This window comes from Carcharodon carcharias, chromosome 11, assembly GCF_017639515.1.
Source record: "Carcharodon carcharias isolate sCarCar2 chromosome 11, sCarCar2.pri, whole genome shotgun sequence".
In the NCBI taxonomy this organism is placed as follows: domain Eukaryota; kingdom Metazoa; phylum Chordata; class Chondrichthyes; order Lamniformes; family Lamnidae; genus Carcharodon; species Carcharodon carcharias.
Genome location: NC_054477.1, coordinates 20,907,273 through 20,979,361, shown reverse-complemented (window position 1 = coordinate 20,979,361; position 72,089 = coordinate 20,907,273). Strand labels below are relative to the sequence as shown.

The following is a 72,089-nucleotide window of genomic DNA, read 5'->3' as shown; positions in this document are numbered from 1 at the left end:
AGTTCAGGGCCCACTCGCCAACGTATAAAATGATGCGCGGTGATATCGGGTGGAACTCCTGATGTCATCCCACCCCATTTAAATTTCCCAGTAGGCAGGGGTGCAGCAAAATCAGCTGCGGGCCCGCTGACCTGTCACTGGCCCATTGAGGCCATTGATAGAGTCATTTATCTAATTAATGGACCTGCCCATCCAACCTTAAGGTTGGTGGCTCGGCCAGGAGCCCTGGCGGGAATTAGAAAAAGCATGAAACCTCATCCACTGGCGGGAGGAGGTTTCATGTAGGTTTCGTAAAATTTTATTAAAGTTTTAGCAAAAATTATGGACATGTCCCAACTCATGTAACAGTGTCACATGAGGGGACATGTCAGGAAATTTGTTTTCTATTTTTAATTTTTGTCACAGTACAGCCGATCTCCCTGAGGTGGCACCTAGCCTCAGGGAGATGAGTGCGCTCTTTCGTGTGCATGCGTGAAAGAGTGCACTCTCGGGTTTAGCGATTTCCCCCCCTCCTGCACAGGGAGCTCATAGCACTTCTGTGCGGATATCGCACTGGGCAGGCCTTAACTGGCCCACCCATGTAAAATGGCGCCACACCCCCGATCGGGGGAGCCGATCGGAGGCGTGCCTGTGCACTCCCACGATTCAACGTCGCCCCTGACAGGGGGAAAATCCTGCCCAATGAGAATTTTATATTCAAAGGGGAGTGCTGGGTATGACAGAAGGGAGTTCAAAGGGCCTGGTGATGCAATGAGAATTTACATTCAAAGGGGAGTGCTGGATATGACAGAAGGGAGTTTGTGTGTGCAAAGCAGAGGCATATAACATTAAAGCCTGTAAGCCTACAACTGTCTGCAAAGGAACCAAAGTGAAGGGAACTTAATTTTGAATTTGTAAGGTGAAAATACTTTGCCTGGTTCTCTCCTTGGGCTGTTGTTGCCTTAGTGGAGATTAATTTGGGAACTGTTTAAAAAGTTATAATAGTAGTAATTTGTGGCCATGTATATATGTTTAATTTGTTGTAATTTAATAAATGTCTCATCTAGTTTGAAATAAAAACCTCTCGAGAACTGATTCTCTTATTCCTGAATTTAGAGCTGCATCTCAATACCAATTGAAAATATAGGTTATGACAGTTGTTTAAAATCTCCCTGGGATTTTCACTAACAGCCTTTACCAAACTGCTGTGTTATAACAATTGGGGGCTCTTGCGGGATAATAATTATAATTCCTTGATTGGTTGGAATTGGTGAATCTTAAGGTTACAAGTACGAGAAGCACTTTGAATTTGGGAGTCGGTGAGGTATTTTAGAAGTGGCGAGATGACCTTGGCAATCACTAAGGCTTGCCTGGGAGTAGAAGATACAACTCTAATTGGGTTGGAAAAAAATAACCAAAGGTAAATTAACAGAGTTGGCAGATTGTATTGTAATGAGATCAAAGGCTCAAAGGGAAGAACAATAAAAACAAGAAAGGCAGGCAATTCAAAGGCAAGAAGAAGGTGTCAAAATCCAATTAGCTGGCAGTGTGTTTGACAATACTGTTCAGGAGAAAAGAATACAGGACAATCCAGCTGAAGTGTTTAACTCAAGGAGGTTAGTGGAGTTACAGAAAAATGATTTGCAATTAAAGCAGTTATATAAGAATGCTTATTCAGAAACAGAAGCAAAATGTATCCCAGCATGTTATTATCTTCAGGGAGGTACTTTAATGAGAAAGTGGAGGTTAGATCATGTCTCAGCCAATGAAAGCTAGAGGGAGGTGCATCAGATTGTTATCCCATTAGGGTATAGAAATGAGATTCTGAGGATTGCTCATGAAATTCCAATGGGGGGACATTTAGGAATTAGGAAAAAAACAGGAAAAGATACAGAGGGGTTTTTTTTTGGCCAGGATTGCATAGGGATGTAGTCAAATTCTGTAGAGCCTGTTATATATGTCAAGTAACAGAAAAATAACAAGTGGTGTTTAAGCGGCACTTATAATCCCAATACCAGCAATTGAAGAGCCTTTTACCAGGCTCATGATTGATTGTATAGGACCCCTCCCTAAGACTAAAAGTGGAAATCAGTACTTACTGACAATAATTGATGTGTCTACCAGCTTTCCTGAAGTGATACCTTTAAGAAATATTATAACTAAGAAGATTGTGGAGGAGTTAATTAAATTTTTTACAAGATATGATTTACGTAAAGAAATACAATCAGATCAGGGGTCAGATTTCATGTCACAGCTGTTTAAGGAAGTAATGAACAGATTGGGGATAAAACAGTTTAAGTCAACAGCTTATCATCCGGAGTCTCAAGGAGCTTTGGAAAGATGGCATCAAACTTTAAAAACTATGAGAGCAGACTGTCAGGATTATCCACAGGATTTGGAAACAGGAATTCCATTTTTGTTATTTCCTATTAGAGACGTTCCTAATGCATCGACTGGTTATAGCCCTTTTGAACTATTTTATGGTCATGAGGTAAGGGGACCACTGAAATTGATTCATGAGAAATTGGTGGGCCAAAGTTCAGAAACTACTTTCCTGGATTATGTACCAAATTTCAGGGAAAGATTGAACAGAGCATGCAAGTTGGCTAGGGAACATTTAAAGACATCACAGCAAGTGATAAAAGTGAAGGCAGATAAGAAAGCTAAAGCTTGCAGCTTTGTTTCTGGGAAGAAAGTATTAGTTTTGTCATCAGCACTATGTGATTCATTAAATGCAAGATTTAGTGGGCCTTGCAGGATTGAAAAGAATTGAGTGAAGTAAATTATTTAATAAATACTCCAGAAAGAAGAAAGAAGCAGAGGGTAAGGGAAGGGGAACAAAAAGAGGTATTAGTGATGGTGGATGATGAGAAAGAGGTAGAAGTGCAGGACTCTGAAATTGATTTTCCTCTAATCAAATTGGATAATGAGGGAGTGCTTGAAACGTTAAATGAAATATTGAGTAACCTTCCAAGCAAGTGTCAAAGCGATTTGGAAAAACTATTACAGTCACACAAACCTTTTGTGGAAATAAGTTGGGAAAGCTACATTTAGCTACCACATGATGTCTTAGTACAAGTTTCATCTTCAACAAGGCAACATCCTTCTAGATTAAATCATGTAAAGTACAAAAAGAAATAGATTTCATGCTTCAAAATGATATATTTGAGTCTAGTTGCAGTAACTGGAGTTCACCTATTGTACCGGTACTGAAACCAGGTGGAACACAAAGACTGTGTGTGGACAATCAAAAAGTGAATGTGGTGACAAAAGCAGGTTCATATCTTATACCACATTTGGAAGATTGCAGTGAGAAAGTGTGGCAATCAAAACTTATCACAAAGATTGACTTGCTAAAAAGATATTGGCAGATACCATCGTCGGAAAGAGCAAAGGAGACATCAGCTTTTGTAACAACAAGTGGACTATATCATTTGCTTTAGCGACTGGAAGCCAGTGCCCAGTTGCATACCACAGGGATCTGTGCTCGGTCCCCTATTATTTGTAATTTATATAAACAACATAGGTGACTATGTGGGGGGTAGGATTAGTAAGTTTGCGGATGACACCAAGATTGGCCAAGTGGTTAACAGTGAGGTTGAGTGTCTTGGGCTAAAGGAAGATACAGATGGGATGGTCAAATGGGCAGATAAGTGGCAGATGGAATTTAACCCTGAAAAGTGCGAGGTGATACACTTTGGAAGGAGTAATTTGACAAGGAAGTATTCAATGAACGGCATGACACTAGGGAGTTCTGAGGAACAAAAGGACGTTGGCATGTGTGGCCATAGATCTCTGAAGGCAGAGGGGCATGTTGGTGGGTGGTGAAAAAGGCATATGGGACACTTGCCTTTATCAATTGAGGCATAGATTACAAAAGTAGGGAGATCATGTTGGAGTTGTATAGAATCTTGGTGAGGCCACAGCTGGAGTACTGTGTGCAGATCTGGTCGCCACATTGTGATTGGCAAGGATGTGATTGCACTGGAGGGGGTGCAGAGGAGATTCACCAGGATGTTGCCTGGCATGAAACATTTAAGTTATGAAGATAGGTTGGATAGACTTGGGTTGTTTTCATTGGGGCAGAGAAGACTGAGGAACGACCTGATCGAGGTGAGCAAGATTATGAGGGGCATGGACAGGTTGGATAGGAAGCAGCCGTTCCCTTTAGTTGAAGGGTCAGTAACAAGCGGGCATAAGTTCAACGTGAGGGGCAGGAGGTTTAGGGAGGATGTGAGTAAAAACGTTTTTACCCAGAGGGTGGTGACAGTCTGCAATGCACTGCCTGGGAGGGTGGTGGAGGCGGGTTGCCTCACATCCTTTAAAAAGTACCTGGATGAGCACTTGGCACATCATAACATTCAAGGCTATGAGCCAAGTGCTGGTAAATGGAATTAGGTAGGTAGGTCAAGTGTTTCTCATGTGTCGGTGCAGACTCAATGGGCCGAAGGGCCTCTTCTGCACTGTGATTCTGTGATACCCAGGGATGGTGATGGTGGTGTCTGGGACATTATCTGTGATATCAGTTTAAGGTCATGTCATTTGGTGTGAAAATGCACCTGCAACATTTCAAAGCCTGACAAATGAAGTAATTGCAGGTCTAAGCAATTGTGTGGTTTATGTTGATGATCTAATCGTTTTCAGACAGATGTGGGGGGGAGCATATACAGCATCTGGAAGAATTATTTACTTAAAAAAAGAAGCTAATTTGGTGACGAAGTTGGCTAAAAGTGAATTTGCAAAAGCACAATTTACATATCTAGGCCATACTATTGGACATGGTAAGGTTGTTACAAGAGATGTGAAAGTAAAGGCTGTCATGGATTTCCCATTGCCTACAACAAAATGAGAAGTTTTGAGATTTCTGGGCATGAGCGGGTTTAACTGGAAATTTGTACGAAATTTCAGCCGAGTGGTTGCTCCACTGAAAAATTATTAAAAAGGTACAAGAAGGTTTAATGGAGATTGGAGTGTCAGAAGTCATTCGATAGCTTGAAAACTGCATTAACTACGACACCAGTTTTGGAAGTACCCAATTATGCCAAGCAATTCAAGTTGGCCATTGATGCAAGTGATATACGCATTGGGGCTGTACTGTTACAAGAAGATGACACTGGAATTGAAAAACCAATAGGGTATTTTTCATGGAAGCTGAATGAACAACAGAAAGTATTCAATGATCAAAAAAGAGAGTTCGGGTTTGGTGTTAGCACTGCAACATTTTGAAATTTATGTTGCAAACAATTCATCAGAAACAATTGTTTATACAACCCACCTCCACCACCCTCCCAAGTAGTGCATTCCAGACCATCACCACCCTCTGGGTAAAAAAGTTTTTCCTCACATCCCCCCTAAACCTCCTGCCCCTCACCTTGAACTTATGCCCCCTTGTGACTGACCCTTCAACTAAGGGGAACAGCTGCTCCCTATCCACCCTGTCCATGCCCCTCATAATCTTGTACACCTCAATCAGGTCACCCCTCAGTCTTCTCTGCTCCAACGAAAACAACCCAAGTCTATCCAACCTTTAAAGTTTCTGGACAAATTTCGAGATAAAATTGCAAGATTTTTCAGATGGAGTTTATTATTAAAACCATTTAATCTACAGATTATACGTATTGCTGGAAGAGAAAAGCTGATGGCATTATCAAGAATTTGAAGCTTAAAGGAAAATTGAACATTTTTAAAACCCTGGACCCTGAACTGGAATGATTCCTGTTGATACCAAGGACTTGTGTATATCTGTATTGTTACATTAATGCATGCATCTGGTAATGTAATAGTGTAACAAGTATACAAGATAGTGTGAGATGGATTATTAAAAGTGAAGCCATCTTTTAGAATTATGACAGTTCATTTTTTGATAGGAAAGGGGATGCCATGAAGCTATTAGTGTATATAATGTTATTGGAATTTTTTTTTTAGATAGAGGTTTAGTCTGTCTGTGTATTAATTGGGTTAAAGCCAGCTGGTCTAGGTGCTTTGATGCATAGTAATTCTGAGACGTAAACGGAGAGGGAAAGAGTACATTTGCATTTTGTTGAATAGAGCATTTAAGAAAGGGAGTGAAATCTTGCCCCTAGCTAGGAGACAGCAAGCCATGTTTATATTACTAATAAAGTTGGTACTATGAGAGGAGTTCAAAGGGCCTGATGATACAATGAGAATTTACATTCAAAGGGGAGTGCTGGGTATGACAGAAGGGAGTTTGTGCGTGTAAAGCAGAGGCATGTAACATCAAAGCCTATAAGCCTGCAACTGTCTGCAAAGGAACCAAATTGAAAGGAAGCTAATTTTGAATTGGTAAGGTGAAAATGCTTTGCCTGGTATCTGCTTAAAGTCTGTGGGGAACATTTTCCCCCCGTTTGGGGGGGGGGGGGGGGGGGGGAGGTGGTGCGGGAGTGGGTGTCGGTGGCCAGCTTTCCGATCGGCACCCCCGGTTAGGCGGGGGGAGGTTGTGCGCCGCCATTTTACATGGGCGGGCCAATTAAGGCCCGTCCAGTGTGACATCTGCCAAGAAGCGCTATGCTTCCAGGAGTGTGCTCTTTCGTGCATGCATGTGAAAGACTGCACAGATCTCCCTGAGGCAAAGTGCAGCCTCAGGGAGATCGGCTCGGATCCAAAAGTTGACAGAAAAGTAATAAAACAATTTCCCTGACATATCCCCTCCTGTGACACTGTCACATGGGTTGGGACATGTCCTTAACTTTTATTTAAACATCTGATAAACATTTAAAAGCCCTCGTCAAATCTCATCCCATCCGTCGATGAGGTTTCATGCTTTTTACGAGGCCTGCCTGGGCTCCCAGCCTACCCGCTGACCCTAAGGCTGGACGGGCAGGTCCATCAGTCAAGTTAAACTCGTTTTCTAATGGCCTTAATAGGCCATTGATAGTTCAGCGGGGTGACGTTGGGACACATGCCTGATGTGTCCCCGCTTCATTTGACACATCGGTGAGTGGGATCTGCCCCCTGCTCACTGACTGGAAAAACCTGCCCTATGGGTTCTGTCGAAGGGTCATGAGGACTCGAAACGTCAACTCTTTTCTTCTCCGCCGATGCTGCCAGACCTGCTGAGTTTTTCCCTGTAATTCTGTTTTTGTTTTGGATTTCCAGCATCCGCAGTTTTTTTGTTTTTGCCTTATGGGTTGTTGTTGCCTTAGTGGAGATTACTTTGCAAATTTGTTACAAAGTTATGATAGTAGTAATTTGTAGCCGTGCGTTTAATATGTTTAATTTGTTGTAAATTAATAAATGTCTCATTTAGTTTGTTATGAAAACTTCTCGAGAACTGATGGTCTTATTCCTGAATTTAGAGCTGCATCTCAAACATACCAATTGAAAATATAGGTTATGACAGTTGTTTAGCATTTACCTCTGGGATTTTAAATAACAGCCTTTACCAACTGCTGTGTAATAACAACATTAGACTTCCCATGACCCAGCCCTTCATTATGACCCAACATACAGATACTCCAGGTATGTCATTGGAGGTGTCCCAGCTAACCCAGCAGCAGATGTGGAATATGACCAGATCCCTGCATAATTAGAAGCAGTTTTTTAAAAAAAAGGATTCCCTTACAAAATGGAACAACCACACTCAGTTTGCAGCCCGTAGCACCCCATCCCTCACTTTGCACCCCCACCCCCCCCCAACCATGGCCACTATCCTTAGCTGCGCCAGCTCAGCCAGGCAGTTGTTATAATCCCAGCTGTGGTTACCCCTGGACAGCCCTGATCGCAGCTTGATAAATCCTAACTTCTTTTTGTTTGTAGATACCTGGAGTGTAGCTACTGAACAGAGTCACAGGATTCAGCTGATGAAAATTTAATAAAAGAATAAAAATTTATTCAGCAGTAAAAGATGAACTAAATTACAATACTCTTTCATCCACAACTATACCTTTACACATATATACAGATTTGTAAGGATAACACAAATTACAAATCTATCTTATGCTTTAATGTTCATAATAAGTACAAAGTCCACATACCATTCGGTACCCTGTGCTCAATCACCACACTCTGAAATCAAGTGACAGATGCCACCTCCACCAAATGCTATGGATTTCTCCTTAGCCCTCAACACTCTCCCCGCCCCCCCACCAGACGCTTGTCATGCTGTGAACAAACCGGTCTCACTGCACTCCATTTTTCACACGATGGTTTCCAAACTCCTCTCTCCAAGACCTATCTTGGAATCTTCTCCCAAACTGTTGCTTTCTCTCTAACACCTTTCACAAGGTTTCACCTCCAAGGTTTTGAACTCTCCTTCCGGTGTTCCTCTTCCCTGGGTCACCACATGCATTCAAGCTGTCTTTCACGCACTCTCTCTCACTGACTCAGTCATGGCCATTAACAGTGAGAGAGTGCAAGAGGAGCAGCAGGGCCAATAACGGAGTGAGAGGAGCAGCATGGCCATTAACAGTGAGAGAGTGCAAGAGGAGCAGCGGGACCATTAACAGTGTGAGAGGAGCAGAATGGCCATTAACAGTGAGAGAGGGTGAGAAGAGTGAGAGGCCATTAAAGGGCATGGAGGGATGGGACGAGAGAAAATTAAAGGATGTGAAGCACCGCTGATTGAGTAGGATTGGTGGGTATTTCTAGTCTTCAAAGTAAAAGTAATGTCTTTAGTTTGTGTTTAGATCTCTGGTCTTTTTCTTTCTTTTTTCCTCTTTTCTTAAAAATAGCTTGTTAAGCATAAGATAGATACTGATGTGTAAAAAAATAAATATAGTGTAAAGAGCGGAAGATTCTTCAAGTGTAAAGAGCAGGGATATTAGAGTAATTAATTAAGTAATTAAATAAAATGCGATAGCGTTGGCAAGATGGACAGTGCTGCATGTGGGTGCTGCTGGACACCAAGGTGATCCAGAGTGAACACATCTATAGTGGTTGCAGCTCCAGGGCCTTCAGATCCGAGCTAAGGAGCTGGAGTCCAAGATGTAGACATTGCGCCATGTCAAGGCAAGGGAAAGTTACTTTGCTCCAGGAGGTGGTCACACCCCTCAGATTAGATCATTCAAATTTGGTCTGTGATCAGAGACAGGAGGGTGTGACTGCAGGTGAAACAGGTATAGGGGCCCAGGGGGTAGCGTTCGAGGAGCCTTGACCCGTGCAACTGTCCAACAGTTACAAGGTACTTGCAAGCTGTGTGGATGAGAGTGGGGACTGCAGGGAGGATGAGCGAACTGACTTCGGCACTGGGGTATAGGGAGCCACTCAAGTGGGAGGAGGAAATAGGCATATAGTAATGGTAGCGGACAGTATAATTATGAGGATAGATACTGTTCTCTTCAGCCGTGAGCCTGTCCAGTGCTAGGGTTAAGGGCGTCTCCTCAGGCTGGAGAGGAACTTGGAGTAGGAGGGGAGGGGCCTAGTTGTCATCGTCCATGTTGATACCAATGACAGTGATAGGACTAGAAAGGAGGTTCTGCTGAAAGAACTTGAACAGTTAGAAGCTAAATTAAAAAGCAGAATCTCCAAGATAATAATCTCGGGATTACTACCTGAGCCATGGGCAAACTGGCATTGAGTAAACAGAGTCTAGGAATTAAATGCATGGCTCAAAGATTGGTTTGGGAGGAATGGATTTCAGTTCATGGGGCAATGGCATCAGTACTGGGGTAGAAGGGAACTATTCCAGTGGGACAGTCTTCACTTAAACCATGCTGCGACCAGTGTCCTGGTGAATTAAATATCTAGGGCTGTGGGGAGGAGTTTAAGCTAAATGGTTGGGGGGGGGGGGGGGGGGGGGGGGGGGGGGGGTGGGGGGGGGTGGGGGCGGTGGGTGGGGGCGGGGGGGTGGGGGTCCGGGGGGGTGTGCAGGGGGAGGTGTTGGTGGGGAGAGTTCTGGAGGGGGGATATGTGCACTTACAAATCAAAAGGATATGGCAGCATTGCAGGGCAGCTATTTAGGTATCGATGCCCAGAGTGTGGCAGGAAGTGTAAAAACATTAAAAAACAGCAGCAAATACGGTCAGAGGTGGAAAAAATGAAAAAAGGCATAATTAATGGCTCTTTACTTAAATGTGTGTAGCCTTTAGAACAAAATAAATGAATTAACAGCACAAATAGAGGTTAATGGCCTCTATAGCCATTACAGAGATGTGGTTACATGGAGATCAAAGCTGGGAACTAAATATTCAGGTGTATGTGACTTTTCGAAAGGACAGCAGGAAGGAAAGGGTGGTGGGGTAGCTTTGTTAGTATGAGATGGAATAAGTGTGATAGCAAGAAATGATCTTGGATCAGAAGATGTAGAAAACAAATGGGTGGAGATAAGAAAATATAAGGGGAAGAAGACACTGGTGGGAGTAGTCTATACGCTTCCTAACAATAGCTACACTGTAGGACAGAAAATAAATCATGACAGGAGATAATGAGCTCATGTATAAAAAGCCAGTACATTAATCATGGGTAACTTTAATCTTCATGTTGATTGGGAAAAGAAAATTGGCAGAGTTAGCTACAAGCAAGAATTCATAGAATGTATTTGGGACAGTTTCCTAGAACAATATGTTGTGGACCCAACCAGGGATCAGGCTATTTTAGATCTGGGAATGTGCAATGAGGCAGGTTTAATAAATTATCACAGAGTAAAATATCCCATAGCAAACAGTAACCATAACATGGTTGAATTTAGCATTCAGTTTGCAAGTGAGAAATTTGCGTCAGAAACAATTGTACTAAACGTAAAGGTAATTACAAAGGAATGAGGACAGAGTCGGCTGGAGTGGACTGGGAAAGGTGTTTAGCAGAAAAGACGGTAGACGAACAATAGCAGACATTTAAGAAAATAGTTCATGACCCACAACAAAGATAGATCCCAGTGAGAAAGAAAGACCCTAGGAAGATAATAAACCAACAATGTTTAACCAAGGAAGTTAAGGATAGTAGCAAATTGAAAGAAAAAACATACAATGTGACAAAGATATGGGGTTACCCAGAGGATTGGGAAAGTTTTAAATCCAACAAAAGATGACCAAAAAAAAGTGAGAAAATAAACTTTCAGGGTAAACTAGCAGGTAATATAAAAATGGTCAGTAAGAGCTTCTTTAAATATGTAAAACAGAAGAGAGAGGCTAAAGTGAACATAGGCCCCTTAGAGAATGAATCTGGGGAAATAATAATGGAGAACCAGGAAATGGCAGAGGAGTTGAATGAATACATTGCATCAGTCTTCATGGTAGAAGGCACTAATAGCATTCCAAAAATGCTAAATAATCAAGGGGAAAAAGGGGCGGAGGAAATAAGTACAATAACTATCACTAGAGAACAAGTACTAGAGGAACTAGTGGGGCTAAAGGCTGATAAGTCCCTTGGGCCTGATGGGCTGCATCCTAGGATATTAAAGGAAGTAGATACACAAATAGTGGATGCACTGGTAGTAATCTTCCAAGAATCCTTAGATTCTGGAAAAGCCCCAGGATATTGGAAAACTGCCAATGTAACACCTTTATTCAAAAAAGAGAGGGAGAGAAAAAACAGGTAACTATAGACAAGTTAGCTTAACAGCCGTCATTGGGGAAATGTTAAGGGTCTATTACAAAGCATGTAATAGCAGAGCATTTAGAAATGCATAATATAATCAAGCAGAGTGAGCATGGCTTCATGAAGGGGAAATCATGCCTGACAAATTTATAAGAATTCTTTGAGGAGGTAACAAGCAGGATAGATAAAGGGGAATGAGTAAATGTAATATATTTGGATTTCCAAAAGGTGGTCGATAAAGTATGGCACATAAGGCTACTTAATAAGTTAAGAGCCCATGGTGTTGAGGATACTATATTAGCCTGGATAGAGGATTGGCTAACTAATAGAAGATAGAGAGTTGGGATCCGGGGGGGGCATTTTCAGGATGGCAACCTGTAACTAGTGGAGTGTCACAGGGATCAGTTCTGGGGCCACAATTACTTACAATATATATTAATGACTTAAATGAGGGAAGTGAATATGCTATCGCCAAGTTTGCGGATGACACAAAAATAGGTGGGAGGGCACAAAGAGTCTACAGAGGAAAATAGACAGGTTAAATGAGTGGGCAAAAACTTGGCAGATGGGATATAATGTGGGAAAATGTGAGGTTATGCATTTTGGCAGGAAGAATAGAGGAGCTGAATCTTATTTAAATGGAGAAAAACTACAGAAAGCTATAGCACAGAGGGATTTGGGATTCCTCGTGCATGAATCCCAAAAAGGTAATATACAAGTTCAGCAGGTAATAGGGAAGGCAAATGGAGTTTTGGCCTTTATTTCAAAGGGAATGGAGTACAACAATAGAGAAGTCTTGCTAAGACTATACAATGGACTAGTTAGACCACACCTAGAATACTGTGAACAGTTTTGGTCCCCTTATCTAAGGAAAGATATACTGGCATTTGAGACAGTCCAGAGGAGGTTCACTAGATTGATCCCAGCTATGGAGGGATTTTCTTATGAGGAGGGTATGAGTAGGTTCGTAATCGTTGGAGTTTAGAAAAATGAGAGGTGACCTTATTGAAATATATAAGATTCTTAGGGGGCTTGACAGGATAGATTCTGAGAGGTTGTTTCCTCTTGTGGGAGAGTCTAGGACTAGAAGGCATAATCTTAGTGTAGCAAGTCGCCCATTTAAGACGGAGATGAAGAGGAATTTCTTCTCTCAGGGGTAATAAATCTGTGAAATTCTTTACCACAGAGGGCTGTAGAGGCTGGGATGTTAAGTATATTCAAGGCTGAGATAGACAGGTTTTTAATCAGAAAAGGAATCAAGGGTTATAGGGAAAAGGCAGGAAAGTGGATTTGAGGATTATTAGATTGGCCATGATCTCATTGAATGGTGGAGCAGACCCGATGGGCCGAATGGCCTACTTCTGCTACTATGTCTTCCGGTCTTATAGTAGTACCACTGTTCACATGCCCATGGCCAAGAGTTACAGACCTACAATTGCCTCCTCTTGCCTCCTGCAAGCCGTTCTCGCTTTAAATCTGCTTTCTGCAGCTTTTCTTTCTTTAAATCTGAAGTTTGGAGCCTTTCTCTCTGCCCCTCACTCTTAACTTCACCTAACAGGACCTTTTCCAGGTTCCTCTCCTTCCTTTGACTAGAAGATCTTCTTTGGACTTTCCCCTCTTCCACTCCCCTGGATTTTGGGGTCTTTCTTTAGCTTGGGACTGGTTATCTGACCCTCCTAGGCTGCTCCTACCTGGCAGCTATCTTCAAAACCTGCTGAACTCCAACAGCTTCCAAATCAAGCTGCTGTTTGTGTATGTCTGTGGGAGGGACTTGCCTCCCTGGCCCCTGTTGCTAGGAAACTGCCCAATACTTCTACCCTTGTGTTTGCTTAATTTATTAAGTCTCTCATTATAAATGTAAGCACCTTTTTATAGTGAAACTAAAACTCCACTTGACCTTTCTTAATATGCAAATACAGAGATATAAATCAAGTTCGAACTTTAAAGGTAAGACTACAAATAACAATATAACTTACATAAACTGTGTCTGTTTCTTAACACCGTCTAGAGCTGCTGCAACAGCAGATAGATCAGGTGCACACTTGATATCATGGGTATCTACCATGTCGGAGCATTCTGCTCTCTGGAGTTCAGTAGGTTATGGGTTCAAGTACCATGTTGGAGCATTCTGCTCTCTGGAGTTTAGTAGGTTATGGGTTCAACTGCCACTCCAGAGAGTTGAGCACGTGGGCATACAGTCCCAGCACAGTCCTGAGAGAGTGCTGCACTGTCTGTGGTGCCAGTGTTCAGGTGAGTTGTTAATCTGAGACCATGTCTACCATCTCAGGTGGATGTAAAAGATCCAGCATTGCCGTCTATGGGAGCTTGCTGTGTGCAAATTGGTTGGCAGGCATATTTTCCACATTATAGCAGTGACCACATTTCAAAAAGCAGTGAGGCACTGTGGGAAGCCCTGAAGTCATGAAAGGTGCTGGGGAAATTATTAATAATTATTTTTTCTTTCACCACTGATGTAAGTAGATGAAGGGATCCCCCTCCCCGTTACCCACAGCTCCCTCACTGCTGCCATGAAGTTTAGTTGGATCAGTGGCTGATGCTGGGCAGGACCTGTAGATTTTCAAGCCATATTTCAGAGCTACTATGTACAAATACATTGGGCTCAATTTTACATCCTGCAGGCGGACACATACCCCAACGTCGTTGTGCACTCACGCAATATTTCACTTGGCCGGCGTGCACAAAAGCCGGAAGCGCACCCACCGACAATTAAGAGGGCAATTGAGCCCATTAATGGCGTCATTATCCCTGATTTTTTGTGGCCTGTCCAACCTTACAGTTGGCGAACGGGCGAATTGACCAGGCGGCCTTTGCATTTTTCATCAAACCTCATCCAAGGGCAGGATAAACTTTCCGTTATGAAATAAAATAAAAATAAATACCTGTGGGCAGCATTTTTATCAGCTATATTTTCAGGTGATTGATTATGATACATGGACTTTTTTTTGCAGCTTTTTGGACAGGAGCAGGTCAGAGACTGGGAATTCTGCAGAGAGTAACCCACTTCCTGACTTGAAGCATCTCACTAAGGTCGGGACTTGGAAAAATTTATTAATTTTGCTTCCAATTTCCACCCCTCCATCATTTTCACATGGTCCATGTCTGACCCTTCCCTTCTCTTCCTTGACCTCTCTGTCTCAATTTCTGGTGATAGACTGTCCACCAATATCCATTACAAGCCTACCGACTCCCACAGCTACCTCGACTACAGCTCCTCACACCCCGCTTCCTGTAAGGACTCCATCCCATTCTCTCAGTTCCTTCACCTCCGTCGCATCTGTTCTGATGAGGCTACCTTCAAAAGCAGTTCCTCTGACATGTCCTCCTTCTTCCTTAACCAAGGTTTTCCACCCACGGTCATTGACAGGGCCCTCAACCGTGTTCGGCCCATCTCCCGCGCATCCGCTCTCACGCCTTCTCCTCCCTCCCAGAAACATGATAGGGTCCCCCTTGTCCTCACTTATCACCCCACCAGCCTCCGCATTCAAAGGATCATCCTCCGCCATTTCCGCCAACACCAGCATGATACCACCACCAAACACATCTTCCCTTCACCCCCCCAGGTGGCATTCCGTAGGGATCGTTCCCTCTGGGACACCCTGGTCCACTCCTCTATCACCCCCTACTCCTCAACCCCTATCTATGGCACCTCCCAAGGCCACGCAAAAGATGTAACACCTGCCCCTTCACTTCCTCTCTCCTCACCGTCCAAGGGCCCAAACACTCCTTTCAAGTGAAGCAGCATTTCACTTGCATTTCCCCCAACTTATTCTACTGCATTCGTTGCTCCCAATGTGGTCTCCTCTACATTGGAGAGACCAAACGTAAACTGGGCGACCGCTTTGCAGAAAACCTGCGGTCTGTCCGCAAGAATGACCCAAACCTCCCTGTCGCTTGCCATTTTAACACTCCACCCTGCTCTCTTGCCCACATGTCTGTCCTTGGCTTGCTGCATTGTTCCAGTGAAGCCCAACGCCACCTGGAGGAACAGCACCTCATCTTCCGATTAGGCACTTTACAGCCTTCCGGACTGAATATTGAATTCAACAACTTTAGTTCTTGAGCTCCCTCCTCCATCACCACCCCCTTTCCGTTTCTTCCCCCTTCCTTTTGTTTTTTTCCAATAATTTATATAGATTTTTCTTTTCCCACCTATTTCCATCATTTTTAAATCGTTTATGCCCCCCCACCCCCGCTAGAGCTATACTTTGAGTGCCCTACCATCCATTCTTAATTAGCACATTCGTTTAGATAATATCACTAACTTCAACACCTCTGTGTTCTTTTGTTCTTTTGTCTGTGACATCTTTTGATGATCTGCTCCTATCACTGCTTGCTTGTCCCTACAACCACACCCCCCCCTCCACTTCTCTCCCCACCACCCCCACCCACCCCCCCACCCACCCCACCCCCCCACAACCTTAAACCAGCTTGTATTTCACCCCTCTCCTTGTAAAGAAAAATCAGTTCTGTTGAAGGATCATGAGGACTTGAAACATCAACTCTTTTCTTCTCCGCCGATGCTGCCAGACCTGCTGAGTTTTTCCAGGTAATTTTGTTTTTGTTTTGGATTTCCAGCATCCGCAGTTTTTTGTTTTTATCACCAAGGTTCCTTTGGCAGCACCTTCCAAATCGTGACGTTCTATCATATGGAAGGACAAGGGCAGCAGATGCATGGGGACAAAATATCCTGGAACTCTCTCCCTAGCAGCACTGTGGGTGTTCCTACAACATGCAGATGCAGTGGTTCAAGAAGGCAGCTCACCACCACCTTCTCAAGGGCAATTAGGATGGGCAATAAATGCTGGCCTAGACAGCGACGCCCACATCCCATGAACAACAAAAAAATAGAATCAGCTGGCATTGGTTCATTGGAGGGTAGGCAGGAAAGTAGAGTTGAGGCCACAATCAGATCAGCTATTAAATTGTGGGGCAAGCTCAAGTGTCCAAATAGCCTACTCCAGCTCCTATTTTGTATGTTCCTGTGTGTGTATAGGTATCCGCAGGATCCTCAATGATAAAACCGACTAGAAAATGCAGTGTGGGGAATGAGAGATGAGAATAACATCAGCTTTCACCTTGAGGCCTGTCGTATTTGCACAGCTGTGCTGAGTAATCTCACACATGAGGACACGGATGCCGCTAATATGCATAGATTACACAGGCAATGAAAGCTTTTTTAAATTCAAACACTGGAACAACGGACCAAGGTAAGAAAAACTTCTGGTTTAATACAAAGCATTGTTTTCATTTAAATAAGTTTGAACACGCATTTCCAGCGACCCTCATGTAGGCCACTCTCCAGCAATCCTCCCTCCGTTGCTCCTATCCATCTTCTCTCTTTAGGCTTCCATTTTCCCCTGCCCCCTCACCATTCTCGTCCCCACACTTCCTGCCCTCACAACTCTCTCCATGTCTCCTCTTCCTCTCCCTCAATCCCTCAGCCTTCACTGTGCTCTCTTCCTCTCCTTCCCTCTCCTCGGTCCCTTGAAGCTTTACTAAACCCCCTGGGCTGGTTCCGATGGGGTTGCTGCAAAAATCTGGTGAGGGTGAAAAGATATGCAGATCCGACAACAAAAAAAAAACAAATGCCACAGTGAGCTGATAAAAAAAGTGTGTAAAAATGTTATTAATGACAATAGATGCAACATTTTATTTTTTTCTTTTCTTATATATCTCCCCCCCGCCCCACCCCTGCACCCCCTTCCAAGGATGCAGTCGAAGATAAAGCCTCCCGGTCAATCGGGGTAGTCTGAAATAAAGCTGCACTTGATACCAGTATTCAGAGATAGACTTCTAGACTTCTTTCACAATAACAGGAATGCATTCTTCCATTCTGGTCATCACTAATGGATTCTTATTAATCCATTTCTGTTGGAGAAAACAAATTGGTGTTATTTTTGTTACAAGTCACACTTGACGCTCAAAAATGGTGACTGCAGTCCCATGCTTCTAGGCAGCAAGCCACACGAAATAACAGGCCCTGCCCCCCACCACCACCCCATCACCGCTTCCCACCCCCTGCCATTATTGCCCAGGATGCAGTGCAAGTGATTGCCATTCACTGTTGGCAGCCTTACAGTGCAGAGGCGCTCTTAAGCGCCCTCACATCTGGTTCAGAAGGCCGAGGGTTCAAATCCCAATTCGGAGACTTGAGGCAATGTTTAGGTTGATGCTCCAGTGCAGCACTGAGGGAGTGCTGCACTGTCGTAAATCACTGTCATTCAGATGAGATATTAAACTAAGGTCTGGTCCACCCTCAGGCAGATGCAATAGATCCTGAGGCAATTTCTTGAGGAAGGGCAGGGCTGCAATATTTATCACTCAGATTATCTGCTCATTATATCATTGATGCTTCTTGGAGCTTGCTGTGTGCAAATTGGCTGCCATGTTTCCATATTGCAACAGAGACAATGCTGCTGAATATTGGCTGTAAAGCGTTTTGGGACATCCTGAGGTTGTGAAAGGCACTACATAAATGCAAGTTCATTCTTCTTTCATTCTTTCTGGCACAAAGTGGCCTTCACAACTGAGCACGACAGTTACTGTTATTCAGCTGTGGTGAGCATCAATAGCCAAGCCTCTTTTTGCTTTGCCTTCAGAAGGGGAGAAAGGTGGTGTCACTGGACTGACAATCCAGAAGCCTACATTAATGCTCATATATACATGGATGTACTTGCCTGGGTACCTTTGAAGGATTTTTAACCAGATGGATGAACTTGCAGCAAAAATATAGATAAATGTGTTTGATGAAAACGCCATTACAGAGACAAGGTGACCAATGTTGGGTAATAAAGATTCCAGGGTACACGACATTTAAAAAAAAATGGGGAAGAAAGTGATCGTAATACAACTGGACTCCATATTTGTTTGAGAGCGGCATATTCAAGTCCAAACCAGGAAACTTAAATGAAAACATGATGGCTACATCTTAGGCTTCTAAAAGAGGTGGGCCGCAGGCATATTTACTGCACTGGTTGAGATTTTTAAAAATTTTCTAGATTTTAGAATGTTCCCAAGGATTGGAAGTTGGCAAATGCAACATCATTATTCAAGAGAGGAGGAAGAAAGAATACAGGGGGCAGAATTTTCCCATTGGCGTGCGGGGGGCGGGGAGGGGGGCGGGGGGGTGGTGGGGGCGGGACCCACATGGCCGGCGTCTAAAATGATGCGCGGTGATGTCGGGCGAGTGTCCCGATGTCACCGTGCACCACTGCAATATTTTGTGGGGCGGGCGTGCGATGATTTCCGATTAATTCATTAATTAACGGGCCACTTAAGGCCCTTAAGGTGCCAATTGATGACGATTTTTCGACCCGAGGATCGCACGGGTGCAATGGGCAGGCGGGTAGGAGACATTTGTATAAACCTCATCCACGGGCGGGATAAGAGGGCTCAGTGGGGTGGTGAGTGCGCTCAGTCAAATAGTTAATTTGCAAAAGTTACTGATACTTGCCTGTGTGGGCTGCAATACTTCAAAATGCATACCAGCTGCTTGGACTGGACTCACAACCTTCAGGTCAGCATTCTGCATTGAGGAATCATTTTTGGGTCTGCAGGTTTCAGGGAGCCTTCCCTTAACCTGGGAATGGGAGTTGAACTCTCCACTGAAGGCACCTCCCCTGAGGAGGAAGGGAGGGCTAGAAGGGGGAGGAGGCCAGGAGTGCACATTCAGCCTCCAGGGGAGCCACCTTTGGGAGGGCAGGAGCAACCACAAGGGGCGCAGGGCCAAGAGGTAGTGCAAGGCGGAAGGCACCACTCTCCTGCTGCCAGGGTTTACAGGCGGAGAAGCAGCTACCTCAATATGTCTGAGGTGCAATGCCAAAGGAGACTCCATCTCTCAAGGGAGACAGTCAACTCTATCTGTCAGATGATTGGGCCTGAGATCTCCCCTAACTGTGTGGGTGGGCACCCCATGCCAGTGGCTCTAAAGGTCACAGCTGTCCTCCACTCCTATGCCTCTGGCTCCTTCCAGAGGTCAGTGGGTGATCTTTGCAGTGTCTCCCAATCAGCTGTCCACACTTGTGTCAAGCAGGTTACAGACGCTCTGTTCAGACGGGCATTGACCTTCATCCACTTCCGCTGGGACCAGGCAAGCCAGACACAGTGAGCCAGAGGCTTCGTGGCCATTGCTGGCTTCCCCCATGTCCAGGGTGCTATAGACTGTACACATGTGGCCATCAAGATACCAGTAAGTGAGCCCGGTGCCTTTGTCAACAGGAAGGGCTTCCACTCCGTGAACGTGCAGATAGTGTGTGATCACAGGATGCTGATTCTACAAGTCTGTGCAAGGTACCCAGGCAGCTCCCACGATGCCTACATCCTCAGATACTCCCAGGTGCCGAGGCTCTTCAGTGCTCCAGCCCGGCTGGATGGATGGCTGCTGGGCGACAAGGGCTATCCCCTCAGAAGGTGGCTCATGACGCCTCTCCACCATCCAAGAACAGAAGCTGAGCAGTGGTGCAATAGGAGCCACTGCTCCACATGGGCTGTGATGTAGAGAGCCATTGGTCTTCTCAAGATGGGCTTCTGATGCCTGGACTGTTCGAGGGCGCACTCCAGTACCCCCCAGATCGTGTGTTGCTGATAGTGTTTGCATGCTGCGCTCTCCACAATCTTGCGCTGGAAAGGGGGGGCGCAGTGGACGATGAAGATGTAGACACAATGGCTGTGGCTGCACAGGAGAGTCCAGCAGTGAGTCCAAGGATGAGCACGCACAGGGAAATGCTGAGGGGGTAGACGCTAACCCGGGCTTACTCCAGGGAGGCAGGGACACCCTGGAGGCTTTAATCCAGTGAACCTTCAGCTAGTACACCACACGTGGGCTTCCAGGACAAGCCTGGGCTGCAGGCTCCATGCCTGACACCAAAATCTGCCTGGATAGAAACATTAACTAAGGGCCTGGTCAATAAAGCTGAATGTCCCACAAATCACTCATAACATTATTGGTAACCATCCACCTATGGAAGAAAAAAGGTACCCTCAGCCATGGTGACATGTCTGAATTTAATGGTATAACAAAATGAACTTAAGAGAACAACATTACTAAGGTGTTCAACATCACGCCCACTCACAGGGCAGCATTTTCCGGTTGGCGAGCTGGGGCGGGGCCTGCTTGCCGACGGGTAAAATAACGTGGGGTGAAGTCGGGCGTGCGTCCCAACATCACTGCGCATCATTCAGATTGTCAGTTCGGCGGGCATGCAGCCAACTCGGCTGTGCGCCCGCTGACCTGTCAACGGCCTATTAAGGCCATTAAAAAGTAATGAAAAGGATTAACGGGCCTGCCCGTCCAACCCTAAGGTCAGCAGGCAGGCTGGGAGATCAGAAACAACAGGAAACCTCATCCACGGGCGGGATGAGGTTTCATGAGGGGTTTAAAATTTGTGTTACTTTTTAAAAAAAGTAATTGACATGTCCCATGTCCCAGTGTCACATGAGGGGACATGTCAGTAAAATTCTTCTCATCCTTTATTATCTTTTTAAAAGTGGCACTGATCTTCCTGAGGCAGCACCTTGCCTCAGGGAGATGTGTGAGTTCTTCATGCGCATGCGTGAAAGAGCGCACTCCCCGCTCAGGGAATCCGCTCCCCCTCACAGGGAGCGCATAGAGCTTCCTGGAGCATGTCAGGCTGGGCGGGCCTTAAGTGGCTCGTCCATGTAAAATGGCGGCGCACCCTGACTGTGGGGGGGAGTGCCGATCGGGAACTCGCCTGCTCACGCTCACACCTGCACAACCCCCCTGACAGGGGTAAAACGCTGCCCATAAAGACCTCATTGCGGGCCAACACAAAAGTACCAGTGATAAACCCGTGCTGTGCCTAGGTGCCTTAATTTTATGCTTTCGGGTGCTACTTCTTGATGCTGCCCCATTGCTGGGAATGGCATCTGAGCCAGCCTGCTCAGTCTGTCCTATTGACCTCGATGACCTTGGCGGCCGTCCTCTGGCTCGTGGAGCCTGTGCTGGCCCAGTCTGGGAGGGAGCGACCAGTTCCACAGCTGGCATCTCTCCAGTCGTCACAGCCTTATTGGATGCAATGGTCACTGGCAGAGGGGCGGAGGAGCTACTGCCCTCATCCAGAACATCCTGAGAGGAGTCCGCAGAGATGACAGGCAGCTGCTGCGCCAACGTGAGGTCGCTTCGGACCTCCCTGCTCACCATGGATGGATGGGCACCGAGAGGGGAAACTTGGCGCCCAGGCCATCTCCCACACTGGCACTGACCAGCTGAGGTCAATGCCAATTTGAGGGCTTGCTGGTCTGAGCACAACCCCAGGGTGCCCTGATGGGTCTCCAGGAGGAGCCGCTCCACGACAGTCGCCACTCTCTCTCTGAAGGATGCATGGCACTTGGCCATGAGGCTCATTGCATCAGCGATGCTCCACGTAGATGCCTCCACCATGGACACCAAGCCAAGCACAGCCTCATGTATCACCCCCAGATCCTCCAGCACATCCTTCCAGCGTTTGCTGCCTCATGGACGACTCCAGAGGCTCATATCAGCCACCGACTGAGCATGTGCCTGGTCCCCTGCAGTCCTCCGACTGCTGGCACCATGGGCACTCTCTGTCACAGCCAGCTCCTCCAGCGACTGTGAAGTGCCTTGACCACTGTGCCCCAGGACACTAGCTGATGATCTAATTCCCACCGAGGTGCCAGTATCTGTGCTGGTGCCTGCCTGGCAGAGATGGTGTGACATTGGTGGGTCAGAGACTTTAGGGCCCTCAGGTGTGAGAGGGGGCCCCTGTGCCTCCTCCGCCCAGCCCTGATCCACTGATGCTGAAAGGAAGAACAAGGACATTTGATTAGTTAACGTGGAGACAGTGTCAATGTGCATTCCTGTGCCCCGGATCATTCTGCGCTCATTGTTCCATAAGCAGTGGTCAAGCCATGTTGCAAACTTCAATCACTGAACATTCAGCATTGCTTCTCCTGAAAAGGAGAGAAGAGCTTTGATTAGTGCAACTTGTACCTGGATTCTCTTCGAGGCCGGCCCACCCCAACCAGAGTGGGACATTGCAGGGCTCTAGTGCCTCCTCATCCTGCAGCTGCCAAACATTCACACAAAGATGCCAGGCCTGTCCCCAACGCCACCCCCCCACCCCCCCTCCCCCCCCCCCCCCCCCCCCCGCCCCCTTTGGCCTAATGCTGCCTACATCACATTTTGGTACCACACGGTCTAACCTTCCATAGCAAGGAGCCGCAAGAATGGGGAGCGTAGAGGGCAGCAGATTGATCGGTGTCCCGCCACCTTGAAGCTCCCCTCCCACCCTGACTTTGACATGTCCAGGAGTTCCAGCACTGTGCCTAGGTGCAGATCTTCCAGGTTGCCCCCAAAACAGTAATGTAGGTCTCAGTGTAGCACATGCTGCAGGGACAGAACCCATCTCATCACCACCCTCTCAGGGTGACTTTGGCTTAGCCAATATCTGCTGGCCCACCCAGCGAAGGACACAGGCCGCCAATGATTCAGTGCAGTCACTGCACCGAGAGTTGTGGGGGCTGAGGGGGGCTGGGTGGGGCAAGCAGGGCGGAAAACCTACCTGGTGGGTTAAGTGCCCAATGCCAACATGGTACTCACTCTTCCCGAGCGCAATGGGCCGTTGAAATGCTTGTGGCACTGGACCCAGGTGCGCCGCACCACGTCACAGGAGCTCACCACCTCCACCACCTCCTCCCAGGCACATTTGGTCATGTGGGGGAGCCTTTTCCTCTCGTCCGGGGGTATGAGGACCTCCCGCCATGCTGCCACCTCCTCGAGGAGGGTAGCAAGGCAATCGCCTGAGAAACGAGGGGCACAGTGTCCCCCTGCCCTAACCTCCTGCCTGGCCTGCTGACCAGCAGGGTCTCTGGGGAGCCCTTCCGGTCGCCATGTTTGTCAGTCCTTGAAAGGCTGCAGCAGCTTTTTAAAACAGGCCGCCGGGTCACCATTGGACCCAGTGGTCATTGCAGTCCAGCCACCACCCGCCTACTCCCGCTGTACTTAGGGGCCACTATTCACACTAGGTGGGCCCTTAATTGCCCTGCCCCCATAAAATGGCGGTACGGACCAGATTATGGGCGCCCATCTGCACCCGCTCTCGCGCCGCCCACCCACCAGCCAGAAAATTCTGCCCAGGATTCTACTGGCCGGCTAGCCTGGCATCATTTATCAGGGAATTGCTGGAATATATTATTAAGCAAGTCTTAGCAATGCACTTAGAAAATCATAGTATGCTCAGGCAGAGTGTACATGGTCTTAAAAAAAGGAAAATCTTGTTGACAAATTTATTAGTTTTTTGAGGATGTAGCCAGTGGGGTAGATAAAGGGGAGCAAGTAGATGTAGTATGCTTAGATTTCCAAAAGACAGTAGATAAGATGCCACAAGAAAGGGTAATGCACTAGATAAAGGCCCACGGATTTGAGGATGACATATTAGTATGGATGAAGGATTGTTTGACTGACTACAATAAAGAAGTATGAATAAACAGAACATTTTCAAGTTGGCAGGCTGTAACTAGTGGAGTGCTGCAAGGGTTACTGCTGGGACCTCAGGTATTTGTAATCTATATCAATAAATTAGGCAGGGAGACTGAGAGTAAAATATCCAAACTTGCTGATAATACAAAACTAGGTGGTAATATAAACTGTGAGGAGGTCACAAAGTTGCTGCAAGGTGGCAGATGGAGTATAATGTAGAGGAAGTGGGAGATTATTCCCTTCAGATAATAAAAATAGAAAAACAGAACATTGTTGAAGGCAAAATACTTCTAAACGTTGATTTTCAGAGAGAGTTTTTGGGTATACTCATACAAGGACCTTAGAATGTTAGCATATCGATACAGCAAGCAATTAAAAAAGGCAAATGTCATGTTGGTCTTTATTGCAAGTGGTTGGAGTACTGGAATAAAGAAATCTTGCTACAATTGTACAGGGCTCTGGTGAGACCACACCTGGAGTGCTGTGCGCAGGTTTGATCTGGAAGGGGCAAAGGTTCAAAAGGTTATTTCCTGGAATGTGAGGGATGTCCTATGATGAGAAGCTGAATAAATTGGGCCTATGCCCTAGGACTTTGGAAGAATGAGAAGTGATCTCAGTGAAGCATTCAAAATTGTGAAGGGGTTTGACAAGGTATCGACTGATGGGTTGTTTAACCTAGGTTGGGGAACCTAGAACATGGAGGCACACCCTCAGGATAAGAGGTTGACCATTTAGGATTGAGATGAGGAGAAATTGTTCACTTGGAGGATTGTGAATGTTTGGAATTCTCTACCCTAGAAGGTTGTGAATGATCCTTCATTGAGTATATTCGAGGCTGAGACAGAAAGGTTTTTGATCTCTGTGAATCAAGGGATGTGGGAGTGACTGGGAAAGTGGAGTTGAGGCAGAAGATCAGCCATGGTTATATTGAATGGTGGAGAAAGCTTGAGGAGCCATATAGTCTACTCCTGCTCTTAAGTTATGTAATTTGCCAGAGCAAATCACCTACACATTATAAAACCCACACAATTTTTATTCCATACAGTTGAATCACCCACAGCAGTTACAAGATCAATGGCCGAGGGTAGAGTTGCAACCTTCTCAATCATTGTTGCAGGGTATCATGTCTATGCCATTGACTTCAGAATTGGGGTGTGACCAGTTAACAAGAGTTTAATCTTTTTTCACTTCTGTTATATGTTTTCCTCCAATTTATTCCCCCCCCAACCCGCCCACCTTCCATAATATTTTTTTCTTGTTGCCAGTGAGGAAAACGTCTCCTTGGCCTGAGTTGGGTTATAAAAAAGAAAGAATTTGCATTTATATAGCACTGTCAGCATTGTCCCAACACGGTTTACAGTCAGTGAAGTACTTTTAAAGTGAGTCATTATAATGTAGGAAACAGAGCCAATTTGCACACCAGAAGCTCTCCACAATATAATAGTTACTGTTTCAGAGACTGATCCAGGACACCAAAGAAAACTCCTCTGCTCTTCCTCAAAATAACACCCTAGGATCTTTTACACACACTTGAGAGGGCAGGCAGAGCCTTGGTTTTACTTTTCATCTGAATGTTAGTACCTCCAACCGTGCAGCACTCCCTCAGTACTCAACGTTGTACTCTGGTATAAGACTTGAAATCATAATTTTCTGACTCAAAGGCAAGGGAGCCACAAATTACACCAAAATGCATCATTATCTCACATGGTGCCACTCGTGTATTTATTCTCTGTCAACTTGAACCTTACTTTAAAAAAGACACTTTTTTTTAACAGTGGACAATCACACATGCCATGTGGTATATTTTGCTGTCAATCATTATTGAGGCTTGTTACCTGAAAATCGCCATCATAATCTTCAAAGAGGCCCTTGAACTTCTCCTTTGGATCAGGGACTGGTTGACAGACCTTTGACCATAGCGCAAACCTGGTAAGAGTACAACATGTCAAGCTGTCTTATTTTCAGAATATTTTGGTGCAGTTAAAATAATTACTTTGTCCAATCTCGATATTGAGCACAGGATCTATCAGAAGACATACATGTCCTCAGATACCCCTGCTCTGTATTTTTCCTCAAAAATACATGCATGGGGCCTCATATTAGGTTGGTGCACATACCTAGATTACAAAGATATTTAGTGAGACACACAGTTTTGTATATAAATAACTCAATGCGATGGTTGTCACTTGTGATCTGGAATTCACTCCCAACCTCAGCAATTAGTAGCTTGAGGAATGGAGTCATTGTCTATCTTCATTCAAGGACTTGAACTCTTTTTTTTAGCTGGCAACAGTTCTGATTTCTGTACAATAGAATACTCTGGAGAAAGTGCAGGTAAGATTTACAAGGATGGAAGAAGAATTGGAAGTTTACAGCTACTGTGAAAGATTGAACATGCTAGGGCTTTTTCTCCATTCGAGAACGGTAGACGTACAGATGAGGTGATGAGAGGTCTTTAAAATTGTGAATAGGTTGGACAAATTAGCACATTTATTTACATAATATCACCACCTTCAACGTCTCTGTGTTCTTTTGTTCTTTTGTCTGTGACATCTTTTGATTATCTGCTCCTATCACTGCTTGCTTGTCCCTACAACCACACCACCATCCCCCCCAACTTCTCTCCCCCACCACCCACCCTCCTACCCCACACACCACCCCCCCCCACCCCCCCAACCTTAAACCAGCTTATATTTCACCGCTTTCCTAAGATTCACTCAGTTCTGTTGAAGGGTCATGAGGACTCGAAACGTCAACTCTTTTCTCTGTTGATGCTGCCAGACCTGCTGAGTTTTTCCAGGTAATTCTGTTTTTGTTTTGGACAGAGTCCATATGGAGATGCTGAATGACTTCTTATTACGTTCTTTTTTATGGCCAGGATTTTATGGCCCTGCCATAGCAAGTGTTCCCCCGGCAGAGGTGACAAGCTATTGAAACCTCCATTCAGTTCGGCGGGGCTGTAATATCCCGCTGGGCAGGAGGGGCCGCAAAATCCTGGTCTATGTTTTTTTTTCCAATATTTAAAGGGATATTCAGCAAGGATAAAGCAATTATGCCAATGTGGTACTGCTTTTTTTTTGATTGCCCATTATACTTATCTTTGATAACTAAAGCTGGGCTTGTCCTTCTTAAAACAGAGAAGGCCATGAGATTTGACAATATAGTTAAAATCATGCAGAGTTTGGACAAAGTAAATAAAGAGAAACTGTTTCCAATTAAAACCATTACTTTCTCTCACCCTGGCTGTTTTCACTGGCTTGGCCTTCATCTCCAGGAGGTGCAAACTTGAATGGGTATGGTAGACAGCTGCTCTAAACAGTCAGCACCAGGTCTGGCTGGACCACATCAAAAATGATCAGGTCCTGCTTTCATCTGCCAAAATTGCTCACTATTCCAGGGTCATTCTGGAATGCAAAGATAACCCCCCCCACCCCGCACCCTACTTCTATTTGATTGAAACATTTAAGATCCTGAGGGATCTTGACAGGGTAGATATGGAGAGGATGTCTTCTCTTGTAGGAAACTCTAGGACTAGGCATCACTGTTTAAAAATAAGGGGTTGCTCATTTAAGACAGAGATAAGGAGAACATTTTTCTCTCAGAGGGTCGTGAGTCTTTGGAACTCTCTTCCCCAAAAGGAAGCAGAGTCATTGAATATTTTTAAAGCAGAGCTAGATAGGTTCTTGATTAACAAGGAGGTGAAAGGTTATCGGGGGTAGGCAGGAAGGTGGGCTTGAGGTTATAATCAGGTCAGCCATGATCTTATTGAATAGCGGAGAAGGCGTGAAGGGCTGAGCAGCCTACTCCTGCTCCTAATTTTGTATGTTCATATGTTTTCTCTAGTGCAAACTGTCTTCTTAAACTTCTCTGCTCTTTCTCCTCCACTCTCACCTTCAAAAACAAGTGGGAGGAGCTCATGGGCTTCTTTGTCACTAAGATTGAGACCATCCATTCAGCTGCCCCTGTCACTTTCCCCCTCCCCATCAATGACAATGACTGGGTCAGATTTACTCTAAGGTCCCCCACACCCCCCACCACCACCCCCCCCACACCCCCCCCACCCTGCTCTAGCCCTGAACTTGCACCTTCCGCATGCGCATAGTGAACTCATCTTGCCCATAAGACCAACATACTGCTCCTTCAATCTTGTCCCCACCAAACTGCTGGCTGCCACTTTGGCTCTCTGACCCCATGTTAGTTAATATTGTTAGTGGTTTTCGTTGTTCGGGTGCTGTCCCCCTCTCTTTCAAATTCCCTGTCATCCAGGGTCTGAGAGAGGTGCAAAACGCCGGAGCCTGGGGGTTTTGTGTGTGGGTGGGGGGTGGGAGGGGTGGAGGGGGAGCTCGTTGTCATAGATGTTGTTCTCGTTGCTCTCCAGATTGAGCAGCCAAAGTTTCAGACTCAAAAGACCGACTTTAAAAAAATCGGAAATGTCAAATCCATTTCACTGACGGTTGTTTTTAAAAGGGCCTCCAGGAAAACCACGGAGCTACCTGAAGGTCAGTAGCCGCCTGAAATAATACATTATAAATGCTTCGAGCTCGTCCTGGGTGTCGAGAAGGTTCAAGTACAGAGGTAAATAACTTCACTGAGGAGTAAGCATGGCAGGGGGTGTCAAAGGAACATCGAACCCAAGCCTGTCCCTATGGGGTGAATATAGGATAAAACTAGGCGCTCCATTCTTCTTAGCTTGGGTTTATAGATTGTTAATAATTTGAACACAAAAAAAAGCTACAACTAGTATGGATCAGTCTGTCAAGGATGTTTCCCCTTGTTGGAGAGTCCAGAACTAGGGGGCACGATTTAGAATAAGGGGTCACCTATTTAAGACGGAGATGAAGATAATTGTTTTGCTGTCAGAGGTTTGTGAGTCTTTGGAACTCCCTTCCCCGGTGGAGGCAGAGTCATTGAATATTCTTAAGGCAGAGGTAGATACATTCTTGGCCAATATGGGAGTCAAAGGGATGGGCCAAGAGTTGAGGCCACAGTCAGATCAGCCATGCTCCTATTAAATAGCAGAGCAGGTTCAAAGGGGCTGAATGGCCTACTCCTGCTCCTAATCTGTATGTTCATACACCATTCCACTCATTCACACGCAATAATATAAACTTAATACCGACATTACCCGAATAAAATTTTCGTAATTTGCAGCCCAGGTTTTCTTTAAATAATTTGGAAAATAATCAAAAAGATACGAAGAAACTGTTGAGCTCACTAAGTACTATTGACCTAGCCCGAGCAACTACAAGCACTGCTACTCAGGCAGTGGAATCTGTCTTCAGCCAATAGAATTACAACTCGAGGCAAAAAATGCTATGTGAGGGCCTGGACTTTTGGATGAGGCTGAGGCCTTCAGGTGAAGATTGACAGAAAATGAAAAATAATTTTCGTTCAAAAGGAACTTAAAGGACAAGTCCCCACAACTTCGCAAAATGCTATATTACCAGCGAATTACTTTTGAAATGGTCACTGTTGTTAGGTGAACAAGTTGGGGAGGCAGTGGTGTAGCACAATTGTCACGGGACTAATATTCCAGAGACCCAGGGTAATGCTCTGGGAACCTGGGTTTGAATCCCACCACGGCAGATGGTGACATTTGAATTCAATAAAAAAAAACCTGGAATTAAAAGTCTGATGGTAACATGAAAACCATTGATGATTGTTGTTAAAAACCCACTAATGTCCTTTAGGGAAGGAAATCTGTCATCCTTACCTGGTCTGGGCTACATGTTATTCCAGACCCACAGCAATGTGGTTGACTCTTAAATGCCCTCTGAACAAGGGCAATTAGGGATGGGCAATAAATGCAGCCCACATCCCATGAATAAATAAATTTTAAAAAGTGGCAGACACACACATATATATAAATATAAATTATAAACTGTATAAATTGGAAATGAATGATTAATCAGAAAATGTGCTTTTCGTAATGCTGGTTGAGGGAGAAATATTCGACAGCACATTGTAAACTGTATAGTTGAACCTTTTATTTCCACACAAGCAGACAGAGAGAGTTTCCATTTAACATCTCATCCAAAGCTGATCGCTTGGTGTTACACTGAAGTGGGGCTAAAATCCATACTGGGCTGAATTTTGACTTTGTCGGGGGTGGGGGGCTGTGTTGGGTGGGGGGGGGGGCGTGGCAGGAGTGTGCGTGGACCCAATCGGTGCCCCTGATTTTATGTGGGCGGGCCAATTAAGGCCCACCCAGTGTGACGCTCTCCTGGAAGCGCTGAGCGCTCCCTGTGCAAGCGGGGTGGGGGGAATTCTCTGAGTCGGGAGTGCACTCTTTCGTGCGTGCACAGAGGTGCCCCAGGGAGATTTGCTTAAGTTTAAAATTTCTAAATAAAGTACTTGAAAACTTTTAAAACATGTCCCCTCATGTGACAGTGTCACATGAGCTGGGACATATCAATCATTTCTTAAAAAAAATTTTATTGAATTTTTAAACACTTCGTGAAATCTCATCCCACCCGCTCACTTAATTATTTAAATTAGTTTTTAAACAGGCCTTAATAGGCCTTTGGGACGCCTGCCCGATGTCACCACACGTCATTTAGATTTTCAGTTGGCCCCGCTCGGCGACCAGAGAATTCAGCCCACTGACTCGGAGGGGAATCATGCTGCCAGCTGTGGTAGTTTGACCCTACAGGTATTAAAAGCTGGCTAGATTGATCTATTTTATCGTGAAATGTGTCATTTTAAATGTTTTCATTTTGTTCAAGACCTTATTCTGGATCTTAGAAATTTCAACGGCTGACAAATAATGTTTGAGTGATTCAATGGTTTGCCTTTATTTTTCTTTTGTTATTGGAAGATTCTCTTGACTGGCAGATCAGGGTAAGCTGTTTTTCCTAAGTATTTGTACTCTCTGGATTGTTTAATAGTTGCGGTGAGATCAGCCATAGGGTGCACACAAATTGCATTACGTTGTTGCTGCTCTTAATATTAATGACCCATGCTATGCTGCATGTCTATCACACGATATTTATAATCAGATGCCAACAATAGGCGTTATAATTTTACTCGGACATTTCTGTGATTGTTTGGTGAATTGATTGGTGAATCTTGAAAGGGGAAAATATATGATGCATGACTGAGGGGGAGGATTAAGGGACATGGGGGAGGGGATAAAAGGCCTGGAAACAGGAGAAGAACCAGGGCCCATGATTTCTCTCCCTGGCCCTGTTGTCATCACCTCTCTCCTCAAAAATTCAATCCTTGACCCCTATGTCTGTGCAAACCACCACTTCCCTTTCCTCTCCAAACTCTTTGAGTGTGGTTCTCAAATCTCATTGCAAATCCCTACCCACCTTTCTCATCATGCCATGTTTGAATTGTTGGATTTCCATCTGCTATAATACCATGATGGCTTTTACCAGAGTCATAAATGACAGTCTATATTACTGTGACAGCGTTAAACCATCCCTCCTTGTTGTACTCATCCTAGCTGCAGCCTTTGACACAGAAAACTTCCTCCATCACCTGTCCACTAGTATCCAGCTAGGTGAGACTGTACTGGTCTGGTTCTATTCTTATCTATACAATCATAGACTGCAATGATCTCTCTTCTCATACCTGCACCTACCTTTGGTGCTCCCCAATGTTCTATCCTTGAGCCCTTTCTATTTCTCATCTATATGTTGTTCCTCTGCAACCTCATTCAAAAAGACATCTCCGCCAACTCTCATGTCTGTTTCATTGTCTCGACATTGTCCATCTATGCCTGACTGGATGAGCAGTAATTTCCTCCAATTTAATATTGGGAAGACTGAAGCAGTTGCCTTTGGCCCCCAACACAAATTCCCTATCCACCAAATCCATTCTTCTCCTTGGCAACTGTCTGAGAGTGAACCAGACTGTTCACAAATTTGGTGTTGCATTTGACCCCGAGATAAATGTCTGACCACATATCTCCACCATCACAAAGAGCTCTATTTCCACTTCCTTAATATTGTTCCACCCTCTGTAAACTTGACGTCATCCAAAACTCCACTACCCATGTCCTAACTCCTACCAAATCCTGTTCAGCCATATCATCCTGTGCTTCGCTACTTACATTGGCTCCTGCTTAAGCAGTTAAGCTTTTGAGCTCCTGGTCCTAAATTTAATAGTTCTCACTTTTGTTTACTAATCCTTCCATGGCCTCGACCCTCCCTATTTATGTAACCTCCTGCAGCTTTACAACCCTCCGAAAAATCCACACTCCTCTAATTCTGACTTATTCAGCATCCCTGATTTTAATCACTCCACATTGTCGGCTGTGCTGAGATCCTAAGCTCTGGAATACCCCCCTCCCTAAACTTTTCAGCTTCCCAACCACTTCATCCATCTTCAAGATGCTCCTTAAAACCTACAAGCTCTGGATCATCTGCCCTAATATCTGCCTCTGTGTTTCGGTGTTAAATTATGTTTGCTAATGCGTCTGTGAAGCATCCTGGGACATTTTACTACTTTAAAGGTGTTGTATCCATACAAAGTTGTTCTTGATCTTGAAGATTTGATAACAAGATTACAAAGATTTAAGGTGAGTGGTAAATGAACCAGAGGTGACATGAGGAAAGGCTTTTTTTTATGCAGAGTGGTTAGGATTTGGAAGGCACTGCCCGAAATAAAGGTGGAAGAAAATTCATAATAGTTCTTGATAGTGAACGACTTTCAAGGATACGAGGAAAAAACTGGGGAGTGCGATGAAAAGGATTGCTCCTTGAAAGAGTCAGCACAGACTCAATGGGCTGAATGGCCTCTTTCTCAGAATCACAGAATCACAGTGTAGAAGAGTCCCTTTGGCCCATCGAGTCTGCACTGGCACGTGAGAAACACCTGACCTACCTCCCTAATCCCATTTACCAGCACTTGGCCCATAGCCTTGAATGTTATGCTGTACTAATCCACGATTAATAAATAGAACTGGATGAGTAACTTACTTTGTACAGACGAAAATTGGCACCAATACTACCACTACGAAATTAACTGCAAGGGCTGTTACAATTATCAAAAGAGTGAAATTCATTGAGTCAGGCTCTAAAAACAAAGAAAAAAACAATATTCGATTAGTCTCTGGTGTAATCCCTGTATCAAAAACACATATCCTTCTGCATTTGTCTTCCACTTTATCTTTAATTGCTTCCCGTGGACTCAAAAGAACACAAGGATAATGAGAAGAGTACAAAATTAATACAGCAATTGCCTAAATATTTACCAAGCAATAAATAAACAGAAGAATTAAAGTTGAGCCTCAACGTGAGTGAATTTTTTTTATTCATTTACAGAATGTAGGCATCACTGGCTAGGCCAGCATTTATTGCCCATCCCTAATTGCCCTTGAGAAGGTGGTGGTGAGCTGCCTTCCTGAACTGCTGCAGTCCCTGTGGTGTAGGCACACCCACAGTGCTGTTAGGAAGGGAGTTCCAGGATTTTGACCCAGCCACTATGAAGGAACGGCGATATATTTCCAAATCAGGGTGGTGAGTGGCCTGGAGGGGAATTTCCAGTTGGTGGTGCACTGATGAGCATGTTCTGAGATTTGGCTTACATCATTAACACACAGACTGAAAATTGCAGATGCTTTTAAAAATCAGTAAGTCAGCGAGTGTGCCTCAGTGGGTGGCAGTCTCACTTTTGGCCCAGTTTATGAGTTCAAGTTTCACTCCATAGACTTCAAAACAAATTCTTGATTGATGCTGCAGTACAGTGTCAATGTTGGAATCATGCCACAGTGGAGTAGATGCTTTAGTTTGTGATTGAAAGCAGCTGCCATCAATTGGGGGGAAGATTAGGCAATTATTTAGAGTGTATAAAAACCAGTTTACAGTGGGTGTAGAGCTTGGCCTAAATAGCCTAGTGGTTATGGTACTGGGTTTGTAACCCCCAGATCAAGAGTTCAAATCTCACAATGGCAAACTGTGAAACATGTAACTTCATCTGAAACAGATGGAAACAGGTTTGTACTCGAAAGAGTATCAAGAGTTCAAATCTCACAATGGCAAACTATGAAACAATGTAACTTCATCTGAAACAGATGGAAACAGGTTTACTCAAAAGAGTATCAAGAGTTCAAATCTCACAATGGCAAAAACTATGTAACTTCATCTGAAACAGATGGAAACGGGTTTGTACTCGAAAGAGTTACAGTGGGTGTAGGGGAGGAGCAAGGGAGTTTGTGTTGGTAAGCTGGTCTTGTGAATAAACCTAAGTTAAGGAAAAGACTGGTTCCAGATTAACCTGTTTGTCAATGTATGAACAGTAACTTAAACATGCAATACTGAGGGGGATGTATTAGAGATGAAATATTAAACTGAGGCCTCAACTGCTCCCTCGGGTGAACATAGGAATTGGAGAAGGCCATTTCATTCCTTGAGTCACTCCATGAGATCATTGTTGATCTCAGTATAAAACCCATCAGATTTCTACATCCCTTCAGCTCTAGGGAAGAACTATACAGGCTCAAAGCATTAACTCTGTGTGTGTGTGTGTCTCTCTCTCTCTCTCCACACATGTTGCCAGATCTGCTGAGGTTTTTCCAACGTTTTCAGTTTTCACTCCACTTAACTGCCCTTGCGCCACATCCCTTAGTAGAGGAGCGAGCGGGTGAGGTCGGGAGAAGGAAGCAGCGAGTGGGAGTGGGTCAAGAGAGGTAAGGTGGGAAGCGGTGAGCAGGAGGGTCCGGGAGCGGCGAGCGGGACGGGGTCGGGAGAGACGGCAAACAAAGCAGTGCGTTTAAAGAATCATGCTGAAGAATACGCAGTCACAACACGGTTCTTCGCCGTAACTGTGCTCAAACGAAGATAGAGTCAGCGCCATCCGCTAAAACGAAAACATGCTGTCGGAACGCGCTTTAAGGATACCTGTACAAAAGGTAGGTGGGGGATATGGGAAAAGAAATGGGGAAGGCAGCTCAAGTCAACTTTTGAGGTCCAACGAAGCAGAGAACCACAGGGAAGGGAGAGTCAATGCCCCTAAACACTGCGTGTCTTCATTTAGATCAGTGGAGGAGCCCAGAGGCCGAGAGCTAGGGTGAAAATGGGAAACCCCAGATAGTCAGGATCACACAGCGTAAACTGCATAACCATAATATCAGTTCCAGCCATCCCTACCCAGCCATTGTTTCGGGGCAAACCAAATAATTTGCAACCTCTGCCTGCTAATCAATTCTGACCTGAGCTTCCAGCCCCACATTAGCTAAGGCTGCATGTTACCAAATCTAGACCCCATTCCTGCCTCAGCCCACCTGCTGCTGGGAGCCCTCATGTTCCATTGTTAGCTCCAGGCTCTGTTGGAAGCACTAGATAAATGCCATGCATGATTGTTGTTTAATAAGGTTGACCTAAAGTAATGCTCTTACCAATGTTCAGAGGCTTGCTCCACTCACTCCAGAAAATGCTTTCATAGCAATCAGAGTTTATTGTTCCCCTGACTTGCACTGAATATCTTTTCTCGTGATTTCTATTGATGACATATTTTGTACTGTTCACATTTAGAACCTAAAACAGTTTGGTTACAAATGCGTTAGATTAACACGTTATTCCTAACGCCAACACAGATCACCTTAACGATACTTTAAAGAAGCAAGACTGATCGGGCTACTATAACTTAGGGAATTCCAGCCTCCGCCTTCGTGTTTGCAACAACACTTATAAAACTGCAATACAACGAGCACTGGGACAGTTCAGGATCTCTTTTCTACAGAGGCGATTTTAAATAAAGGGCTACGCTTAATGGTGGGCTTGGGTGTTTGAGAAATAAGTTTGCACCATACATTGTGCAGGAGATCATAGCCTTTTGTATCTTACTGTTTCTGAGGACAGAAGGTTGGGTAGCTGCAGGGGGAGGCTTGGGATGCCATATATTCCAGCAAGTGGTTTGGGGACTGGAAAAGCCACTCATTGGGTGCAGCCACCTTGTCTGGTGCAGAATGGTCAGACCAAGGCAACCCCATGGCAAAATTAAGGTACGCAAATATAAAGCACTGGTTAGGCCTCAGCTGGACTATTGTGTCCAATTCTGGGCACCACGCTTTAGGAAAGATGTGTTGTCATCAGAGAGAGTTCAGAAAAGATTCATGAGAATGGTTCCAGAAATGAGGAATTCCAGTTGCATAGATAGATTGGACAAGCTGGGGCTGTCTACCCTGGTGGGGGTGGGGGGGAGAAGTTTGAGAGGAAATTTGGTCCAAGTTTTCAAAATCATGAGGGGTCTAAATAGAGTAGATAGTGAAAAACTGTTCCCATTGGTGGAAGGATAGAGAACAAGCAGGCTCAGGTTTAAGGTTATTGGCAAAAGAAGCAATAGAGACATGAGGAGAAACTATTTCACGCAGCAAGGGTTTAAGATCTGGAATATGCTGCCTGATAGGTGGACGCAGGTTCAATTGAGGCATTCAAGAGGGAATTGGATTATGATCTGAAAAGGAAGAATGTGCAGGGTTACGGAGAGAAGGCAGGGGAATGGCACTCTGTACATTGCTCATTTGGAGAACTGGTGCAGACATGGGCCGAATGGCCTCCTTCTATGCTATAACAATTCTGTGGTTCTGTAAAATGGATTCAAATACACCAGTTGTTGCGGTATCACCAGAACTTCTGAGCTCCAGGTTGCACAGTTGCACCATGCTACAACAGCATGTAGGCGCAAGAGTTAAGAGGCACCAGGCACAGGGAGTTTGTTAACATTCAACTGTTAGTCAACCGGCTTCTTTCTGTGGTTCACAATGATACACTTCAAAATAAGCAAGAGACACTTGATGGTGGACTATAACTGAACAGACTTTATTCACATTCAGCTTAGGTGATCAATCTAACTGTACAGAGAGCATGGTTTTCAGTTTCTGGTTCTATCTGTCAAATCCTCCAAAGAACAATTAAAAACCTTGGTCTTTTATATCCTTTATTTCTCTGACATCAAAGTTGCAAGTCATAGATAAGGCCTCATGATGTATCTGTTCCTGAATCCACTGAAAACAGTCTATATACATAAATAGTTGTAGTTGCTTAATTCGAAGATACTTTTTGCAAGCAAGTCTTCCTGATTTAACTGATCCTGAATGCTTTAAAGATTACTGTTATCTTTGTATCCTATAGTTAAAGGATCTGCTGTCTGTGTCTATTACACTAGCCACCAAAGTCATAATTTAATTATTTGCAGTTGATGCCTTTCTATCTTTTTTATGCAAGTTCTTTCCGTAGATAACAGTTAGATATGTAAAGCCAGAAGGCAAGGCAAGCTTACTTCTCATTGTCACTTCAAGCCCATCCTGTTCATTTTCGAAGGTTTATTGCTCCAAGACACAGACAGTTTTGTTATTAATTCTTAACTCCCCAAGATGTCCAATACCCAACTGTTCAGCATACCAATAGGGTTGTGTGCCTCCTGGGGAGGGTTACATGCACGTCAGGGGATGCACAGTGACAATCAGGCTGACTGATGGAAGGCGCTGAGGGGGAATGTGCAATGGGTCGAAAGGCACTCAAAGCCGGTGACACCTCAACCCAACCCACCCTAGCTTCCTGGACACACACCGGCTCCTGGCACCAGATGAGCCTGAAGGAAGTTGCACTTTTAATTTGAGCATTATTAATTTTAATTTAAAGGAATAATCCCATTTCCAAATCCTTTCTGTGGAAGGCTGTTGAGGATGGATCAGGAACAGTGACAACACCACTGAAGGCAAGGCTATAACATTATTTACTCTGAATGTCAATGTCTTGCAGGATATATAGCCATTCCATCAGACAACAGGACATAGATTCATAATAGCAAATAAAGAGTCCATTTGGCCCATTGAGTCCATGCTGGCTTGCGAAGGAATGCAGCTATAAATATGAAGTTATGAGAATCTAACTATAAATATGGAGTTATAAGATTTAAAAGATCGATTCTCCTATGAAATAAGGATTAAAAATTAAAAGCAGAGTTCATCTGATGGACAAAGGGACAAAAGTTTATAAACGTGCCTGGGCATAATTATGTGCAAATGGACACTAACGCCCTTTGGCATAGGATATGGTACAACCTCTAACACAAGATAGTTCCTGAAAAACAGGGACTGGCCTCTACATTACCTCAGCAAGGCATTGATAATTTGTACGATCTTAACAATATATAACCTTAAGGATGCCCATAATTAACTTGTCAACTGAATCCTGGAAACTGAGTGTAGTGGCCATCATCTGCACCCCTCAGTACCCTTGAAGGCTGTTGACTCAAATGAAGGATGTTGAGTAAATCAAAGGATGTTGCTCAGCATGAATGCTCAACATTCTTCCTGCTGCTTCAGCTCTTCCATGGTATAAGCATTGGAGACACACAGTAGGATTTTTAGATTCATTGGATTCACCCCAGCATCTCTCAAGATAAAGGTATGGCTGCTGTAATGTAACGATAATAATTCTTCCCTTAATTGGGATTAAAATATCTCACTAGACTCAGTGGCTTCCTACTTGGGATTTAAGGTTAATAATACTTTAAATATTGATGGATATCTTACATACCTCTCTTTAACATTAAGACTTGGATTCCCTAGTAGAAATAAGGTTATACTTTATTTTCCTAGAACTATCAATGTTGCGATCAATTTACCGTCAAATGTGAATTTCATATTCAGTACTTTAATAAACTTTTCTATAATTTAGAAAATATATTGTCTCATGTAGTCTTCTGTATCCAAGTTCCAAACCCATCTCCATACACTTTTCAGTAGTGAGGTACATTGTTGGGGAGAGATGCCCGGACCCTTCGAATATCCGGGTTGTTACAATCTGGCTAAAGCTCGTTAAAAAGGCTATCTGGAGGACGGTAATATTCTCTGGTGGTTCCTTTCCTTCAGGAAGAATTAGATCAGTTCTTCAGACCCATTTGAGTGTCTGTGAGGCCTGTCTTTCTCTACCTTAAGTGAGAGTGATCATCTGAGGAGTACGCATGATCCAGAATAGTCTAAAAAAGGGGTGAGGATTATAATTCACTTCAGGCTCTCTCTAGAGCAATTTAAGCAGACCCTTGCCCCACTGTATTCCCATTGCCCTATAAGTTTATTTCCCTCAAGTGCTTATCCAATTTCTTTTCAGAATCATTCACCGTCTCCGCTTCCACCAATTGCATAGACAGGGAGATCCAGACCATTCTCACTCGCTGAGTAAAAGTTGTGCGTTTTTTTAAAAACACTGTTGCCCCATTCATGCGGGAAAACAGGGAAGTAGCAAGCCAAAAATATAGCCCCATAATTTTAATATAAAAGCAGGAAGGCACGCTATGAAATGTTTGAGAGTGTAAGAAAACCTACTTGTGCATCACTGTTGTAACTGGGCTGAATCTGCGTGAAAATTCATCAGGGTCTCAAGGCTACAATTGTTGCTGCTGAACTCAACATTGCCTGTTTGCATGGATTCATTTAATGAGTGTTTTGGGCAGGTTATCATCCAGGCTCTCGCATCCCTTTCCAGAGCTTTAGTGGGGCCAACATGCTGCTAGGGAATATCTCGAGAACTACTCGACAACAGCAAAAGCACCACATAAACATCCGTCCTGTACCTAACCGACCCTCAACCACTACACAAACACCTCCCACCTCATGAGTACACTGGGAGGTCATTGCTAGCTTTCGGCTAAGGACAGATAATGGTTGGGTTCCTTCATATTACAACTGCTAATAAGATGCATGTTATTTTCTTACCTTATGGACGTGGTCTCTCCAGTTTGTGATATTTATTTGATAGACATAACAGCTGGCCTTATAATTCATTTTTGGAAGTTCCCATTTTACTTCATCAGTTCTTTCATTTATTGTAACATTTATTGGTGTGTAGACTTTATCTGGAACAAGAGAATTCATTTTCAAACCAGCACATGAGTTGAGGTTTAGATGGTTGAAACGGAGTGAATTCAGTTCTGAAGTTGTAGGCGGAGACTGAATGGCAGCTTATGAGACCCACTTGAGTTTAGGGCTGAATTTCTGTGCAGTCTGAGAGGCTCTCCAACTTTGCAAAATCGGCTGTGGAAGCCCAGATCCCAGGAGTCCGGCTGCAGAATGAGGGCGGGTTGCGCTTACCACAACCGGGGTTCATGGAGGCAACTGCACATGTTAAAATGCAGTTCCCTTCACGCTGTTCTTATTTGGCTAAAGGGGTGTCCAAAACTCCAGTTGTGCAATTTAGACCTGGTAGGAGAAAGTCTAAATTTAGCAGAATTATTTGGAGAGGTCGGGCCATTTAGGACAGTTAGGGAACCCTTTCAGATATGCTCTTGGCACACCTTTGGGAGAAGTGAGGAGGGAGCTGATGAGTGCGAGAGAATTCTTCAACAGACACTTAAGAACTTTATGTAATCTCATCATGGCCCCCCGAGGTCTGCCCGTGGTAGATACTGGGTGAGTTGACATGGTGTAAGGGCATAAGGGGGGTGTTTGTGGAGCATAAGTTGGCACTTTGTTGGTATAAGGGCTATAGAAGTCCATGGGGATGGGCAAGGGCATAAATTGGCATAGGTTGGCATGGATGGGGCATGGGGAGTGTATGGGGCATGAGGGGGTATAAGGGATAAGAGCTGCTTTTGTTTTATTTATTTTTTCATATCTTCAACAAAGTGCCAGAGCACCCAGGCCAACCTTTCACCCAGCCTGCCTCTGCATCCAAAAGCCTCCAAACTCTTCCTTTGGTCGTCCTCGTCACAGCTCGGTTTTCACCTGCCACTGCACACCCCTCCCCCTCCCCTACCCACCCCCACCCCCTCAACCCCGGACTGAAAATCCGAATTAGGAACACTTTTTCCCGGGTAGAGTTTGCAGAGCCGGGAACTGTCCTGACTTTGTAACCCTGAAGTGGAAATTCAGGCCTAGGCCTTGGTACCTTTAGAGATTCATCTCCTTTTGGCACTAGAATGCACTGATACTACCATCTGCTCTCACTCACACTCACAAGCATGTTATCAAAGCAAAGGTACAAACTTTTAGTAAACACTTCTATCAGTACAAATGAAGAACTCTGATACTGTTCACGTCATACCAGCTCCACTGTCAGGAGGAAATTTCAGATCAATAAAGATAAAAAGAAAGACTTGCTTTTATGTGGCACGTTTCACAATCATCAGACATAACCCCAAGCACTTTACAGCCAATGAGGTACTTTTTGTAGTGTAGTCACTGTTGTAATGTAGAAAACGCAGCAGCCAATTTGCACACAGCAAGCTCCCAAAATGAGCAATGTGCTAATGACCAGATAATCTGTCTTTGTGACGTTTATTGATGGATAAATCTTAGGCAAAACACCAGGGATATCTTTCCTGCTCTTCTTCAAACTGTGTCGGGTGTTTTTTAGCATCCATTTGAGAAGACAGGTGGAGCATTGATTTAACATCTCTTCTGAGAAGCAACACCCCCAACAGTGCAGCACTCTCTCAGTACTGCAGTGGAATGTCAGCCTTGACTTTTGTCGCTGACTTGAACACAAGTTTGTGGCTCAGCAGTAAGAGTGCTGCTAACTAAGCCACAGCTAACAGCAATATCAAAGATACACTTGAGCACCTTTTCACCATCATAATTGATAATAAACTGTTCGTTATCAATACAGCCTCCAGTCAATGAGTCTCATAAAAAGAACATTTGCAACATTGATAACTCATCAATATTGGTTGCAAATGTTAGACCAGGATTGCACCCAATGCACCCTCCAGTGCTGGCTCTGCTGTACTTTGAGGGATCAATGTGAGGGCATCTTATTTACAGGGGGTCAGTAGGTGCCCATATCTCTACAGGCATATTTTAGGTGCTCACCTATACCATGCTACTGAAAATTCCAGTACCTGACCGACTTTAGGGTTGATTACCAAATTTAACCCCAGAGACCACATACATACCTATCCCTCATGCACCCCTCTCCTACTATGTAAGGCAACTGATCCATAAAATACTTCAAAACTTCTTGCCATCTTTGAGGGTCCAAACTGCTTCCCTAACCCGGACCATCTGCTAAGGCCCACTTCCACCCTTGTGGAAGCTGTTGTGCCCCCAGTATAACACCTAGTCTCTTATGGGACAGGGAAGCTGGAAAGCCCCAGATTTGGGAATCATCTAGACCAGGCCCTGCACCCATGGCCCTGTAAGGAGTGGCCAGAGCCTACGCCCCTTAGTAAATCAACAAAGCATTCCCTACTAAAGTCAGGATCTGGAATCTCATTCCTAGTGGCTTTTTCTTCCCAGATCTGTTTGGCAGATTCTTGCTGGGATGGTGGCAAGTGAATTTGACCCCTTTATCTCTCTTAACAGGCATGGCTGCAGAATAATGCTGAAAATGTTTGTTCAGGTATTGACTAATCTGTATATTAATCAATATCCATGGACTTTGCTTAATGGGAATATATGGATAATAAATAGGAACACATTACTTACACCTCGATTGACAGGGGTTAAACAACATTTTAAATGTACTGAATGGAAATAAAGAAAAAAAGGCTTTGTGACTTACAATAGACAGCTGGAATAATATTTCTGCAGTATGGTAACTTTGTCGTGTTGCTTGATTCACTGATGCAAATGTTAACCTTTGAAACTAAGTGCTTTTCATATCTGTGACCATGGCAGGCAACGTTCCTCTGCTCAACCTTCTGATAATTTGTACAGTTGTTTGTATCATTTACATTTTCTGTCCTTGAAAAAAGAATGTTTGCGCAGTAAATTCTTCCAAACAGTGACTGATTGATGGAGAGGCTGACAGACAAATGGATAAGAGGATAAACGAATGAGCAAAACTAGGGGCTTGATCCTAAAAGCACTTCAGGGCCCAGATTGGAGTCAGATATGCCGTTTGGCACCATCGGACACCGTGCCGGTTCTCTGCCATTGTCCCCAAGCCATTTTCGAGCAGGGTGGCTCACGGTCAGATCAGCTGCTAGCTTGGAAGTGACAGGCAGCCAATTAACACCAATTAATTGCTAATTACAGGGCCTAGTATGGCCTGTTCCCACACTGGCAGGAGTTTGCTATCAGCACAGCGGGCGGTTCACAGTCTGAGGAGTTGCCGCACCAGGATCACGGCCAGGTGGCTGTGACCTTTTGAAAACTAAAATTAAACTTCATTCGCTTGTCCCTCGCGGTCTTCACCCTTACATCAGCAGCTCCGACCTTGGCCGGTGGAACTGCCGATGACTGAGTGCTGGAAGACCTCCCATTGGCCATCCATGATCGGATAGTGAATCTATTCCCTGGTAGGTGTCAGACATGTACACTTAGTTTCCTAGTTAACATTATTTGTATATAGTCTTATCTTGAAACAAAGAACCCACGTCATTGTTTCACAAATCCTTGTTGTGAGACTGATACATTTACATCGAATAGAAAAACAGAATAGGTCGGGATCAAATCAAATAGGTCAGGTATTAAAAATTATTAAAGGATTTGATAGAGTTTGATAAAGTTTTGATAGGATACAAAGAGAATGTTTACTCTTGCGGGGAGGAGCATAACTAGAGGCCATCAATATAAGATGGTCACCAAAAAATCCAATAAGGGATTCAGGACAAACTTCTTTATCCAAAGAATGGAACTCACTACCAACAGGAGTGGGTGAAGTGAATAGTATAGATGCATTTAAGGGGAATCTGGACAAGTAAATGAGAGAGAAGGGAATAGAGGGTTACAATGGTAGATTTAGATGAGGGAAGTTGGCAGGAGGCTTGAGTGGAGTATAAACACCGACACGAACTGGAATAGCCTGTTTCTGTGCCAGAAATCCTAAGTAATCCTATGTAAATAGCAGATGTATGGCAAAAAAAGCTAAATAAATAGAAGGAAGGATACACTTACCTGTAAGACAAAATGTATTCTGCATCCTGTGGTGCATTTTCATTAATAGTCCAAGTGCAGTTCATATAATGATTGTCATAAAAGATACATGTGAGATTGTCTATTGAGGCAAATGAATCGCCTGTGTGAACAAAATGAATAGAGACTGAATATAAAAATAATTCTATGGGATAAATCTCTATGCAAGATCACAATGAATGCCAACTATGATAATTTGGGATGTCAAAGATGGCACAACATGTTGGCATAACACCAGTGCTCACACATCTATCACTCTAGCTGATCCAAAAGAGATCACATTATTGTAAGCTGGCCTAGATTTTAGATTTTACTTTAGTAGGGTTCCGTGTGCCATTTGGTCCTGAAGGCTTTTTACAAACATGTATTTTGCAACAAACCAACTAGGTCAAGTCGTCATTTTGTGCGAACGTGTGATCAGAAAAGAAGCCATGTAGATGCTGCTAACCTTTTATAACATGCTAACTTAATATAGTACTCTGAAGTAGTCATTGATTAACAACAATGGAATGTATTAGAAGAAACTACCTCAATTACCCTGTAATCGAAGGATAAGTAATTAACAATCAAATAGTTAACTATATTTATTTCTGTGTTTCCTGCTAATATTCCTATGTTAGAACTTAAGTTTGAAACTTAAAAGTGATGTAGCAGAAGCTGAGAAAGGAACCAGAACTAAATGATATTAGCCACTATCAAGAACACACCAACCTTGACTGGTGTAATTAATGGAACATTTTTGTGATATTAAGATAAAGAATACATTTTGAAATAATCCATTGTTTTATGTTTAAGGAAATGTGCGCAAATACCTAGAACCTTTAAGACATTATCGCCCAATTAGCCATTAACAACAACTATGGGTCAAGGTGGGATGAAAGAGGGTTTCAGGAGCCAATTTTGTTTATGTACACCGAGTTGTATCAACAGATCCACGGGGACAGAGGAAGTTTCCTGTCAGAGCGGGGATTGATAGTGTAGCTACGGTTCCTAGGACAGAGGCAGAATTCCTGTCAGCGTGGATCCCGGATAGTGCAGTTTCCTTCGGAGACTGAAGCAGATACCTGGTGGTGTGAAGGGCTGTGGTTGTTTTCTGCTTCTCCTGGACTGGCCATCCATTTGGAGGAAGAAAATCCTCAGGAACAGAGGGAGCTTCCTTTGTTTAATTGTTAAGTACACTTATTTTTCCTTTATTCATTAATTGGTGAGTGTATTGTTGTTTTATTTTGCTGCTGTTCAATAAAGTTTGGGGCATTATTTGCAAATTCAGTGTCTGAGTCTTTGCCTGGTGGTTATATCTCTGTCAAGCAAAACAGCTTAAAGGGTTGATCCGAGATTCCAGTAATTAGGCTGTGCACAGCTAAATTAAATCAACTCTAAATTTATCAAACACACCCCTTTTAAATGTACAGTATAAAAACACATTGTTCTTGTGATACAGAACACACAAGTGAGAGTCGTTGGGTGGCACACAATGAATTAGGTTCACCTCTTGGGACGTTGTTTGCTGAAAGTGAAATTAAGCTCCAGTGGTGCCCCAATAGGTACGCTATAATTAATTGCAATCCCTAATAATTCCAGCAGAGACAGCCCTCCCCAGTCTACCACAGCCTGAGTATCCCCAGCAAAAGCTAAGACTGCCCTCAGGGCCTCTGTGGTAGGGCCAGCTGATGGAGAACTACCTGGTGTTTGGTCAGACGTGGCTCAGCCGGTAGCCCTCTCGCCTCTGAGTCAGGAGATTGTAGGTTTTAAGTGCAACTTCAAGACTTCAGCACAGAATCCAAGGCTGACACTCCAGTGCAATACTGAGTGTGCATTGCACTGTAGGAGGTGCAGGCCTGAATTTTTGCTCTTGCGTCGGGTGCATCGTGACGGGGAAGTTCCCGGCTCCACGAACCCAACCATTAAAAATGACTGCCCACAGGTTGGATTTTTAGTCCGGGGGTTGGGATGGGGTGGGGAGGGGCTGCCCTTTCAGGTGGATGTAAATGATCTCATGGCACAATTTTGAAGACAGGCAGGGGGGAAGATATCCCTGGTGTCCCAGCCAATTTTCAACCCTCAATCAACATCATAAAAAAAGACTATCTGGTCATCATATTGAGTTTGTGAGGGTTTCCTGTGCACAAATTGGAGGCCATATTTCCTACATTATAATAGTGACTGCACTTCAAAAATTACTTCATTGGCTGGGAAGCACTTTGAGATGTCCAGTGGTTATGAAAAGCGCTATATATATGCAAGTCTTTCTTTATTTCACTGTACACTGGACACTGTGTCTTTGAAATTATCTATTGTTTGTGCCAGTTTCTCAGCTGGTACTTGTTAATGTTAGGTCAAGTGGCACTGTGTTAGTTTAAGAGAAGCCGACTGATGCTTGTGTTGTTATAACAATTCACAGAATCACAGTGCAGAAGAGGCCCTTTGGGCCATCGGGACTGCATCGATACGTGAGAAACACCTGACCTACCTACCTAATCCCATTTACCAGCAACAGAAGATTCGACAGCACAAACTTTGTGCGCTGCCTGAGCCGACACATGTGTGGAGTCCATTCTCTGGCTTCAGGCTTTGGTGAGACCGCACCTTGAATACTGTGTGCAGTTTTGGTCTCCTTATCTAAGGAAGGATGTAAATGGATTGGAGGCAGTTCAAAGGAGGTTTACTAGCTTGACACCTGGAATGAGTGAGCTGTCTTATGAGGAAAGGCTGGACAGACTGGGCTTGTTTCCACTGGAGTTTAGAAGAGTGAGGGGTGATTTGATTGAAGTATACAAGATCCTGAAAGGCCTTGAAAAAGTAAACCTCGAAAGGACGTTTCCTCTTTCCTCCAAAACTAGGGGGCACTGTTGTAAAATTAAGGGTTGCCCTTTTAGGACAGAGATTAGGAGAATTTTTCTCTCTGAGGGCTGTGCAACTTTGGAATTCTCTGCCTCAGAAGGTGGTGAAGGTGAGGTCATTGATTATTTTTAAAGAGGTAGATAGAGTCTTGTTGGGCAAGGGAATCAAAGGTTATTGGGGTTAGAAGGGAACATGGAAATCAAAACAGAAGATCAGCTATGATCTTATTGAATGGCAGAGCAGGCTTGAGGGGCCGAATTGTCTACTCCTTTTCCTATTTCTTATGCTCTTATGGCCTTCTGCATTTACAGGCTGCGATTGGATGCCTAGGGCAATTGGCAAGAGTTTGCATGGTCGAAATGAGAGACTTGTTTTTGACCTTTTTTACTGACAAAAGAGTCACCACCAGTATGCAAAAAATCCTAATCAATGAACCATTAAAGTAACAACGTACGTGGTGGATGAAAAATCCTTTTAGTCCAAATGCCAGATATCTCTTCTTTATTGTCTTGATAAAGTTGAACCTGAACATGTATCCCTCTGTGGAATTCCACATCTAGCTTTATTTCATGAGTTTGAATGATCTTCGGGCTCTAAATGGACAAAAGCAAAACATCTTGAAACTTCTTCATGCCAGTGTCAAGATTCAATTTATGACTGATAAACACACAAGAGAGGAAGGAACAGAAGGATAAGGTGAAAGGGTTAGGGTAAAAACAGATGGGAAGAGTCTTGTGTGTAGCATGAAAGGCAGCATTTACCAGTTGGATTGAATGGCCTGATTCTGTGCTTAGGCTCGATGCAAAAATGGCCACTTTTCAAATTAAAAAATGGAGAATAAAGCAAATCATGAGCTATATGCTCGCTAAACTTTCAAACTGAGAAAGACAGGAATAAAAGGACTGAAAAAGTCTATCCATTTGACCATCCCGAAAATTCAAAAATAAAATAGCCTTATTTAAAAGACTTGGAGATTAGATAAACCTACCTCATCATCCTTTGAATCCAAGTATCTGTGGACAAAGTGGTAGTAGATGTCATCTGTGCACGTGCAGTTTCCACTCCAGGAGACAACATACTCTCCTAAACGCCCAGGGGTGATCTTAATGTCTGTGGGTGGATTCATCTTAACTTTGAGAGATAATGTAAGCAGAGTTAATAAATGAAGGTACATTGCTTGTAAACTGAAGATATACATGCCTCTTAACTTGATCTACTGATGAACTCCCAAAAAGTGGTAAAAAAATATCCTAGCTTTAAAATTGGATGTCAGACATGATTCAAAATGGGAATCTCATTCACTTTCGCCCACTCATTTATTTTGAAAGTTAAAATTACCCCAGAGCTGGGGAGCCTGTAGTCTCCCAATTTATTTCTCTGTGGCAATTCTTGGCCAATCAGAATTGGCTTGTCAACCAATTAACATCTTTTTCCCCTGTAATATTAATTGTTGTAATCATTTGAAATTTGGCGTTCTTGCATTTCTCCTGATGAGTGCAAAATGAGAAGCTTTTCAACAATCTTCAAGCAACAATACACCAAGCAACTGAAAGTCAAAATGACTCCCTTGGACCACATGTACAATGTCAACTTGGCAGTTCTGAAAGAACATAAAATATAAACAGAATATGCTGGAAAAACTCAGCAGGACTGACAGCATCTGCGGAGAGAGGAACAGAGTTAACATTTCGAGTCCGTATGACCCTTCTTCAGAGCAGCTCGGAAGAAGAGTCATACTGACTTGAAACGTTAACTCTGTTCCTCTCTTCACAAATACTGTCACATCTGCTGAGCTTTTCCAGCATTTTCTGTTTTTACTTCAGATTTCCAGTATGCGCAGTATTTTGATTTTATCTGATAGAACATGAGCTGGTTTTGAAAGAATAAAACGAGTTTTGTTCTAGACAGTTTGATGAGGAGCCAGTATCACCCACATCTTTTGCCTGAATGAATACAGAAATCCAAATCCTTTGCTTCTCACGAAGCAGAATGTCCTGTATATTTGTTCATCACACCGAGAACAATATACAGTCAAATTGCACATCTGCTGGTGATCTTAGTTTGCATGAAAATTAAATAATAAAGCTGATTTCCAGGCAGCAGGATACTGGGGGTGCCTAAATCAAAATATTGCTTACACTAAAATTGGTACACGATAGGTAAACTACAAGTAAACATGATAATAGAAGAGTTTCCGACCTTAATTCCACATCCAGAGCAGAATTATCCCCAAAAATTTAATTTCAAAAGCTAGGCTCTGAGTTAAAAGAAAGAAATTGAATTTATGCCAAATCGGAAACCAGAGTAACCCAACTATTGAATATTTGAACATTTGTCCTCAAAAGTCCATTTGTCGATCAGAATGCCCCGTATACTTGGCATTTATTGCTCTGGGAAAGAAGTGCTTCAGAAATCACAGCTGGCACACACAACACCTGGTGGGATTATAAAATTGAGGACAGGCAACAGCTCCCAGGGTGTTACATCCGGATTATTATTTCCCTCAAGCTACTTAAACAATAAAATGTCGAAATTACTCACTCATTTCTTCCGAGGACATGAGAGCAGCTCTGTCTACCGTAGTTACCCAAACAGTGGCCATTATCAGGAAAGTTGGAGCCTGTGGCATGATGGCAGGTCACAGAGGACATAGAGAATCACCTGAATTCGTGATGCAACCTAAAGAGTGGTGCATGTACAGATTAGAGTGCTTAATGATGGATTTCATACTTAACGACTTATAGTTATAGTACAGCCTTTTATTATTTTATTTCCATTTTTTTCATGTGCAAAAGAATTTGCTAATCATTAAATACTTCTTACAAAAAAGCAATTCTAAAAGGAGAATGGTTATGAAACTAAAGTTGACCCATGACCACTGAACACACTTCTATGAAATTCCTCACCTGCTATCCTAATGGAGGCATTAACTTATTCAAAACATGTACATAATTAAAAGTGCCGGACTCAGTGCTGGAATCGACCCACTGGGAAGTTTTGTTGCTAATTCTGAGGCGGCATTATGGAAATGGAGGATGTTCTGTCATCTGAATGAGGAAGGAAGGCGTTCAGCCACTGTGGGTGCTGGAATGGGAGTAGGCTGTGCAGCCACTTGAGCCTGTGCCTCCATTCAATGGGATCATGGCTGATCTACATCCTAACTATATTCACCCACCTTGGTTTCATGCCCTTACTATCCTTGTCTGGCAAAAATCTGGTGAACTCAACTGAGCTACCATCCATTATTTGTGGGACGGTGTTCCACACTCCTACCCTCCATTGTGTGAAGAAGTGTTTCCTCACTTCTGTCCTGAAGGCACTAGATCTGTTTTTAAGGTTACCCTGGGGCACCCATTTCATTTGGTGGTGAGAGTCGTAGCAGCATCCAGTGGTTATTGCTGGTCTGGGCCCTCAGAAAGTGCATTTTGTTTTAATGGGGCAGCGGCCCTGTTTATCAGGAAGCAAAAGCAGCTCCGAGGGGGCATTCATTCTTTAGAGGCATGGATTGCCAGCTAAGTCTCGTATTTGCATACCAGTGGACCAGATATGCCTACCTTCTCCTGGCAGGGAAACCGACATGCCAGGGTGATCAATAGCCAACCTCTTTGGCAACATTTGATAAAGATGCCCCCACCTCTGCAAGTCCTGACACATGAACCCGGTGTTCCCCAGGATAACCTGCAGGGAGCTGTCTTCAAAGGGTCTCGGGCATGAAGATGGATGGGCATGATGGGTGACCAACAGGGAAAATGAGAGACTAAGGAGGGTGAAGGCAGAAGCACACATGATGAAACCTTCAAGAATATGTCCTACCAGCATTGCTAACCCTACCCAGGATGGGCACGTCCAGTGCCTGTAACGGCAGGTGATGCCTGAAATTTTGTACCACATACTTCAGCCAGACTGCAATGTACAGTATAGAGGGCAGTTGTCTAGATAATCAACTTCTGCAATGCCACCTCCCTTCAGCAGTCATCTAACAAAGGGTTGGACACTGGATTGCTCGATCACTTGCCTAAAACATAATGCGTGCATTTTGTACTCTCCATTAAATTTTGCCTGTCACCTACTTCGACCCCCTCCTGATCCCCACTCCCCCTTCTCAGGTGCTAAAGAGTTGCCATTTCTTCTCAGCCTTTGTCCCCATACACTCACCATTGCCCTTAATTATTCCTTTGAATTTTAGTTGAAAGTTTTCAGTTGCTTCACTGCTATGCTCCCTGTGCACATGGTCATATTTATGGGCAGGAAAAAGGTCTGAAAAATCAGGTGCAGGCAGGGGATCGGCCTATACAGTTGAGGCCCGGTAGTTAAAATATACCATGCAGCCAAAACCAAGGGTCACAACAGGCTGAGATTTTATCTATCCCTGGTGCTGTAATGGATGAGTCTGACCATGTTGCTGCAGAATGCCGTAGTCAGTTGGACTCTATCGTGCTACCTTGGAAAGGATTGTGCAGAAAAGCACCTTTGACCACAAGTCCATCGGGCAGTGGTCCACACACAACGTCCTCAAGGCCCTGCAGGGAAAAGGTGGTGGATCCTGTGGGATGGTTGCCTGAGCAGACTGCCATAGTCAACTGGCAGACTGCCACATTATCAGATTTTTCAAACAAGCACCAAGACGTAGCTTATCTGATGGTGATTGTCTGTCACATTCCTCCCGCATGCCTAAAGTCTCACTGTCTCTGCTCACTGCCTTCAAGCCAGCTGTGGTGGGGAAAAGACCTTCACCCATTACATTCTGGAATGTGCCTTTGCGGAGAAGGACTAGAAAGAGATGGTTCTTGTCAAGGTCCATCCCGAGCAGCTTCACAACACAGGACTCTGTGCTCTACTTACTGTTTCTAGTGACGTACAGTGAGGTAAACAGCAGCTGCTGCTGGGGGACCATCAACTTGGTGAACGATGATCTTTGAACTACTTAAAACTTGCTGGTCTTCCAAGGCAAAGAGTTGTCCATGACTGAGGACTGCAGAGTGACACATTCCAAGGTCCATGAAACATGCTGAGGGATCCACTGAAGCTTGGGGTAGCTACCGCAAAGGCTCAATGGGGAAAGGCCACAGTCTAAGGCCCTCCTGCCATCATATACCAAGGAGCTGGAAACTGTGCAAAAACCCCACAGGGTTGCATGCACTAGAGGATGTTTGACATGTAATGTAAATGCACATTGTAAATATAGCCCGTGTAAGTGTTGTGAGGCACCTCAAAATATCAGATACTGCATTGAAAGAAACAGAACGGTTTTGCACTTTCTGTAACGTCACATTTGAACTATTACATAATGTCCTTTCACAAATTCTAAGAATAATGTATGTTTTTTTTGAAAGGAAAAAAAATCTAGGCGTCAAGTTGTGGGGAGCTGGGAGGAATCCTGCCCACCTCATCTCCATACCCACCTGCCAACTTCCAGTCGGGGTTAAAATCCAGACTTAGATACTTCTTGTCGATGTTTTATGAAGAGATCGTTTAAGACGGCCAGCTGCAAGTGTGCTTTCTTTCATGCTGCAGAAAGCGAAGTAGAGGTACCAGTGCTCCTAATGCAGAAGGTTACCAATGTTGAACAAAAATGTAGAAAAGGTGAAGTGAAAGTGAAAGTAGAAATTATGCAGCACCACCATTAGCTTGGCTGTGAAAAGATGAAACGCAAAAAACGGAAAGACTGACTCCTCGAGAAAGAGATCATTTTTGATATCAATAGCATGAGGATGTTGAGCACTTTTCACAACCTCAGGACGACAAACTGCTTTACAGCCAATGAAGTACTATTTGAAGTATAGACACTGTCTTAATTAGGGTTACCAACCCTCCAGGATTGGCCTGGAGTCCCCAAGGAGTGCCGATCAATCTCCAGGACACTTCTGTGTACAACCCTGGAGAAAAACCATCGGGGCATTAAAAGAGATTTGCATCTTTTAATCATTTTCTTTGAACATTTCTCTTTACCAGGTATAAGAATATTGGAAGTGGGAAAAGAATAGGCGATAAAAACAAAAAAACTGCGGATGCTGGAAATCCAAAACAAAAACAGAATTACCTGGAAAAACTCAGCAGGTCTGGCAGCATCGGCGGAGAAGAAAAGAGTTGACGTTTTGAGTCCTCATGACCCTTCGACAGAACCCATAGGGCAGGTTTTTCCAGTCAGTGAGCAGGGGGCGGATCCCACTCACCGATGTGTCAAATGAATCGGGGACACATCAGGCATGTGTCCCAACGTCACCCCGCTGAACTATCAACAGAACTAGGTGAATCCAAGGAAGGGGTGAAATTTAAGCTGGTTTAAGGTGTGTTTGGGGTGAGGGGGGGGGGGGGGGTGCGGTTTCAGTGGGGGGAGAGAAGTGGAGGGGGGTGGTGTGGTTGTAGGGACAAACAAGCAGTAATAGATGCAGATCATCAAAAGATGTCACAGACAACAGAACAAAAGAACAGAATTACCTGGAAAAACTCAGCAGGTTTGGCAGCATCGGCGGAGAAGAAAAGAGTTGACGTTTCGAGTCCTCACGACCCTTCGACAGAACTTGAGTTCGAGTCCAAGAAAGAGTTGAAATATAAGCTGGTTTAAGGTGTGTGTGTGGGGGGGCGGAGAGAGAGAGAGGTGGAGCGGGGGTGTGGTTGTAGGGACAAACAAGCAGTGATAGAAGCAGATCATCAAAAGATGTCAACAACAATAATACAAAAGAAAACATAGGTGTTAAAGTTGGTGATATTATCTAAACGAATGTGCTAATTAAGAATGGATGGTATAGCTCTAGTGGGGATGGGGGGAGCATAAAAGATTTAAAAATATTTAAAAATAATGGAAATAGGTGGGAAAAGAAAAATCTATATAATTTATTGGAAAAAACAAAAGGAAGGGGGAAGAAACAGAAAGGGGGTGGGGATGGAGGAGGGAGCTCAAGACCTAAAGTTGTTGAATTCAATATTCAGTCCGGAAGACTGTAAAGTCCCTAGTCGGAAGATGAGGTGTTGTTCCTCCAGTTTGCGTTGGGCTTCACTGGAACAATGCAGCAAGCCAAGGACAGACATGTGGGCAAGAGAGCAGGGTGGAGTGTTAAAATGGCAAGCAACAGGGAGGTTTGAGTCATTCTTGCTTTGTTCTGCAAAGCGGTCGCCCAGTTTACGTTTGGTCTCTCCAATGTAGAGGAGACCACATTGGGAGCAACGAATGCAGTAGACTAAGTTGGGGGAAATGCAAGTGAAATGCTGCTTCACTTGAAAGGAGTGTTTGGGCCCTTGGACGGTGAGGAGAGAGGAAGTGACGGGGCAGGTGTTACATCTTTTGTGTGGGCATGGGGTGGTGCCATAGGAGGGGGGTTGAGGAGTAGGGGGTGATGGAGGAGTGGACCAGGGTGTCCCGGAGGGAACGATCCCTACAGAATGCCGACGGGGGGGGTGAAGGGAAGATGTGTTTGGTGGTGGCATCATGCTGGAGTTGGCGGAAATGGCGGAGGATGATCCTTTGAATGCGGAGGCTGGTGGGGTGATAAGTGAGGACAAGGGGGACCCTATCATGTTTCTGGGAGGGAGGAGAAGGTGTGAGGGCGGATGCGCGGAAGATGGGCCGGACATGGTTGAGGGCCCTGTCAATGACCGTGGGTGGAAAACCTCGGTTAAGGAAGAAGGAGGCCATGTCAGAGGAACTGTTTTTGAAGGTAGCATCATCGGAACAGATGCGACGGAGGCGAAGGAACTGAGAGAATGGGATGGAGTCCTTACAGGAAGCGGGGTGTGAGGAGCTGTAGTCAAGGTAGCTGTGGGAGTCGGTAGGTTTGTAATGGATATTGGTGGACAGTCTATCACCAGAGATTGAGACAGAGAGGTCAAGGAAGGGAAGGGAAGTGTCAGAGATGGACCATGTGAAAATGAAGGAGGAGTGGAGATTGGAAGTAAAATTAATAAATTTTTCCAAGTCCCGATGAGAGCATGAAGCAGCACCGAAGTAATCATCGATGTACCGGAGAAAGAGTTGTGGAAGGGGGCCAGAGTAGGACTGGAACAAGGAATGTTCCACATACCCCATAAAGAGACAGGCATAGCTGGGGCCCATGCGGGTACCCATAGCCACACCTTTTATTTGGAGGAAGTGAGACGAGTTTAAAGAGAAATTGTTCAGTGTGAGAACAAGTTCAGCCAGACGGAGGAGAGTAGTGGTGGATGGGGATTGTTCGGGCCTCTGTTCGAGGAAGAAGCTAAGGGCCCTCAGACCATCCTGGTGTGGGATGGAGGTGCAGAGGGATTGGACGTCCATGGTGAAGAGGAAGCGCTTGGGGCCAGGGAACTGGAAATTGTTGATGTGATGTAAGGTGTCAGAGGAATCATGGATGTAGGTGGGAAGGGACTGGACATGGGGAGAGAGAAGGGATTCACGATAACGAGAAATGAGGTCTGTGGGGCAGGAGCAAGCTGACACGATCGGTCTACCGGGACAGTTCTGTTTGTGGATTTTGGGTAGGAGGTAGAAGCGGGCCGTCCGAGGTTAGGCGACTATCAGGTTGGAAGCTGTGGGAGGAAGATCCCCAGAGGAGATGAGGTCAGTGACAGTCCTGGAAACAATGACTTGATGTTCAGTGGTGGGGTCATGGTCCAGGGAGAGGTAGGAGGAAGTGTCTGCGAGTTGACGCTCAGCCTCCGCGAGGTAGAGGTCAGTGCGCCAGACAACAACAGCACCACCCTTGTCAGCGGGTTTGATGACAATGTCAGGGTTGGACCTGAAAGAATGGAGTGCAGTAAGTTCAGAGAGAGAGAGATTAGAATGGGTGAGAGGAGCAGAAATTGCTGCATTGTTCCAGTGAAGCCCAACGCAAACTGGAGGAACAACACCTCATCTTCTGACTAGGCACTTTACAGCCTTCCGGACTGAAAATTGAATTCAACAACTTTAGGTCTTGAGCTCCCTCCTCCATCCCCACCCCCTTTCTGTTTCTTCCCCCTTTTGTTTTTTCCAATAAATTATATAGATTTTTCTTTTCCCACCTATTTCCATTATTTTTAAATATTTTTAAATCTTTTATGCTCCCCCCATCCCCACTAGAGCTATACCTTGAGTGCCCTACCATCCATTCTTAATTAGCACATTCGTTTAGATAATATTACCAACTTCAACACCTATGTGTTCTTTTGTTCTGTTGTCTGTGACATCTTTTGATGATCTGCTTCTATCACTGCTTGTTTGTCCCTACAACCACACCCCCCCTCCACTTCTCTCCTCCCACCCAAACCGCCCCCCCCCCCGCAAACACACCTTAAACCAGCTTAAATTTCACCCCTTCCTTGGATTCACCTAGTTCTGTTGAAGGGTCATGAGGACTCGAAACGTCAACTCTTTTCTTCTCCGCCGATGCTACCAGACCTGCTAAGTTTTTCCAGGTAATTCTGTTTTTGAAAAGAATAGGCTGGTTTGGCTGACAGTCAAGCATCATCCAGTTGGATAATGAATCTTATTGCTTTCCGATTAGCATAGGAAGGCAGTATGTCAAAAAGGTGGATGTCTAGGTCGATCAATGGCAAGTGTGTGGGGCAAACCACGTGATGAAACCTCAAGGAATATATTCAATTACAGTTGGCAAATCTAGTCTTAATGCAGGAAATGCAGCAGCCAATTTCAAAACAGCAGCAAATAATTTGATAATAACCAGATAATGACTAGAATGTTAATGGTTAACATTCGCCAGGGCTCTCAACTTTTATAGAGGCACTGGGCTGTATTTTACCTACACCTGGGTAGCAGGAGCTGAGTGGTGGGGGGGTGGGGTGTGGGGGGAGGTGAGGCGAAGGGGTGGGGTGCGAATAAAGTAGTGGGGAGCCGAGCCTGAAGAGCTTCTCGTCTCTGTCCCGCAGTTGACTAAGTTTCCCAGCAGGAGGCAGGAGTGCGGCTACAAGGTGGATCGGTCAACCTGCCAAATTGAAGACCCAATTATGGACCATATCATGGGGCCGCTAGCATTTTACAGATGGTGGTGCAGTGTCCCATGCCCCGTGAGGAAGCTGCCAGTTTCAGCCCCCCTGCAACAGCTTGGGGCCCATCGAAGCAGTAGTCCCCATGGCCCAAAAAGGGGGCCGCGGGTAGGAAAAGCCGTCCCCGTAGGCCCAATGATCCCCCTGTCCTGTTGAGTCTACCATCCTCTGACCCCTGGGCTTTATCTTTTAAATATTTGTCCAAAGGCGCCTCGATGTTTCCCTGCTGCCTCGGCAGTGCCTGTCTCTCCTGGTGGAGCTGCTGAGGTTGCAAAGCCACTGGCCCTCTGATTGGGCCTCCAATATCAGGGGCCCACCTGCCATCCTCAGTTATATGGTGAGCCCACGTGGAGCCAATCAGAAGGCCGTCTGCAGTAAAATCACTGAGCCGATCCTGCTGCCTGCAAGTGCAGTCACGGCCCCCCATGTTCACCCTGACATTGGGGTCATACGAACATACATAAAAACATGCTAATCAGGAGCAGGAGTAGCCACTCGGCCCCTCGAGCCTGCTCCGCCATTCAATAAGATCATGGCTGATCTGTATGTAACCTCAGCCCCACCTTCCTGCCTACCTCAGATAGCCTTTTGCCCCCTTGTTAGTCAAGAATCTATCCGCCTCTGCCTTAAAAATATTTAAAGGCTCCGCTTTCACTGCCTTTTGATGAAGAAAGTTCCAAAGATTCATGACCCTGTGAGAGGAAACATTTCTCCTCATCTCTGCCTTAAATGAGCGACTCATTATTTTTAAACAGTGAACCCTAGTTATAGATTCTCCCACAAGAGGAAACATCCTCTCCAGACCCATCCTCTCAAGACCCCTCAGGATCTTAAAGGTTTCAATTAAGTCATCTCTTACTCTTCTAAATTCCAGTGGATACAAGCCTAACCTGTCCAACCTTTCCTCATAAGACAACCCACCCATCCCTGGTATTAGTGTAGTAAACCTCTGAACTGCTTCTAATGCATCTACATCTTTCCTTAAATAAGAAGACCAGTACTGTACACAATGACTCCAGATGTGGTCTCACCAGTGCCCTGTACAACTGAAGCATAACCTCCCTACTTTTGTAATCAATTCCCCTCACAATAAATGATAACATTCTATTAGCTTTCCTAATTACTTGCTGCACCTGCATACTAACCTTTTGTGATTCATGCACTAGGACACCCTGATCCCTCTGAATCTCACAGCTCTGCAATCTCTCACCATTTTGATAAAAAGCTTTTTTATTCTTCCTGCCAAAATGAAAAATGCCACATTTGTCCACATTATACACCATTTGCCACATCTTTACCCACCACTTAGCCTATGTAGTCCCTTTGTAGCCTCCTTATGTCCTCTTCACAATTTACTTTGCTTCCTATCTTTGTGTCATCAGTAAATTTAGCAACCATTCCTTAGGTCCCTTCATCCAAGTCATTTATATAAATTGTAAAAAGTTGTCCTGAATCTTATGGTAAATGGAACCAAAAGAGTTATTACAGTACAGAAGAAAGCCATTTGGCCCATCAAGTCCACACTGTGTTCTCTGAAGTAGCACCAGAGGAGCTTATATGCTCACTTGAGAGAGACAACAGATTCGACATCGCATCCTAAAGACAGCACCTCTGGCAATGCTGCACTGGAAGTGGTAGCTTCAATCTTCTGGAGTGGACTTGAATGCACAGATTCTTGTCTCAAAGGTAAGAGTAAGAGCCCTACCAATTGAGCCATAGCAGGACATCTAAATTAGAGGGGAGGATGTTACAGGCATTTGTTTTATGTCCAGCATTGACTCGTTCCTCATTCTGCACTGTACAGCTTCTGTTTGCTTTTCGCCATATTTGCCTCAATGACCTATATCTTTTCTGCTCCACTGCATGTTCTGCACCTGACTGGGAACTGTAAATTGAGTTAAAAAAAAACAAAATTCATCCAGTACAACTAAATAGTGCTGATTTTGCATGTAGAAATAAACAGCATGCTGTTTCTACCCACCACTGTCAATAAACTCTGGTGAATCCCACGGGCATTTCAGTTCTTGTTCTTTGCAATTCAAGTTGCCATTCTGGTGTACCTGTTCCCATTCCAAATAAAGTCTGTCAGCAGTGGCTCAGTTGGTAGCACCCTGGGTCCTGGCTTCCAGTCTCACTCCAGGCTAATCCTCCTGCACAGGACTGAGAGTGCTGCGCTGTTAGAAGTGCTGTCTTCCAGATGAAACATTAAATTGTGGTTCCCTTCTTCCTTCCTGGTTGGAGGTAAAAGATCCCATGGCATTATTCCAGAGCATGGGATTTCTCCTGGTGAGCTGGATGATATCCTTCATACAACATTACCAAACTAAGATTATCTGGCACCAGCCTTACTGTTGTTGGCTGGCACACCCCTCTTTACAGCATGTGCAATACTTAATTAGTTATAACGCACTTTGGGATGTTGCAAAAGACTATGGAAGGCATTATATAAATGCTAGTCTTTCTTTTGAAATTGATTGACAAGAAGTGCCAATCACTGGGAGCACGAACGCTATTGATTTCATTTCTTGACCTGTGCCCGAGCGTTATTTCTGTCAGGGGTTCCTATTCGTAGATGCAATTTCAATGTGAGTCATTGTTCTGTGTCACTGTGCCAGAAGCATAAAGTCATTAAAGCTACAACTGTTGACATTTTCTTTTCACTGTAACAAACAGCTTCTGCTGTATTATTTGTGTGGATTCCACCAGTTTCCTTCATCTTTATCTTCCTGAGCCCCAAACATGACATCTTACAGATTTCTTTTTCTACACCATGTGAAAATAAAACTTGGCACTCTCACTCTGTTTCCATCTCATTTGCGCCCAAGACCTCCGAAGCTCTTTATTCCTCCAGCTCTCACGTTCAAATCTCTCCATGGCCTTGCCCATCCCTGCCCCTGTAAAATCCTTCAGCCCAACAACTTTCTGAGAATTCTGTGTTTCTTCAACTCTGACCTCTTGTGCATGCCCTCACTTCCTTCACTCCACCATTGGTGGCCGTGTTCTGAAATCGCCTCCCTCGTCCTGGTGTCCGTTTATTTCTGGCAATGCTCCTGTGAAACGCCGAGGGTGCAATCTAAAAGCAAGTTGTTGTTGTAGCTTTTTTTTCTCCGGCAACCATCCCTATCCTCCATGATAGGGGAGCCCAACGTGTCAATGCAAAAAGACAAGGCTGAAGCATTTGCAATCATATTCAGCCAGAAGTGCTGTGTGAATGATCCATCTCAGCCTCCTCCTAAGGGCTCCACTATTACAGAGGCAAGTCTTCAGCCAACTGGATTCACTCCATATGATAACAAGAAACAGCTGAAGGCACTGGATACTACAAAGGCTATGGGCCCTGATAAGACCGTGGTACTGAAGACTTGTGTTCCACAACTAGTCACGCTCTAAAGCTGTTCCAGTACAGGTACAACACTGGCATCTACCCGGACATGTGGAAAATTGCCCAGGTATGTCGTGTCCATGATCTGACCAATTACTGCTGCATCAGTCTACTCTCAATCTTTAAGAAAGTGACGGAAGGTGTCATCAACAGTGCTAATCAAGCGTCACTTACATAGCAATAACCTGCTCAGTGCTGCTCAGTTTGGGTTCTGCCAGGGCCACTCAGCTCCGGTCTTGGTCTAAAGATGGACAAAAGAGCTGAACTCACAGAGGTTAGGTGAGAGTGACCGCCCTTGACATCAGGGTAGCATTTGACCAGATGTGGCATCAAGGAGCCCTAGCAAAACTGAAGCCAATGGGAATCAGAGGAAAACTCTCCAATGGTTGGAGCCCTACTTAGCTAAAAGGAAGGTGGTTGTGGTTGTTGGAGACCAATCATCGCAGCCCCAGGAAATTGCTGCAGGAGTTCCTAAGGTTGGTGTCCTAGGCCCAACCATCTTCAACAATGATGTTCCCTCTAACATAAGATCAGAAGTAAAGATCTTCATTGGTGCTTGCGCAGTGTTCAGTACCATTTGTGACACGTCAGATTGTGAGCAGTCCACGCCCACAAGTGGTAGTATTCCTATGCGTCTTCTCCCATGCTCTGTTGAGCCTGTTCACCATCTACAAGGCACAATTCAGAAGTGTGATGGAAAACTCTCCATTTCCCTGGATGAGTACAGCTCCAACCACACTCAAAAAGTTCAGTTACACTCAGGACAAAGCAGCCTTTTTGGCACCCCATCCATCAACTTAAACATTTACTCTGTCCACCACAGTGGCAGCAGTGTGTACCATCTATAAGATACACTGCGGCAACTCACAAGGCTCCTTCGAAAGCACCCTCCAAATCAGCAATCTCTACCACCTAGAAGGACAGGGCAGCAGACACATGGGAACACCACCACCTGCAAGTCCCAAGCCACTCACCATCCTGACTTGGACTATATTGCCATTCCTTCACTGTCACTGGGTCAAAGTCTTAGAACTCCCTCCCTAACAGTACTGTGGGTGTACCTGCAGCACATGGAGTGCAGCAGTTCAAGAAGGCAGCTCACCACCACCTTCTTAAGGACCATTAGGTATGGGCAATTGGGGATGGGCAATAAATGTTGGCTTTACCTGTGACACTCCCATCCCTTGGAAAAATAAAACCAAAAGTCAACAGGCCTTTTAAACCCAAACTTTACATCACCTACTTCTTAATCTATCCTTCTCATCTCATGGTCTTATCAATCTTGGTTTGTAGCCTGTACTGTGGACTTTTCCCCCTACCCAGCTTTGTCAATTAAAACTAATCTCACAAAGAGTTGATATGGTTTCTGTAATGTATAATGGACAAGTGCGAGCAATTCCAAGCTGGCAATTTTCAGTACCATTTACTGCTATTTATAACTACCCCTTAAAGCCCAAAGTGGAACAGTACCTTGACATCACTTTCATGCATTGGCTTTTCTACCTCCCATGGCATTGCTCACCTTGAATCAGGGGTATGTTGTTTTATGCTATGCAACTGAGGTATATCATCAGGCTCACTAATGCATTAAGACTGAATTCTTCAAATTGTATTCATATTATAGATCATTGCATGAGCATCTGTGATATTCCTGGCCTTGAATTCCACTCTGGACATGCATATGCATGTAAATATGAAGGCTTCGGTTGCAATTAGAAGTGCATTCAGATTTGTAATTTAACCTTGTACCTGTTTAAGAGGCCATTGCACACATGAAGTTGAGCTGGGATCATACTCCAGCTTATAGTTATATGGGAAGTAGAACAAGGAAGTGTCAGGAGGAAAAATAAAGCAATGCTGAGGTATACCAAGGTGCGGAGCAAAGGTTCCCAAACTGTGGGTCGAGACCCGGACAATATTTTAGGGTCACGAGCTCCAAGGCAACAATGGTGGGCATGGAGCTCGGACTGAGTTCCAACAGCTGCAAGGCCCCCTTATAAACGTGTGTGTTTGTTTTCTGTGTGGCCTCATCATGCGTTCTCTGAGGCCCGATTGCTGCTACAGCCACAGCCTGTAAAGACTGCTTTTCTCAGCAGTTTCACTCCACCCCACTTCCCCCGCTGAACAGCTCTCAATCCTCCCCACCAGCCCAGCAGCTCTCTAATCCCTCCCGCCGAATTTTCACCCTGGGGTCACACAAAGTCTGAGACTTTAAAATGGGGTCGCAGCAGGGCAAAGTTTGGGAAGCATTGGCGTAGGGGGTAAGTGTGGGCAAGATTCTGGGCATGGGTCTTCTCACTGCCAATCCTAGGTAGAGTTACAACCCGAGATTGCCCTATATGCAGAGGGTGGGAATCCCCGATTTGTCACAACGCCAAAGGCTCCACTTTGTGCCCTGGGTGGTGACTCCCTGGTAGCACTCACACTTCATAAAGATTGTGCCCACAGGCCACTTTCGACACACTTGGGAATAACACTTGGGCACAGAGCTGGGGGAGGTGTCACACTGCCAAAGATGCTGCTTTTTTAAATAGAGATGTTGAGCCTGGGTCTCACGTCAGCCTTCTAGGGTGAATGTGGTGAGAGCGGTGTGTGTGAGAGAATTCCGCAGGCGGTCTGAGGAGTCGAGCAGGCTTGTACTCTTGGTGTCCTGACCACCATTAAAGGAAAAGGAGAACTATCAGCCACCCACAGCAGAGTTTTCTCCCAGTGTGAGACTGCAGCATTGGGTATGAACTGCTGCCAGCAACAGCAATAAGAACAGACTTAGCGAATGGGATTAGGAGTGAGTTCTCAGCATCAAGCAAAGCAAGCTGCCTTCTGCAACAGCGAATTCAATCACCTCGGGGGATTAAAAAAAACTGCACAAATTTGCATACTGAATATACAGCTGCGTTCTAAGTTTCTTTTTTATTCTTTCATGGGTTAATGGGCATTGCTGGCTAGGCCCGCATTTATTGCCCATCCCTATTCGCTCTTCAGAAGGTGATGCTGTCAGGGAGAGAGTTCTAGGATTTCAACCCATCAACAGTGAAGGGATGACAATGACAGAAGTATTTAGATGAGCGCTTGAAATGCATACAGGACTATGGGCCAAGTGCTGGAAAATGGAATTAGAATAGATAGGTGCTTGATGGCACGGACACGATGTACCTCATGACTTTAAAATGCTTCACGGTTCCTGCTAATTTTTGTGCTGATGCATCACAAAAGACGTGGCGGTATAACAGCTGGGTACCAGCCAGCACTGTTCCCACATAGACACTTAATGTCCTAATGCTAAATCTTTCTGCGCTGACTGAATTAATGTCTGGAATGACAGCAAGCATGTTAAGGATCCATAAAGGGGCGGCACAGGTAGCAAAAGCAGCATTATCATGGATCAGGAATGTGTTATTTTTAAATCTAATGAATAACACCGAAGATCAAATCTATTTTAGTGGATGGAAAATCATAGCTTGTGGCTGAGTAATATCCCCACCCCCCCCCCCCAACACCCCAAACCCCAAAGTCACACAGGGAGACCTTGGCGTAGGGTATTGTCACTGGACTAGTAATCCAGAGACCCAGAGTAATGTTCTGGAAGACACAAATTTGAATCCCACTATGGCAGATGGTGGAAGCTGAATTCAATAAAAATCTGGAATTAAAAGTCCAACGATAACTATGAAACCATTGATAATTGTTGTAAAAATCCATCTGGTTCACTAATGTCCTTTCAGGAAGGAAACCTGTTGTCCTTACCTGGTCTGACCTACATGTGACTCCAGACTCACAGCAATGTGGTTGACACTGTAAATGGCCTAGCAGGCTACTCCGTTGTAACAAACTGCTACAAAGACAGCAAAAAAGGAATGAAACTGGACGGACCACCCGGCATCGACCTAGGCACCAGAAACAATGACAATGGCAATCTCAGCCCTGTCGACCCTGCAAAGTCCTCCTTACTAACATCTGGGGGCTGCCAAAATTTTGAGAGCTGTCTTACAGACTAGGCAGCAACAGCCTGACATAGTCATCCTCACGGAATCATATCTTGCAGATAATGTCCCAGACACCACCATCACCATCCCTGAGTATGTCCTGTCCCACTGGCAGGACAGACCCAGCTGAGGTGGCAGCACAGTGGCATACGGTTGGAAGGGAGTTGCCCTGGGAGTCCTCAAAATCGACTCCAGACCCCATGACGTCTCATGCCATCAGGTCAAACATGGGCAAGGAAACTTCCTGCTGATTATCACATACCGCCCTCCCTCAGCTGATGAATCAATGTTCCTCCATGTTGGACATCACGTGGAGGAAGCACTGAGGGTGGCAAGGGTGAAGAATGTACTCTGGGTGTGGGACTTCAATGTCCATCACCAGGAGTGGCTCGGTAGCACCACTACGGACCGAGGTGGCAGAGTCCTAAATGACATAGCTGCTAGACTGGGTCTGTGGCAGGTGGTGAGGGAAACAACAAGAGGGAGAAACATACTTGACCTCATCCTCACCAATTTGCCTGCCACAGATGCATCTGTCCATGACAATATCGGCAGGAGTGATGATCGCACAGCCATTACGGAGACAAAGTCCCACCTCCGCATTGAGAATACCCTCCATCATGTTGTGTGGCACTACCACCGTGCTAAATGGGATAGAATTCGAACAGATCTAGCAACTCAAAACTGGGCATCCATGAGGTGCTGTGGGCCATCAGCAGCAGCAGAATTGTACTCGAACACAATCTGTAACCTCATGGCCCGCCATATCCCCCACTCTACCATTACCATCAAGCCAGGGGGTCAACCCTGGTTCAATGAAGAGTGCAGGAAGGCATGCCAGGAGCAGCACCAGGCATACCTAAAAATATGAGTTGTCAACCTGGTGAAGCTATGAAACCAGATTAATTGCATGCCAAACAGCATAAGCAGCAAGTGATAGACAGAGCTAAGCGATCCACAAGCAACGGATCAGATCTAAGCTCTGCAATCCTGCCACATCCAGTTGTGAATGGTGGTGGACAATTAAACAACTGACTGGAGGAGGAGGCTCCACAAATACCCCCATCCTCAATGACGAAGGAGCCCAGCGCAGCACTACAAAAGGTAAGGCTGAAGCATTCGCAACAATCTTCGGCCAGAAGTGCCGAGTGGATGATCCATCTCAGCATCCTCCGGAGGTCCCCAACTTCACAGATGCCAGTCTTCAGCCAATTTGATTCACTCCATGTGATATCAAGAAATGGCTGAAGGCACTGAATACTGCAAAGGCGATGGGCCCAGACAATATTCTGGCAATAGCACTGAAGACTTGTGCTCCAGAATTTGCCACACCCCTAACCAGGCTGTTCCAGTATAGCTACAACACTGGCTTCTACCCAGCTATGTGGAATATTGCTCAGGTATGTCCTGTACACAAAAAAGCAGGACAAATCCAACCCAGCCAATTATTGCCCCATAAGTCGGCTCTCCATCATCAGTAAAGTAATGGAAGGGGTTATCAACAGTGCTAACAAGCAGCACTTGCTTAGCAATAGCCTGCTCACTGATGCCCAGTTTGGGTTCCACCAGGGCCACTCAGCTCCTGACCTCATTACAACCTTGGTTCAAACATGGACAAAAGAGCTGAACTCCCGAGGTGAGGTGAGAGTGACTGCCCTTGACATCAAGGCAGCATTTGACCGAATGTGGCATCAAGGAGCCCTAGCAAAACTGGAGTCAATGGGAATCAGGGGGAAAACTCTCCGCTGGTTGGAGTCATACCTAGCACAAAGGAAGATGGTTGTGGCTGTTGGAGGTCAGTCACCTCAGCTCCAGGGCATCAATGGTGGAGTTCCTCAGGTTAGTGTCCTCAGCCCAACCATCTTCAGCTGCTTCATCAATGACCTTCCTTCCATCATAAGGTCAGAAGTGGGGATGTTCGCTGATGATTGCACAATGTTCAGCACCATTCACGACTCCTCAGATACTGAAGCAGTCCATGTCCAAATGCAGCAAGACCTGGACAATATCCAGGCTTGGGCTGACAAGTGGCAAGTAACATTCGCACCAGACAAGTGTTAGGCAATGACCATCTCCAACAAGAAAAAATCCAACCATTGCCTCGTGATGTTCAATAGCATTACCATCACTGAATCTCCCATTATCAACATCCTGAGGGTCACCATTGACTAGAAACTGAACTGGACTAGCCATATAAATAATGTGGCTACAAGAGTAGGTCAGGGGCTAGGAATCGTGCAACGAGTAACTCACCTCCTGACTCCTCAAAGCCTGTCCACCATCTACAAGACACAAGTCAGGAATGTGATGGAATATTCCCCACTTGCCTAGATGAGTGCAGCTCCTACAACACTGAATAAGCTGGACACTGTCCAGGACAAAGCAGCCTGCTTTATTGGCACCACATCCACAAACATTAACTCCCTCCACCACCGACGCACAGAAGCAGCAGTGTGTACCATCTACAAGATGCACTGCAGGAATTCACCAAGTCTCCTTAGACAGCACCTTCCAAACCCACAACCACTACCATCTAGAAGGACAAGGGCAGCAGATAAATGGGAACACCACCACCTGGAAGTTCCTCTCCAAGTCACTCATCATCCTGACTTGGAAATATATCGCTGTTCCTTCACCTTGGAGCGTCCGAAACTGGTTCACGGGCTGTTGAGTACTTTCAGAGTGCTCTCGCTGTGGAAGCGCAGGGTCCTTTGTCTGCATCTCCCAACCCGCTCTGGCTAAAAAGGGCTACTCTAGTGCGGTTTGTGGAATCTTGCTGTACACACTCGACTTCTGTTTCCGCAGCGAGCGCACTCCGAAAGGACTTAGTTGCCCGTGAACCAGTTTCGGACGCCCCAAGGTGAGTCCACATTAATTGGAGACGGGGTAAGGAAGGTATCATTGAAAGACATAGCGGGATAGAGTTGCCAGTGCGTTGCTCCGGCCACCAATGTTGTACTCACCCAGCAGATCTCAGGTACAGACGCCAGTTCCTCTGGCTCCTCATTCTCCGGGAATGCCCGTCTTCCCAGCAAAGCGGCCATTCATTTGCTGTCCCTCGCCACTAACCAATGACTGGATGATCCCTTTGAACCGGAGTGGGCTGAGGGATACATTCTAGCAGCCTGCACTCCCATCTTTCGCATCCATCTGAGAGAGGGGAGGGGCTCGTTTTAATGAAAGACAGCGCCTTCGACAGCGCGGCACCCCCTCGGTCCTGCACTGTCGTGTCAGCCTTGGTTTGCGTGCTTGAGTCCCTGGAGCTGGGCTGAAACTGAAACCCTTCCGACTCAAAGGTGACAATGTCAACAAGGGAGGACTGAATGATAAATGAGTATATTGAAAATACGGGAGCACGGAAACAAACAGAATCGCCAGCCCATATGCAAACCCTCTATTATTAATGGGAGACGGGGTAAGGAAGGTATCATTGAAAGACATAGCGGGATAAGAGTTGCCAGTGCGTTGCTCCGGCCACCAATGCTGTACTCACCCAGCAGATCTCAGGCACGAATGTGTAAACTCTTCGCGGTTACCCCGATCTGAGCCAATCTCCCGCTCCCCGCGGGAGTTAGCCTATTTAAGGGGCATTTTAGGATCTCTTGACTCCACCCCGCTCTCAAAGCTATTTCCCTTTTCAGTGACTCAGTCAGCCGCTGTCTAAACCCTCCTTTCCAATTATCAGCTCAACTGCTTGTCAAGGCAAACGGAGCAGTAAAGCTTGTCCGGCAGACTCCAGCTGTTGTTACAGCAAACACCTAACCGCACGCCCAGCTCCACACGGTGGGTGGCAAAACAAATCAAAAACGAGGAGGGGAGGGGAGGGCGAAGCTGAGGATTTTTAAAAAATCTATGGTATAGCCCAGCAATGTCCTTCCCCACCCCCGGGTGCACTTTCTGCTTGGATGCTAAGCATACCTGGCCCTCAACTGGGGTAAATGGGATGGGTTCCTAGGCTGATTGAGAGGGGAAACAGGGGCACCCCTTCCGCCTTCTGCTGTGGATGAAGGGTGAGAGTGCACTGTGCGATGGCTTCCATAGTCGAATTGCCAGCTGGCACCAAGCTTCAAGGCTCGCAGGTGGATGCTGGCGGAAAGCTACTTGTGACCCTATCTCAGCAGGGGTGTGCACCCTTGGAACCCTTTTTGCTGGCTTTTGGCAACTTTTCCACCAAGGTAGCGGCAGATGTTTGGAGGGAATCCCACTATGGGAGGGGGGGGGGTGTTGGGGGGGGCAAGAGGGGGGAGCTATACATTCTGTAAAGCCGCTGTTAGTAATTATCTCTGGAATAAGTTCAGACAATTGGGAATTTTGAAGGTGTGGTCTCAGGAGGGTGCTGAACACATGCAGAAGCTCCACTGCTAACATACTTAGGAGTCCCGAGGAGATTCCAGATTATTGCTGAAAAAAGAGACATGTTGAAGCTTTTTGTCTTGCACTCATCAGGACACTTTACAAGAATAAAAGGGGAAAACAACAATTTATACTGTGTGTGAAGATAGTGCTGATTGGTTGGCAAGTGGACTCTGATTGGTAGAGGCATTGCGATGGAGAATGCACATTGTTGATGACTGACAGTTAACTGTCAAGCATTGTTTGTAATTTAAACCAGGCTGCTTGGCTCTGATTGGTCAAAGCATTGCCCTGAAGAATAAGTCAGTGAATAGCTGTCACTTATTTGTTCAGCTAAAACAGGCACATTGTGTGTATGTGTCCTTTCTGCCTGCAAAGAACTGAGCTCTGTATTAAAATATGGAGCATCCAGTACATGCAAATGCAAATGTACCACACTGCGAGCTCGAATGACAATCTTAAATTGGTCGTCAGCGTAATTCTTAGCACACTGAGGATTATTTAGCAAACACTGTCCAATCGCAGAATAACATCTAGCACAGGCTTGTTGGGTACAATCTGTACCTTGCCCGCAACAAACAGAGGCTGGGACATGTTGTTTGATACGATCTGCTGGTCTTTGGGACATACGGCCTACATACCTGTCATCACACTGGCACTGAAATTCATATACCACATTACTCATTTGTGTGATAGGCAGAAAATCTTTTTGGCTTGACGGCAGCATCCTGTTAGTGGTGAATACCACTCGCGTTGCAGCGTGAAACAGCTAGCTTTGCCTGTTGCTCAAATCTTTGCGATACCATGCCCTTCCAGGGTAATCTGAGGTGGACTGGGCACTTTTCAGGGCCAAAAGTGACGGCCTTAGGCCTGTTCATGGGCTTGCGTGATATACAGCGTGAAATGATCTGATCAGGGTGGCTATTATCTTTCAGGGTACCTTTGATGCATCCCATTTTGGCATCAAGCTTGCATGGTGAGCAAATGGCTCAGGCCCTATTTACAAGGTTGCCAAGAAGACCAATGTTATAGCGTGTGGAACTGTAAGAACCCCAACCTGTGTGTTGTCCAGTGAAGGTAGGCTTGTGGTGGAGAAAACCCTGACAGATTTCTCAGCTAGTGCATCAGGGAAGGGGAGTTCATATGACTCCTCTATTTCAAAGGTGAATTTGAGCGCAGGATGGAGTCTATTAAGACATGCAAGGACATTGTTGCATGCAGCTGTGGATTTAAATATAGCAAATGTATCATCCATATGATGTTAGCAATGGATAACATCAAAAGCAAATGGGGTTCTGGGATTTCTGAGGAGGAATCTTTGGTGTTGCAAAATAAAAAAATCAGAGTTATAGTTAACCAATCATTTGTTCGCCCAGACCTGGAGCATGTGGAATCCTTATATAATGAGAAACACAAATAAGATTGAAATGCTCCAAAGACATGCTGCACAATTTTACTTTTTTATTCATTTACAGGGTATGGACGTCACTGGCTAAGCCAGCATTTATTGCCCATTTATTGCCCATCCCTAATTGCCCTTGTGGTGGTGGTGAGCTGCCTTCTTGAACCGTTGCAGTCCATGTGGTGTAGGTGCACCCACAGTACTGTTAGGAAGGGAGTTCCAAGATTTTGACCCAGTGAAGGAACAGCGATATATTTTGGGATCAATGATGATCATGCACCCATGGATCCTGGTGTGCCCCTTCCCTCCTCAAACTGTCCTGCAGCTTGGCACCAGGGAGGTAGCAAATCTTTGACAGTGGCAGGGCAGCTTAACAGGGCATTTAATAAAGCTGGCATTTGTAAATAGAGGCATAACATGCAAAAAAATAGGAGATTATGCTAAATCTACACAAAACAATAGTTCAGCCCAAGCTTTTTTTTATTCATTCATTGGACAAGGGAATCACTGTCTGGGCCAGCATTTATTGCCCATCCCTAGTTGCCCTTGAGAAGGCGGTGGTGAGCTGCCTTTTTGAACCACTGCAGTCCATGTGGCATAGGCACACCCACAGTGCTGTTAGGGAGTGAGTTCCAGGATTTTGACCCAGAAACGGTGAAGGAACAAATATATTTCCAAGTCAGAATGGTGAGTGGCTTGGAAGGTAACTTGCAGGTGATAGTGCATGAATCAGTGTGGGAAATACACCAGTGTCATATCCTTGATCAAAGATTTAGAATGGGAACCACCGCAGCAAAGGAGGGAGGAAAATAGACTGGTCATGTTCTATGAAATATGGAATAGACTGGGGATGGATAGAAACAAATACTTGCTGTCCTCTGGCAATGAACAAGGTGGCCATCTACACAAATTATAAAGACCAGTTATATCAACAATCTTTCTTCCTAAAGAAAATCCCACAATGGAACAAGCTGCCAAAGTAAATAGTGTTGGGAAATAGAGATGGTTTGAGTAAGCTATATTCGTATATGTGAGTGTTAGGAATGAGTTTTAACTTTAAAGCTTAAGTTTGATTTGTATTTCTGTATATGTGTGTTAAGAAAGGTCAAATTGAGTTTTAGTTTCGTTTTAAAAAGGTGCCTGCACTTCTAATGAGCATTATGACTCCTAAAGAGAAGTTAAACAAACAAGAGTAGAAGAACTGGGCTGTTGCCTAGCAACAAAGGGCCAGAGAGGCAGGTCCCTCCCATAAACAAACAGAAAAAAATAAAGAAACAGCAGAAAAAAATAAAGAAACAGCAGTTTTAAGTTTCAGTTTGAAGCCAGGACCCCAGAGAGACTGGGCGCTGGGAGAGGGAGCTGCAGATTTCCCAAAAGAACTAAAAGGTCTCAAGGCCAAAGGAGTGAGAAGGAAACATGGGGAAGTCCCAAGCAGACCTTCTAGTCAAAGGAAGTACAGGAACCTGGAAAAAGTCCTGTTAAGTGAAGTTAAGAGTGAGGGGCAGAGAGAAAGGCTCCAAGCATAAGATTTAAAGAAACAAAAGCTGTAAAAAGCAGATTTAAAGTGAGAACAGCTTGCAAGAGGCAAGAAGGTCCAAAGAGACGACTGAAGGTCTGTAACTCTTTGCTATGGGCATCTGAAGCAACAGTACTGTTGATGGCTGAGTCAGTGAGAGAGAGTGCATGGAAGACAGCTTGAATGCACTTGGTGACCTAGGGAGAAGAACATCAGAAGGAGAGTTTGAAACCCTGGAGGTGATCCTTGCAGAAGGCATCTGAGAGAAAGCATCAGTTTGGGAGAAGATTCCAAAGCGAGGTCTTGGAGAGTGGAGATTGGATGTGCAAGGCAGAGTGCAGTGAGACCGATTGGTTCACTGTGTGACAAGCATCTGGGGGTAGGTGAGGAGAGATCCATAGCATCTGGTTAAGGTGGTATCTGTCACTTGGTTTCAGAGTGTGGTGTCTGACCACAAGGCACTTATTGGTTCATGGACTGTGTACTTACTGTGCGCATTAGAGTATAAGGTAGTTTTTGTAACCTATGTTATCCTTACAAATCTGTATATATCTGTAAAGTTGTGGGCGGAGGAGTAGTGTAATCTAGTTTATCTTTTCTTGTTGAAGAAATTTTTTATTCTTTTATTAAAAGTTCATCAGCTAACTCCTGTGACTCTGTTCAGTAGCTAAACAAACAATTAAAAGTTAGGATCAATCAAGCTGGGTCCCACTCTGGGATCAGGCTTGTCCAGGGGTAATCTCAGCTGGGGATCATAGCAATAATCACAACTCCATTACTTGAAATCCTCAAGACCCATCTTCAGGTTATTTCGATTTTATAAATTTTTCATTATCAGCATGACTATTTCAGCAGGTCATGGCCTGTTTTAGCTAACGCTAACCATTGATGCTGGCGG

General features: G+C 44.9%; 2 protein-coding genes across 4 annotated transcripts in view; one reads left to right on the top strand and one right to left on the bottom strand.

The window, feature by feature from the left end:
- The window catches only part of LOC121284381 (interleukin-13 receptor subunit alpha-1-like), a 68,265-nt gene extending 68,171 nt beyond the window's left edge, over positions 1 to 94 (top strand). For both annotated transcript variants that reach the window (XM_041199807.1, XM_041199808.1), the window contains one exon: positions 1 to 94. This exon is cut by the window's left edge and continues 1,301 nt beyond it. The gene's annotated coding sequence lies outside the window, so the exon portion shown is untranslated.
- Positions 95 to 17,167: 17,073 nt separating this feature from the next.
- Positions 17,168 to 67,620, bottom strand: LOC121284479 (interleukin-5 receptor subunit alpha-like). 2 transcript variants are annotated; one of them, XM_041199990.1, is made up of 11 exons: positions 67,414 to 67,620; positions 49,140 to 49,277; positions 47,587 to 47,729; positions 47,053 to 47,191; positions 43,740 to 43,860; positions 42,403 to 42,584; positions 39,618 to 39,757; positions 35,295 to 35,433; positions 32,878 to 32,974; positions 25,786 to 25,876; positions 17,168 to 17,361 (listed from the first exon to the last, which is right to left on the bottom strand). In XM_041199990.1, exons 2-11 carry the CDS (start codon positions 49,225 to 49,227, stop codon positions 17,287 to 17,289), a joined length of 1,215 nt encoding a protein of 404 aa, XP_041055924.1. In that variant the 5' UTR covers positions 49,228 to 49,277; positions 67,414 to 67,620; the 3' UTR covers positions 17,168 to 17,286. The 2 variants fall into 2 exon arrangements, with proteins under 2 accessions (XP_041055924.1, XP_041055925.1); XM_041199991.1 differs by lacking the exon at positions 67,414 to 67,620 and adding an exon at positions 66,884 to 67,009.
- Between the last annotated feature and the right edge of the window lie 4,469 nt (positions 67,621 to 72,089).

Coding starts and splice junctions, on each gene's coding strand:
- LOC121284479 (XM_041199990.1), bottom strand. CDS start 49,227: ATGCCACAGGCTCCAACTTTCCTGATAATGGCCACTGTTTGGGTAACT. Junction 43,861..47,052: donor AAGGATTTTTCATCCACCAC/GTACGTTGTTAC, acceptor TTGTTCACACAG/GCGATTCATTTGCCTCAATA. Junction 39,758..42,402: donor TATTATTCCAGCTGTCTATT/GTAAGTCACAAA, acceptor CTCTTGTTCCAG/ATAAAGTCTACACACCAATA.